The sequence below is a fragment of the Schistocerca americana genome, chromosome 2 (genome assembly GCF_021461395.2).
Source record: "Schistocerca americana isolate TAMUIC-IGC-003095 chromosome 2, iqSchAmer2.1, whole genome shotgun sequence".
NCBI lineage: Eukaryota > Metazoa > Arthropoda > Insecta > Orthoptera > Acrididae > Schistocerca > Schistocerca americana.
The window spans coordinates 719,296,926-719,369,014 of NC_060120.1; positions in this window are offsets into that span (position 1 = coordinate 719,296,926).

The window sequence follows — 72,089 nt, forward strand, 5'->3', positions numbered from 1 at the left end:
AGAGGATTTTGCATCATCAAATACAAAGTAAAGAATAATGTCAGATTCCCAGAGCACAACAATATGAGTTACTGCTTGTTCTCCACGACCTGGTCGGTTGACTGACGTGCAATGACAGTCTTCATTCGCTGTATCACCGAAAACTGTAAAGCCAGTTCCTCGTTGCGATATCTCGTAATCATCAACCAGGTCAAGAGGAAAAGGCACCGTGTTCACGGAGTCTCCCTACAGAAATGAACTCAATGCGACAAAAACATCTTTCCAGCAGGTTAAAAAATGTTGAACAACTGCGGGCCTAGATCATTAAGAGGAGTCAGAAGAGTCTGAAGACGTGTGAGGCAAACAGATCCTCCGAAAATAAAAATGAACGCTTTGTCTTCTTTGCAAAGAGAACTACTCGTCAACAAGAAAATTAAATAATTGAGCAGAGTATTTAAAATTTGAGAGGTGGGCCTAGGAGGGCTGTACAGGATGTACTGAATATGACTTGCATGAGTATTGGTGTGTCTCGTGCCTCAACAGGAAAACTTTACATATCTCGTCTATTCCCCTCATAATATTCACTTTTACCCCAAAGTATGAGGTATAACCGTATACTCCAAAGTGCTGAGTTATATTAAATATAATTTGAACAATTAGATGTAAGTCATAATAGTTCGTCTATAATGTTTATGCTTTGTTTATCTTTTACTGAAACAAATTTGAAGTTCCAACAACTAAAACTGTCATTGTTATCTAGCATTCTCCGTAGCTACCCGAATATACCGAAATTTCCCCTACAACATGAGTGGCGCGCTTCTAGCTAACTTACTATTTATATCTCGTATTGTTGTTAATCATGGTAGTAGAAGGGATATAATGCGGTGTCGGCACGTGGTTAGATCCACCTGGCAATCGCAAAGCAGTGATCGCCACCGACGCTGTCAAATGCCCACTTTCTGAGAAGATCTGTGGAGGAGCCATCAACCTAACTTCTGATGACTGGAGTCCAGGAATTTTGCATCGCTACGTCTGGTTCTGGTTTTAGATCAGACAGTTGTAGTCCCCTAACTTTGAATAAAGCAGAGGATCTTCCGGATGGAACAGTTTACTTGTACGTTTCTCTCACAATCATCAGCGTCGGGCAGGGTAATAAAGCAATTACTGGTTTACTTCATCATGAAAAGTTCTCAGGAGTATTTCTTGCATTTGTCCCTGACGTACAGCAGTGTCTTCGGAATTGAGGTTGCAATATGTTCCTTCTTCATTTTTCCTGTAGTTCCTGCAGTTTCCTGTAGCGCAGATATAGAGCGTTTGATAATTTCTCTGTTATCTCCCTGTTTCACACCTAGCAGAAAGTCAGCTGACTAATCGAAAACTACGAAATTAAATTTTCTACCTTTATGTCTAAACGTCTTGCACTATATTTGCACTGATATGTGTCAAAGATAACTAGTATAATACAAATAAGTGTTTGATCTTAGAACGTCTGAAATATATAAATGTAGTTTCTCATGCCTCACCTTGTACGCTATCCTTTTATACCTCTATGACGTTTTTTAACGTCTTTCTTTAACGAGTGAGTTTGCAGAAATAAAAAGGTTGACTATTTTATAGGCAATGTATGTTTTAAAATTTTTCTAACAGTGAGTAAAACTTTTCAGGTCAGTCGTTTCCTTTCCTTCCTTTTAGTTGCATTCTCCGTAGCTGTTTACACACCCGACGTGGTTAGTGACTTAACGTGAGGTTTTGGAATACATGGAAAAATAGAACACAAGGTAATAATCTTTTCACGTGCGATATGGTTAGTGGCAAAGTTTCTGATTTTGGAATAAGTACCAGAGCACCAGAGCAAGATGTAATGCATGTCGTTAGAAGACGAACTGGTACATAAGTAGTTGCCCTTTATCCCAACAGTGAAGAATGATTCGAATAATTAATTTCAAGCCAGGCAGCTGAGATAGTGACTGTTCCACGCAAGCGAAAGCACCAAAAATGCTCCGCCTCTGTTTTGTATTCTGACCACCTGAAATTCATGCAGTTCATGACGAATTTTAACCACACAATAGGAACACATTGCCGTGGCAATTGTTATTTATCGTGTAAATTGTGCAATATAAAGTCTTTGCCACTCAGAAATTATCTTACACTAATTATTCTGATCTTAAATGTCGAATTTCCAGTAAATTATATGCATTAAAAAAAACAAAAAATAAAATAAAAAACTCACTTGGCACTAGGAAGTTACTTTTAATGGCGTAGGATTAACACATTCGAAGTTCCTGTCATTAAGACCCATACATTAAGGCCCGCAACAGTGGACACCAATAAATTTAGTGCTAACGAGACACGTTTTAAAATGGAAACATTCCAAGTCCTTGGACACTGGAATAAATTAAAATGAAACGTTGTGAATATGTGCAGAAAAAGAAGTTGTCATAGCGCATGCGTCGAACGATTTCGTGCGTTATTAGCTGTGAGAGATGGAAAGTAGACAGAGACTCCGTCTTGGTGCTCAGTATTCCATCAGTGAAAACTAAAGATACAGTGAGGAATATTTCTATGGCAATTTTGTTTCAGCACCTGCTTACAAGTCGCGTAAAAAGCTAATAATCGCTCATACGGTGGCAACTGGTAGTCCGCTCTTGCTCTACTGAATCGGCTTATAAAAACGTTTCTTATTTGCCGAAGTCACGAATTATCAACCACGAGAAACTTCGCGGATAGTAGTACACTTGCTTCATTATCTGTCTAAAGAGCCTCCGCATCTTATAGGAAATTCGTTCATGTAATTACCTCAAGCGTCAAATGAGGCAAACTGAGATTTTTCTTTTTTTGCGAAAAATTGTACATTTATTACTAACTACTAGTTTACTATTAAGAACCACATTAACATTTCACATTAGCTTACAATTACTGTATGCGTTTATAAGTACGTTTGTACTTTTCTTGAACTACTTATTCTGCAATAATGATTACGTATGTATTTATTTATCGAATACACTAGACAATATTAATTTACGTTACAAAGAGTGACAGTCTATAACATTTTTTTTAATTTTTTTGCTGTGGTAAAACCTTAAATTTTCTAACTTGGTCTTGGAGTACTTCTCAGACTTGTAGAACGCACACACACACACACACACACACACACACACACACACACACTCACACACACACACACACACACACACACACACGCACACAGACAGACACACACACTCACATACACACACACACACACACACGCATACACACACACACACACACACACACACACACACACACACACAGATACATCTCCTCCTAAGCCACTGGACCGATTTCAACCAAACTTGCTACACATCTCACTTATCGTCTGACCAGGATCGCTGTGGCCGTAAGACCCACCGATCTACAAAAGGGTCGGGGTTGGGGGTGGAAAAGTAATATACCTCACGACGCGCTAACTTACAAAACTTTTGTCGCTGACAAGCTCTGCTAAATGAGGAAAGGAGAAAAGTTTATCCTATATTACATATTTACTGTTCATTCAGTAAAACTGTCGCATTAGGCAAGAGGTTTTAATTTGGTAGTTGTTTAAATGTAACCGTATTCACGACACATTTTGCAGACAGTATTATACAAAATTATAAAATTGTACGACATATAGTTAAGGAGATCTGACTTCATAAACTCAGATATGGGAGGAAACCTTCTGCAACTCGTTTTAATTTATTACGTCTTTACATCTATTTGCAATATGTTTCCCAGGCTTTATAAGAATATACCACTGAATGTACCTTCCAAATTATATTATTGTATGACACACTGTTCAGGATATATGACGTCACAAAAATTAAGCTGCGTGATATCGAAACTGCAGGACGAAATTCGCTACAGACATAGGTGAAATATGTGTACAAATATGTGTGAAATATGTAAAAATATATGTGGAATGTGTGACGTACGTACTTTGGCAAATCCTCGGCTAAAAAGATCCTGCTAAATCCCTGGATCAATTTCTACCAAAAGTGATACTCATATTACAATCTTGAGAGAAATACTGTGGACGTAAGAACCAGAAATCTCTTGTGGCGTGAGGGTGATGACGTGGAGAGAAAAGAAGGAGGAAGAAATGGACAAACGGAAAGGGGAAAGGCGTACATGGACTCAGGTATGAGGGAGTAGGAGACGAACGCAGTGACGGGGAGGAGTAGATGGACAGAGGAAGGGTAGTGGAGGAGAGAGCAGAGAGGGGTGAGGAGAAAATGTACAGAGGAAGGAAAGGAGAGCGAATGGACAGAGAGAGGGGGGGGGGGGGGTAGGAGGAGATGGCCTGAGACCGGATGGAGGAGGAGACTGCCAGAGAGAAGGAGAGGAAGAAATAGAGATAGGGAAGAGGAAAATAACAGAGAGGGGAGGAGGTGAACAGAGAGTGGATGGAGGAGGAGATGGACAGAGAAAGGGGAGGAAGAGAAAAGGAAAAGAGCTGATGGAGGGCAGGATGAAGTGGATCAGAGGGGGATCTGGTGGAGACGCAACGAGGGAGAAGGAGACGATGGACTGAGGGAACAGGAGCAGTTCGGCACAGAGAGTGGGAAGTAGAGAAAGCGGGGAGTGGCTGTTGAAGAGAGAGAGTGTGTGTGCCTCTTGAATATTTTGCATCCGGTGGAGAACATAATATTTTGGCCTAATACTCTGACGCAGGGGAAAAGGAAGTGCAGATGGATGCCTCTTTATATCCAATAGGAAAATCCGTCCGACGAATTTAGTCCAGTGGGGTCAATAATTTCAGGTAATTCTTAAAATTTTTGTTACAGGTTAACATGAATTGTCCTGCCAGATTTATTCTTCTCAGTTTTGCTTTTTGTGCGTACTATACCAACAACATTTCTCATTCTTTAGAGGAGGACGTAAGTCCAATTAAGTATGCAATGTGCTGAACCAGTGATAAGTTGGTGTAAAAATGAGTACTGATTGTGTTCTGATTGCTATTGCTGTAGCTGAATTTGTAGGTTTATCGCTAAACACGTCATAATATTTTCCGTATTACCATGATGCTCATGTTTGTTGTGTGAATCATTCTCGTATCGCTGCCAAGGTGTTGCGGGAGGTTTTCCTTGGTTATCAGGCGAACTACAAGGCTAGAAATTCCAGCCAAAGTACCTCTATTCAGGCAACTGGCAGCGTATCTCCATATCTCCCGGCTGGCTGGGATTTTTATGAAAAGAAGAGGTCTGCAGCAGCCCGTTATACCATCTTTGGTAGGAACGAATTACACAAAAAAAGAAAAAAAATGTAAAAGGGCTGCTATGTCACGTAGTTGTATACACTGAGACAGTCACTGCCTTTATACTTTGACGTTACCCATTAAATGAACTCACAGACGTTAGGCTTTATACGAGGGTAATCCCAAAAGTAAAGTCTTCTATTTTTTCATAAGTACATTGGCCTACAATGGTTGGCATCAGTTTACAGCTTGTATGCCCATGTCATACCAGCTCGCCGCCGTGCTGTTCGTCGTGAATTTCGGTCCGACCAGCTGCAAACTCTCTGCACCACTTACGGACATTTTTGACATCCATGCACGACTCACCATACATTTCCGTCAATTGGCCATGTATTTCAATCGGCGCAGTTCCGTTCAAAAACCGAATAACTGCGCGCAATTCGCTCTTGGCGGTAACATCCAACGGGATCTCCATTCTCAACGGTTGCCAAGCCAAGACTGAGAACCTCACCGCGGAGTGCGCATGTTTACACACCACGCGTTACGCACCCTTCATAACGGTGTTACCAACTGCCACACAGAGTTCTGTACTTATAAAAAAAATAGGAGACCTCACTTTTGGGATTACCCTCGTATTTCTGACTGGGACATTATTGTCCAACCAGTGTATAAAAAGTTTTCTCGTTTAGCTAGAAATATTAAAGCACCACAAAGGGCAGAGATCTCAAACAAACGAGTTTCCCAATAGTGTAAATGAAAAATATCTCGTATCGTAAATACTAGTTTACTTCTTTCTCTTCTTCGTGGTATGTGTTCTGTGAGACAACTGATACCTAATATCTCAAAAGCTTTGTCGTGTTTCATGTACGTTAATTTTTGAATAACATTGGATACGTGTGTTTTCATCAACACAGGTGCTAGATAATAACCAGATTATAATTTTAGAGTATCGGTACAGGTAAACTGCTGACTGTGTCAATGATAGAGAGTACTTCTCAATCATTTGCTCTCTGTTACTCGGCTCATAACTTAGCTGTTTTCGAAAGGTCTTTTCAGATAAATACTTAAAGCCCTTTCGTACTTTAAGACTGAGGCTAATCTAAATGAAGTCTAACGTATGTCAGTTTACTGTGTGAAGCTAATCAACCGTTGTTTGCACACTCTGCCGTCGCTTAAGTGCTATTTGTTGTTAAACATTTATGTTGTACTTCCATTGTACTAAGTTAGTGCACAGAATATAGTCTTACAATGATTCGAAAGTGGATTAGTACATTTTATTATTTGAAAGCGCCATACTTCCCCTTTCATACAACAACTTTTTAAGATTCCCAGGTTTAGTCAATTCAGAAACTATAATAGAATCTCTGCATCGCTGACAGCTTATCTACTAGACAAATCAAACCCTGCATCTCCTAACGCGTTTTCTTTAGGGCGGTCTCAGAAATAGGCTTGCGTTTCAACTCGTCACAAATGTAGCATTTAGTCCATTTGTTATTGGCTGAAGCATGGAAATAAATATTGCGCCACTACCACTACTGCTTTATTAAATTTTAAGTAAATTTTAAGAATTTCTTTTCTATGTTTAATGAAAATAAATTTCAAGTATTTAACAGTATAGCATCGTCTAAAATAAGGAAGATAGTTGGGATAAATACAACATCAGAAAAAACGAACATCTGATAAAGTTTTCTTAAATGAAACTATTAGAAAATAACATTGTACGACGAGATTATTTGCTTCAAGCACGTTGTAAGTCATTCGGAAATAACTGACTCTTGCCGCACACAGGTGCATTTTGATGCTAGAAAGTTATCCTTTGAGTAAATAAATTGCAGTTTTCTGTTCAGACACATTTGACACTTTCTTCAGGACGCATTCTAGTAGTTTATGATTAAAAGTACCTTTAGACCGGCCACATGAACATTGCTTTCGCTTCCATACAAAACTTTGTGTCAGTCTTCCGTCACGTGGTGGGTAAGAGAAACTTTTCGTAATTAAAATCGAATTAAGGCTGAGTTTACGTCAAATTAACAACAACATTGGAGGGTGTAAAATCACTCAAATTGATAAACACAACCTCATTCTGTATTTACCACTTGACGACTACATACTGAAAGTATAGTAGTCACCTTTCATTCGAAAAGTGCAAGTAAAGTATGGAAAAGACGCTGCAATGGTCAAACAAAAACGAAATCGATTGTTAACTGTTCATAAACGAGCCTGAGAATGGCACCGTAAACATTTGGCAAGTAAAGGCTCATACAAAATTTCACCGACAGTATCACTGGAACACGTCGTTTGGAAAAGAGGCATTAATCCTTCGCCTCCTTAAGACACTGATTCTTTCACAGCTCTCGACGCCAAAGGAAGTTATTCTCACTGCGAGAAGAAACATTTCAGCCATTCCAGAAGTCGCAGTTGACTCTTGGCAACGGTACGAGTTTCCTGAAATACTACTTTCATTAGTGCGCAAGAATTCCGAAGTTACTACAGGCCTCCTTGACTGAAGAAGGGAGAACTCTTATTATGAAACTCTTCCAACGACAGTGGCATACAGTTTGCTGCACTGATACAGGGCACAACGCAGTTTATAACTTGAGATTAACAGAACATATTTTGCTAATGATACCACCATAAGAAAACAGCTGTTTGACTGAATTTCACACAGGACAGTAGAATCTTTACTGTCCTAAACGGACATATATGTAACAAACAAGTGTAGTATTAAGACCTAAAAAAATATTTTAAAAGAATGTTTTTAACATTCCGTTAACGAGAAAATTATGGTCGGAGAACAAACGGGTAACGAACATTAATGAGGCTGCAAATCATCCGTGACCTTTCGAAGCAATTCAAGCAACAATAACAGTTTATTATAACTTGTGCCTAGAGTCTAATGTTGATAATTTTTCATGTTGCTGAATTTTGTATGCATTCCGGTTAACTAACGATTCTATAGGTTTTTATACATTTAATTTTTCGTTCCATAAATATATGTGTCTGTATCATAATGCACACACATTAACGAACATCTCCTACAAAGAATGTTTTAATGATTTGGCAATGGGGTCTCTACTGGGTCTTGTTTTGGCATAAATTTTCATGGATCGCCTTGAACAGTTGTCCATACACAAAGGTACCACTATGTTATCATCCTGCTGCATGTAGCGTATTTCTTTTTACTTGGAAGAGCTACATTTCTCGAAAAATATGCATCGGAGAAAACAAATGTTCGATAGGAAAAGGTAACATTTTCAAGTGGGAGACCTTTCTGTGCTAACACTGGTCACCCCCCTCCAAGCGGAGATCAACTTTTATTTTCAACTGTGACCTTCCCCATTTTTATCGCAGATTCGACTCTACGCCATTATTAGCAGGTGGCGCTATAATCACCAAAATTCAGTTTTCCCTGTTTTTGAAATGTAGATCTGACTCATTTGAGTTACTTTACATATTCCAAACAAATGTTATTTTCGTTAAGAAACTTATTTTAGTTTTGCAAATTGGCTTGTACAGTAAAACATTTACGTTTAGCTACTTAAAATTCTGGCAACTGAGCTACATGTAATGTAATCTAGTTTTCCGCTACTTTTGGGAAGCCCCCACACAATCAGGATGTTGATTTCAGTTAGCCTCCTCGAATCTCACGTGAAGATGACTGATTTCGGTGTGTTCCGTCCAATCGTAACTCTCGCGCTGATTAAAGTGCCATCTGCCACGCATGGAAAAATCATTTCGGATGAACCTAGGTATTTTTTGGAGTACAATCCGAACCCTGCAATAAAATCCCATCCAAAATAAGAAGTTGACTCCGCCTCCATTGGGGTATGGGGGGGGGGGGGGGGGGGGGCGGGTGGGAGGGGTTGGGTGGTCGTCATACGACGGACAGACGTCATCTTCAAACATTTCGTCTGAAACATTTTTTCATACGATGTAAATTTTTCGAGATATTTAGACGCACCAAGTTAAAACAAACACCCTGAATGTTGTAAATTGTGTCTTCCTAATGGGAATACTACATTAAAAGTATCAGAGTGATCGTCTCAATTACACTTAGAGACCATGTGCTATTCGTATGTACATGTGCCTCTCTTTCAGTGGCAGCTATTGGCATTGTAATTCATCCACCCTTAACTTCTTTCCCCACACTATTAAATTCCTCTGTAGTAACCAAACGCCTCTAACACTTGTAACAGAAGCATTGCGGACAAAAAATTTGTCACTCCTGGTGACATCACGCTAATACAGCGTTACACCGCCTCTACTCTCGATAATGGCCTCACATCGTGACGAAGAGAGTCGAAAAGTTTCTTGAGTTGTCCCATATCCAGCTGAAGACACACTTCGTTTGATCTTGTACAGGTACCAAAATTTGGAAATGCTGATTACAAAATTTGACCCACAGTTCCAAACAGTCCTAGCTGTTTTCTTTGGGATTATGATCCGGTGTTTTTAAGAGGCCGTCGGGATGCGAAAGGATACCTGAGTGTTTGTCACACCGGCAGCAAATATGTGAGCCCTGTGGACACAGCTATTGTCATCTTGTAAATGTCCATATCACAAGCAAATAAGGATGTAGAAGAAAAGGCGACACTTGGTCACTGAAATTTTGAAGTTAACATCACGGTTGACGTTCGCGGTATGTATGAATAGACCCATGTCGTGATACGGAAAACACTCCGAAAGCATCACAGAAGCGCATATGGTCTTATCTCCACCTCCACACATTATGAGTTAAGCACCTCACTGGAATAAACGATCCCTAAACGCTGGCATCATACGAAGAAGAAGCAAAACCTCGACTCGTTCGATTACAATGGGTATGCTCCCTTGTAGACATGTTGACACTCTAAGAAATCCAGCAACTTCATTCACGGTGTGGTGAAGGCACACCCAAACACGATACATTCTTTTCCACATTTTGTGACGTCTCTGGGTTGATGATTCCATACATCGACTGCTTCATAGTACTTCTTCACTGTCATCACTTACATCAACACATGATTTCCAGGTACCACTTCCACATACAGGCAGTGCTAGAGGCCAGTGTGCCATTTTAAGGTGGTGACTAATATACCTATATATCTTCCTGTAAGGTTATTTGATGCGTAACACAAGATACGAGCACGTGGTTCGGTACTGTCTGCTTAATATAATGGTAAAAATATTCCGTACAGAGATGATGCCTTTACCTCTCAAGGTTCGACTTGTAGTTCACTAGTATGTTTTGTATACAATAGGACTAACTGTGGCCCTAATAAGCCGAAAACCGGTTTGTAATAGACAATTAATAAATGTGTAAAATAAAATGTGTTTCCTTTTCACAGTTAAATATGATATTATTCTGCCAAGACGTGACTGAAGAATCCGAAGAAAACTAATAAGTTTATTCAAGCGGGCAGTGTGTGTAGTGATGCTAGAAAAGTGGTACAGAAGTACGTCAATTCGTTTACTCTTCGTGGAAGAAATCAGTGAGAATCTAAATCACTGGCAGTAAACACCGGAGTCATTTAAATGCATAAGTCCTTCGTCACACGTTCATTACGTTCTATCAAACATTATTTCGAAATCTTCAACATTCATTGTTATTTCACACCTATATTGTATCAATATTCTTCATTTGGTCACAGTAATGGTGGTCGACGTTGAAATACAGCAGTTCGTATTGCGTCTAATAATGACTCATTGTTTAAAAACGATTATGAAGACAATGAAAGTTCATAGCATAACCGTCATAAGCAACAAGAACAGAGATGTACAATCTGTGGTTCAAGATATCCATAACTATTTTCGTTTTGTAGGTACAGTGTCGGTCCTGGAAGATTCGTCGAATGAATGGAACCAAAAGTAGAGAAATCGGCACAAAAGAGCACGGAAATGAAATTCTAATTCTTCGAGTGGACTAAAATCCTCTCCGCAAATCGAATGTAAACACCAGTGTTACGATCGATGCAAGAGGAGATTTATGGTCTGGAGGTGCCATGGCCCCTGTCGATTCCAATACCGCGTCAGCACAACCTTCCCAGAAAATAAAACCATTTATCTTTTCATTTGTACGCGTTACAGTGCAGACAGTTCTAACGCCGCTGTTGAACTCCTTCCACCCATGGTCTATAAAACACGATTAATTTTTTCGACAGAGTGTAGCAAGCGGACGACGCAGTAGCACCCGGCACTCAAATTTCCTACGCTTTTACTATCACGTATATTAACTACTTCCATATGCAAAGCACATATTTCTGTCAAAAAGTGGAGTTTTTCTTGTAGCTTTTGTCGATACTATCATTACTTATGCGCAGTAGAACTGATAAACACCCCGCTTTTCGATCTTTTTATTCTACGACTAGGACAACAGTCAAAGAAATGTCTCGTGACAGTTATACGTGCTGTGACCATATCGTTAAAATGACAGTCGTGAAATTATAATATTTCCGTCCGCAGCTCGTGGTCGCGCGGTAGCGTTCTCCCTTCCCGCGCTCGGGTTCCCGGGTTCGAATCCCGGCGGGGTCAGGGGTTTTCTGTGCCTCGTGATGACTGGGTGTTGTGTGATGTCCTTAGGTTAGTTAGGTTTAAGTAGCCTAAGTTCTAGGGGACTGATGACCATAGATGATAAGTCCCATAGTGCTCAGAGCCATTTGAACCATTTTTTACAATATTTTCTTCGACGTCACTTCCTACAAATTATTCCACTTCCGCTCCCTGTGTAATATCCATATTATACCGTCAAGTGTGTCTTACTCTTCTGTCGTTAGACCTTTTGAAGGAATTGAATGGATCATTACCGGTTTCATTAGCGAAATACTGCTATCAGGTTAAAAAACAATATCTAAATTAGATACAACCTGTACAGTTATTGGATTTGCGTTTCGCACTGAACAGTTAGTATCTCGACACTAATTTTCTAAGATCTGATATCGGTATATCATCACTGAAACCTGATATTTCATAATTATGATCAAGACAAAAAGATGAAACGTACAGCCAGTGAAATCGATGTGGTTTCTCCACTTGGTCGTATCGACATTTGCTAAAATATTGGAAACGCTTTTAGCACATGCTTGGTAGCGAATATGTGCTATAGAAGTATGTTTACAGAGAAACATTTGATACGTGTATTACCGCGAAAGCTATTCTATGTTGCTGTAGATACGTTCTGCAACTTTTTTTGTGTGTTGTGTAAGGTGAACATAAAATTTAGTGCGGCTAAAATTATTCCAGCCAGTATTAAGGACTGTGGGAAAGGAAATGTTAACATAAATTCTTATCGACGGAGAATATGTCTTCCATTACACTAAACAGATGTATAGGTGTTTAAATTTTTCTCTCATCACACGGTGCTTGGATGGGAAGGCAGTATTTCTTTTCAGCAGATCTATGTATAACAGAGATATCTCATGTCATTTACTAAACGCGATAAAATGAAAATCATGTATTGATAAAATAAGTGTCAGTCAAACGTCATGAAACACCTTATCACTACCAAACCATGTTCGTGATTTTTTCCAGTCTTTTGTTAATCAAAGAAAGATAAATTGCGCTGGGAATCAATAGTAACAACATGCTCTTAATAGCACGAAATATAATCTATTACTTCGTAATGAAAAATGATGAATAGAAACAACTCATTTCAAACTGAAAGCATAATTTTTGAAGGAGTTATTTGCAATTCAGCGAAAAATTAACTGCTTTGAGTTTTAAAGTGCCGTAGACCGTCTAACGACCGTAAAACGTGCATATCTGTCGCAGACGTTCACCTGCAGGAAATTTCATGAAGCTCCTGGCCAGATTACTTTTTCTATTAGATTACGCGGTGCGCGTTACAAGGTTATCGCGTTACTGCGACAGTAGACCAAGTTCCAATGAAATCCAGCTATTCTGTCGGCAGCGGGAGTTTGGATAGGCTACAAAAAGCGACATCACTCCCCACGGCCCCTAGCGCGTCGTGTATTTGCTGCTCCATCCAGGGACAAACGGCGCCCTCGTGGGTTCTATGCGCCCTCTTCACAACATCGTAACTTCTCACTCCGTTCGTCACACACGTCTCCATTCGCTCACATTTCAGATCTCACGGTTTTACTGCCCCTGACAGTAAAGCGTACGTAATTCGTTCAGTATGCGCATTAGATAATGTCACAGAATTGACTACAAATACACAAATAAAAACTCTCAATACAATATTCGGACTTATGTAATGTTCTTTTGGTCGACCCAGCTCCATGTAACATGAGATTTAATTATCCAACATCTGAAATGAAATTAATTTACTCTTAAAAAAGTGTACGTAGAATTGTTCAGTTGTGGAAAATTAAAATGTTTGGCCCTAGCTCGAAGCCGTACATTGAGTGTCAGTGTACGGATGACATTTGTTCTGGCTAGAAATGCTCTCATTTCTCTGTGAAAACTACCTACGGTGCTGCCGTCTTTGAAATTTTAGCATTCTTTCTACTCTTTGTTGCTAGTGCTTGCTTACGTCTGACAATGAAACCGTATATTTTACGTAGTTTCAAAAGATAAACGAGGGCAGAAACAGTATATACCAGTGTAGTTTTCTGAGAACGTTTGACATATATCTACAAGGTCTGTATTTCATTACCAAATAAATTCTATTATTTTAAATGCAGCATCATCTTTCCTACTTATTCACGTTCCTAAAGCTTTTCAGTGATAATATACTTTGATTGCATTATTGCAGTAGACATCATACCAATTTATTATACACAACCAACTTCTCGATTTCCGGTTTCTTGATTGGACTCGCTGAATCTGCGCAGTGGTGTGTAATTCGAACTGTTCAAAGTTTAAACGTGGGGCGGACTTGCCTTCATTCCTTCGAAGCTGCTCAGAAGCTCTCTTCCAATTCTTCACGCTGGACAAGCTATTAGCGCAGTGAGATTGATACCATTGTGCACTAGACTATCCACTGCTTAGATTCCTATGGAGGCGACAATCACACAACGTCGTCGTAAAGCTTATGTATAGTTTTTTAGTAAGCAGGAGTCAGTTCAAAACTTTCAGTCTTATCCCGGTCAGCTGGAGCACTCTTGCCAGTCAATAGCAAGTGTTCAGGTCCCAATGAATGATTCAAAATCATTAACAAAAAGCAATAAGAATAATGAACCCACGATCCAACCCTGCGGGTATTCCACTATAATTTATCTCCATGCCAAGAATTTCATCTTCGTGTGGAAATTACTTTAAAAACTTAGTATAGCTTTCTACTCCCATTCACTTAAATACGAGTCAAACGAAACAAGTGGTCATCTATAAACTCTGTAAAACGACAACAACAACACTATTTTACTCTACTCAAAAGTCATACAGCATTCAAACTTTAATATTGCACTTGCTAAAAAAATTAAACTATTATGTAAACAAAACATTTCCACCAGGCTGCAAGATTATTATGCTTCACTAGCCACTGATGTCCAGTTTTGAGCTTCCTCATAAATAACCCAGTGGATAACGCAGTAAATTCTATGTGGCTTTTCGCCGGTCATACCGTTTTAGGATTACACACAGAAGCCACCTTGTATCATCAATACCTTATACTGTTTGCTTATCTAGATAAGATCGGATTTATAGAAGAACAGCAAAGAGCTAACGGAGAGCAGACCGTTTCCTTACAGGTTCGTTTAATAACCTCGAAAGCGCCACAGAGGTGATCAGCCAACTCCACTGGCAGACGCTGCAGGAGAGGCGTTCCGCATCAGGAGTTACTGCACTGTTAAATACCAAGAGCGTACGTTCTGAGAAGATGGAGATGTAGGTGTTTCGAGTTCAAGTACAAATATTGTTACGTAGACGAAGGTGAAATTAGATGAATGACGAACACTAACTTCACTTAGCCGGCCGCGGTGGCCAAGCGGTTTTAGGCGCTTCAGTCCGGAACCGCGCGACTGATACGGTCGCAGGTTCGAATCCTGCCTCGAGCACGGATGCGTGTGATGTCCTTAGGTTAGCTAGGTTTAAGTAGTTCTAAGTTCTAGGGGACTGATGACCACAGATGTTAAGTCCCATAGTTCCCAGAGCCATTTTAACTTCACTTAACGAACGTTTATTCAGCACTTGCACATACAAGAGCGCGGAGCTAACTGTCTCCGGCCAGAACACATACGGTATATATACAGTTACAGAACATTCCAGTATAATGATTCCTGACATTTGTGGATACTTCTAAAATGTCCTCGAACCTGATATAGAAATTAAAATTTTACAGTTCAAATGAGTTTTGAACTCAAGGCCCTCCGTGCAACAGTATATTATCATAACCGCTACACTACAGTCACACTGCTACTCAGCTTCTTCCGAGACATTGCTCCACCCTTAAGAGAACAGCATCTCGGTGTTACGTCCTCCTAGTACAGAACGAGTCATCGGTCTTGCATACTCCGACTCCCGATGACTGACGTTCGCCCTGACAGTGATCTTCGTCACCTTTCCGCTTGTTGCCTGTCGCTGGAACTTCGAATTTACCCTGGGTTGCAGGATCCTTAACGGACTTCATTCGAAGGACGTGGGCCGTGTCTCTGATTTTTCGCTGTCTTGTGTCGGGGTTGAAGTCTTCAACTTCATAAGTAACATCAGACAACTGTTTTACAACCTTGTAAGGTTCAATGTAGCGCCTGAGGAGCTTCTCAGAGAGACCAACCTTCCCAACAGGAGTGAAGATCCAGACGAGGTCACCAGTCTGGTAGACAACAGGGCGGTGGCTCGCGTCATACCCTCGGCGGTCCTTTTCTGAGCCTGCAGCGTGCGGAGTCGAGCTAACTACAGAGCTTCCACAGCTCTGGTTAAAACCTGACCCATGTAGTCGTCGTCTACGCCATCAGAATGTAACGGAAGCACAGTGTCCATCATCGTAGTCACTTCACGGCCATGCACCAGGAAAAATGCCGTACATCCTGTGGTGTCTTGTTTGGCGGTGATTTAGGCAAACGTCACGAAAGGTAACACCTCATCCCCTTTGCTTTGCTCAACATTGACGAACATTGGTAGCATGTCGGCCAAGGTCTTATTAAGGCGTTCAGTATGCCCGTTAGTTTGCGGATGGTAGGTAGTCGTCATGTGATGAGTAATGTTGCACCGACGGTTTATCTCTGTCACAAGCTTCGATTGAAAAACTTTCCCTCGATCCGTAATTAACGACCTTCGGGCACCGTGTTTTAATAAATTGTCTTCCACGATGAATTTGGCTTCTTGGGATGCTTCGGCTGTTTTCAGGACTTATGTAATGGCGTAGTGTGTCAGATAATCAGTGCAAACAATAATCCATGTATTGCCACTAGCAGACGCTGGAAATCGTCCTAGGAGGTAATCCCAACACTGGAAAGGCGTTTCCGCTGGTGGAACTGGTATGAGTCGGCCAGGTAGTTTCTGAGGAACTGCCTTTCTCCTCTGTCAATCTCGACAGTGTGACACATAGTGTCGGACACTCCTAAATAAACCTGGCCAGAAAAATCCCTTGCGGATCCTATGGTATGTCTTACTAAATCCTAAATGTCCGGACTCAGGTGTGTCATGGAATTTCTGTAGAACATGAGAACATGTGTTTAAGAATCACTGGTAGCCACCTCTTTCCAAACTGATCAAAGTTTTTCTTGCAAAGTATTCCATTAATTACCTTAAATTGTCCTTCCACATCCTCTGACAGATTTAAGGCAAGCATAATTTGAGATATCTTGGTGTCCTTCTTCTGCTCACTGGAGAGATCCTGGAGTGCATCGAGAGAGTTACTATCTTCATCAAAGTCGTTACGGTCTTGCACAGGGTTTCTTGAGAGACAGTTGGCCTCTTGGTGTGTTCTTCCACTTTTGTATACTCTTGAGGACAGAGTGCCCACCTGGCAAGTTGTCCTGTTGGATGCTTAAGACCTGTTAACCAACAAAGTGAATGATGGTCTGTAACAACTGTGAATGGACTTCCATAGAGATACTGTCGAAATTTGCACATGGCCCAGATCACAGCAAGACATTCTCTTTCTGTAGTTGAGTAGCTTCTCTCGGCTTTTGGTTGTGTTGTAGAAGCATAGATTATAGCCTTTTCTTTTCCAACCGAAATTTGCGCCAGAACAGCACGTCCCAAACCCACTGGCATCTGTGTGTACTTCTGTAGGTGCTCACTCATCATACAGACCAAGTACATGGCCAGTCGTCAGAGCTTTTCGCAGCACATCGAAAGAATCTTATTGAGCACCTCCCCAGATAAATTTAGCATCGGCTTTTAACAACTCTTGGAATGGCCTGGCTTTGATACAAAAGTCTTTGATAAAATGATGGTAATAAAAACATAGTCCGAGGAAGCTTCTCACATACTTTTAGGAACAGGAAATTGCGTTATAGATCTCACCTTTTCTGGGTCTGGCCGCACACGTTCGTTTGACACAAGGTGTCCATGTATTTTGATTTCCTTTGCTCCAAAGCGACACTTTTTTTTAATTTCTTTTGCTCCCAAGAGACACTTTCTTGGATTAAGTTTCAGTCCGTCTTGTTAGAGGCACTTAAGAACGGCCCTCAGTCTTTTTATATGTTCATCAGATGTCTCTGAGAACACTATAATGTCATACACATAACAAAGACACATCGTCCACTTCAGGTGACGTAGAAGATTATCCATCATCCGTTCAAAAGTAGCTGGTGCATTACACAAACCAAACGGCATTACCTTAAACTCATACCCCTCAGGGGTGATGAATGCAGTTCTCACGCTCAGCCTCGCCTACTTCAATCTGCCAGTATCCCGAGTACATGTGCATGATTGAGAAGAGCTTAGCCCCTTCAGACAATCTAGTGCATCGTCAATTCGTGGAAGAGGGTAAACGTCCTTTTTTGTTATCTTATTAAGCTTCCTGTAATCAACACAAAAGCGCCAACTTCCATCCTTCTTCCTGACAAGGTCAACTGGTGACGACCATGGGCTCTGCGAAGGCTGAATGATGCCATTTTTCATCGTTTTCTCTACCTCGTGGCGAATTATTCGACGTTCCATTGCTGACTCACGGTATGCCCTCTGGCTTATTGGTTGATGGTCTCCAGTGCAAATGCGGTGCTTCACCGTCGATTTGTGTAATTTCCTCTTCACCTGTGGATTGAAGCATTCACAGAACTCTTGAAGAATGGTAAGTAGCTTCTTCTGTTGTTCATTAGTGAAATCTGGTGATAGTCGAGCTAGAAGATCTTGTCTCGTAGTGGTAGTGCTAATTTCTCCCACAGACTCGGCATGGGAGGTTTCTATGACACTCAGCTGTTCTTCAATTAACTCCTCAGCGTTTTCTAGGCACATGCGTTTCGGGAGGATCTGCGGGTCTCGGTGACAGTTAACTATCCACAATTCACCGAAAAAATGAGACGGCAGAGGCTGGGATGACAAAGTTATTCTTCAATGGTATGCTTCTCTTACATTCCACTAAAAGATCCGTGGGTTGATGCATGGCATGAGACGTGACCTCCATACACTCGGATGCGCATCTTCCTGTCCACAGTATCTCATCTCTACTAGCATAATCTTCGAGCAACTACAGTCTATAATTGCTTGAGAAGCTTCCAAAAAGTCCCATCCGAGAATGACGTCATGACTACTCTTGTAAGACGTTAAATTCTAAGGCCTGTATATGGCCAATTACACCCACACGAATAACACATCTTCCTGTAGGTTTTACATACTTTCTATTAGCCACCTTCAGCAGAGATGTTTTGCTGGCGACGAATTCGGTTTTCTGCAACTGGCACCGGTACTTCTGCGAAATGACTTAATATGCTCCAGAGTGCTTAAGAGCTTGGACTGGTCGGCCATCTGTGAGGATATAGACGTAGTTTTCAATCATTTTTGTAATAATCGACGGCGGAGGATTTTTCTCTTCGGCGGCCTGACCTCCAAGGAATGTCACACCCTTTAGTTTTCCAGGTTGTGGCTGCTAGGTGATAGGCTGGAGCTTCTAAACGGCGATGGAGACCTTGATCCTCTCCAGTGGCTAGCTTGCGGCGATGGAACTACGTCGTCCTGCACCCACATCTTCTCGTTCATCTTTGTCGTCCCGGAGTTGGCGTCGGCTAAGATCGGTCTGCTGTTTATCGGCGCGGGCGTCATCAAATATCCGCCGCCTTTCTCGACAATAGCTCACCACATGTCCCGGTCGTCCGCAGTGGAAACATACGGGTTGGTTATCCTGGCTCCTCCAGACGTCAGTCTTCCTTGGTGCCCAAACAGGTTCCTTATGTGGCATTGTAGGAACGTAAATTCAGCTGGGTCTCGATGTTTTCACCGTTTTAAAGAGAAATGAAGAACGAGAGATTGAGCTCAATGTCTGTTCCACTTCTTCCCTTATGACCTCTTGAAGCGTCTAGGTTTTTAGCTCGTCGTGCAATCCAAGTGCCTTCTGAACTTACTCTCTCACTATCTGACGAAGAACACTTGTGAAATGAGTTTCTTCCTCCATCACAGACATCGGTACGACATTTGGTAGCCGTTCAAACTTTTTGCGTGTAATTCTATTTTGATGCATTTTGTCGATATACTGGCACCATTTTATGAAGACGTATGCTGTCGAAACCTCCTTCAGGAGTAGGGCTTGCTACATGTCCTTAGCAACACCCTTCATGAAATGTGCGACCTTATCTTCCCCCTTCATTCAAGGATCCACTATTTTACACAGCTCCAAAACTTCTTAAATGTAGGATGCTGTCGTTTCTCCTGGACGCTGTGCCCTGCACTTTAATTTATCTTCACCCTTGCACTTCTGTCGTTGTGTGTCACCGAAATACTTGCTCAGTTCCTCCTGGAATACTTCCCAGCTTGTGAACTTCTCCTCGCTGTTCTCATATCATTGCTTGGCAGTGCCCTCAAAGTAGAAAAATACTTTAGCCAAACACACGGTGTCATCCCATTTGTCAAATTTGGCTATACGCTCATATACATTCAGCCACTTGTTTGGATCTTGGCCGTCATGATCAGAGAATTCGGAAGGATGTCTCATGTGGTGGTACACAGTTGCTGACATCCTAATGTCCTCTTCTTCTTCTGTCTCGGATAGATTGCGATCTGTTGAACACGGCTCGAATTTGAGTTTCTCGCCACGTAAACGGGGGCTCTGTCGTGGCCTGATGGGAGCCACTGTATCGTCGATAATGTCCGTTATCACAAGTCCCAATACCCGGCTCCTCCATCAGAATAATGTCCGTAGAAGAAGGTGTAATTAGATGAATGAGGAACACTAACTTCGCTTAACGAAGCTTTATTCAGCACTTGCACATAGAAGAGGGTGGAGCGAACTGCCTCCGGCCGGAACACATACTGTAATATTAGTATCTGCTTCGATAGCTTAAATGAACTTACATTTGATAATCCAACCCTGCAGGTTCATAAAACCCATCTGTGTAAAAATTTCTTAGATCGTCGCTGAGCAGCGACCACCTGATATTTCAAAGAATACCTTACGCGCCACGGCGCGTAATACGAATTGTTCATACATTGTATTGATAGAGATATTTTGTGTTTCTTATTTTTTGACAGCTGAAGAATTGTAATCCTCCTTTGTTAACACAGTCGTGATATTTTTTAAAGACGGCGGACGCGTATACGGCGTGGTCCGCAATCACTAATTAGTTATTATAAAATTTTACTATTGTGCAGTGCTATGTAAGAATTTGTGTGTGCCGCTCAGATGAAATGTCGAAGATGTTAAAGGACTTTATTTAAAGAAACAGCCAGCAAGATATAAAATTGAAAGGTACGGAGCCTATTGTTAGAAATACTGACTAAGGTAATTAAATTGGTTATTGTGCTCTCAAATGCTGTAGTGCTTGCTTATTACATTAAGCATTTCTATACTATCCGTCTCCTACTAATTGCAACAGAAATCACGGTGTTTTTATAGTTTTCATATAGCTACCAGGGACCGACTGAATGTCGGCAAACGTCATAGTAAAGGCAGAAGGCGCATTGCTATTTACCTTGTTTGTGATTTAAATCCAACTTCTTTTAATGTGTGATGTAGTATAGCAAAGAAAATTTCCAGCTCTGTCTGGTCCCTTAGGTTTCTCTCTTCGTAGTTGCTATGTCTCACATCCCGTGGTGATCGAACATGATCACGACACAAATAAATTAAGTGGTAATGCGAACTCTGTTCTTGATCTTGAGAACGCTACGCCTTCTGCAAACGATTTAAGGTGAAATATAAATAAACTATAACTTACAGTACTTAAGTTTTTTGAAAAGTCTTTGCTCTTCCCCCACAAAAAGTGGTGCAAAAATCACAACAGATTTCTGAATCGTCACAAGAGAATAACAATTTGATCAAAATATATTTTAAAAAACACCACAATACGATATATATACAGTTACAGAACATCCCAGTACAATACTTCTTGATATTTGTGGATACTTCTAGAATGTCCTCCAACCGAATAAGGAAATTAAAATTTTACAATTTAGGTTAGTTTTCGACTCACGACCCTCGATGCAACAGTCTAGTATCATAACCGCTGCACCACAGTGACAGTGCAACTCAGCTTCTTGCGCGACAATATAATAAAACAACAAAACAAAATTTTCTGGGTAATCTAATCGGCTGCAGAATTTTATCAAAAACAGAAAAGCATTGTTTTCAAATGGATGTGGACATGCTACCCTTATCTGCATGCAGCAAAAGTTGTATGCTGTGTAAGTGTGTTTACAATCCCGGCATTGACAAAACGACACCTTTCTTTAAATTTGTACAAAATCTGGAATCATTCCAGGAAATATCAATCATTATATGTTTAGCAAATGTATAAATGCTAAGATCACAAGAGTAACACTTTTGAAATTCAATCTATGATTTGCTAAATATTTAATTACAGAACAGAATGAGAGCTGGTGGTCAAGGAAGGCTGGATTCGGTTACGATTGTGGACGGGGCCGTAATAAGTTACTGTTGGTTGGCTTTTCGGTTAATCGCACGCAGTTTATTTTAAATCAAAACAAATTAAAATAAAAGCAATAATTTAAGAACTGTTTAAACTTCCTACAGCTTACAAACTACGGTTATTAAAATATTGAAAACAAATCGCCAAGGTCATAAAGGTTAAATTCTAAAACACAATTGCCACATTAGAATTTTAAGACAAGTAGCGACAGTTACGGCTGAAGGCCTTTTAATGCTAAGAGTGGCATTCTTTAAAAAAATTTAAGAAACATATCGTCAAACAGCAAGGCAACAGAAAAATTTAATTTAAAAGACAGGCAACTAATCACAAAACAGGTGAGACAAAATGATAGTGAACTGTTTAAACTTGCTGTAATGCCAAGAACGGCAATTATATTTAAAAAAATTAGAAACATACAATAAAACAGCAAATATAATAACAAGGTTAATTCAAAAGGACTAGAAACTGATCACCAAACTGGTGAGACAAATAATGATAACTTAATAATGTAATAATAACAATAATAAAACACAAGGGCTAGACACAGACGGTGCACCAGGAATTGATTTCTGATTAGGTCAGGCCAAAAACAATTTCACGACTGATGAGAAAGGCTTCCAAGGGTTGCATTCACTTCACAAGATGGTAACTCAGACTAGTGACAGTCGAACGAATGACTAATGATAATCTGCTGAAGCTACCTTACGTCCGATAACCAACGCAACGATGGAACACCACGCCTTAGCCGGAACCGGCGGTTAGCACTACGCCCTCAGAATGCTGTGTTTAGAGCGTGCGAAAGGAACCACTACCACCAGGCTAGAAGAAACACTAACCGACCTACAAATCAAGGAAACTGTCAATACTACACGCCTTATCGGACAGAAGCGGTAAGGCGAGGAAACGTACACTGCTGTTACATACACTAACCTCCAGGGCAGGTCACTGGGGCGTTAGTGACCACCAGGTAGGAAAAATACCGCTGGTTGAACTTAACAAATAGTAACACATAGAATACAGCAATTAGTAAGTCGAGGAAAGCTAATTACACCCGCCTTCCCCAAGCACTCCACTCACTGCTCTTCGTCTCGGCGACACTGTGAGCAGCAACAAGAACCCAAGTCGCTGGAGAATCGCGAGTTCTCACAATGGTGGAAGATTCACTGCTAGGATTAAATTCCACTCAATGTAAAGCTTGTTGGATCCGGTTGACGACTAGATCGAGTACCCTCGCGACCAGAGCCCTACCATCTCACAGTGCATGTGTGCCGCAAGTAGTCCCGGCGCGTTTCGCACTGCCTTCTCGGCTCCTTCGGAGTCCCCAACCGAACCCCTCACTCACAGGACCCGTAAGGACAACGACGTCACCCCAAAGATAGGGTCACAGCTACTACATATCGATAACGCCGCTGCTCCCACTAGCAGACAGGCAACGCTTGCGAAAATAAATGGCACCAGTGAACACAAGAAGAAGACAAACAACCGCAACCGTGTCAACCAAACGATACAGTCTAGCCTCCAACAGAGGACGGAAACCTACAACAGCACCAACGCGAGCCGCAGCACGGCTCACAGGATGTAGCAACTCATTAGTGCATTGTCTCGACAAAACTTTACGAAAATCATTTTATTGCATTCTACAAACCACTTTTCTTACGGAAAGACAACTAATATGACATTTTAATTTCTTAAAAATACCTTTAGATTTTCATTTAAAACATAACTGAGTACACGAAAGTTGCACTACATCTTTGTAAATTATTTGGTATACTATTTTGCTCCTAGTGTCATTTACAGGAACCAAATTTCTTACATACTCTCACAATGAAATTTTTAATACCATATGTCTTCATGAAAGTCCTTTATAATGCTTGATGCTAATAAAAACATTACCACCATTGATTTTTCTACCTGTCTTCCTTGATTTTTCTTTTTTCAATATACCATCTTAAATTTACTTTTGAGTAGTCAGTTTTAAACAAGATCAATGTACTTCCGATAGTCTCCCAAAAACTGAGAGTGAGTATAGATAATAATAATAGTAATTTCCTGTGGCTCAATGGCCTTGTGCTTACCTTTCTACTGGACAATACTTCGACGACTTGTGTGTGCCTACCTTTTTCAAGTTATGCAACCGGAGAAAAATCTGGAAAACCTACACACTGAACTTTGTCTCCACGTCTCAAGCCATCACCATCCGTAGCGAAGAAATTCGGTGCGAAAGACTCTGGCCCATAGAGCTCTAACACTCTCCGACAAAGCCTCGCCGGAGAGTTACAACACCTATGACTGGTGTTCCGAAGGAACTGATGCTCAGAGCCTCAAACTGAAAGGGCGATGGAGTCAGAATCAACGAAGCCTGAGAGAGAGGTTGATGGCTCTGAGCACTATGCGACTTAACTTCTGAGGTCATCAGTCGCCTGGAACTTAGAACTAATTAAACCTAACTAACCTACGGACATCACACAAATCCATGCCCGAGGCGGGATTCGAACCTGCGACCGTAGCGGCCGCTCGGTTCCAGACTGTAGCGCTCAGAAACGCACGGCCACTCTGGCCGGCCAGAGAGGTTGAGACTGGGTCGAGGAAGAGAAGCAAAAAATCACTTATGTGCCTTACGCTGGCCCATTGTCCGGAAATATAGGTACACTCCTACAAAAACATGGTATTCAATGTATTTCCCTCCCTTCCACTAAGATAAAAAGAATTTTTTGTAATGTTAAAGACAATATAGACACCGAACGCCGCGTTTGCATCAAATTCTATGAGATTGTAGCATGTCATACATTGGACAAATAATCAAAACAGTCGAAGAGAGATGCAAGGAACATCAGCGACACACCCTACTGAAACAACAGAGCAAATCAGCTGCCGCCGAGCAGAGCCTCCAATATTATCATAAAATGAAATAGGGTGAGTCCCGCATCTTGATGAAAACGTCAAGTTTCTGGGATAGCGTAATTAACGAGTCTGTCTAAATAAATACATTGAAGAGCCAAAGAAACTGGTACAACTGCCTAATATCGTGTAGGCCCTCGCGAGAACGCAGAAATGTCACAACACGACGTAGCATTGACTCGTATAATGACTGAAGTAGTTCCGGAGGGAACTGACACCCTGAATCCTCCAGCGCTGTGCACAAAACCGTAGGAGTAAGAAGGGGTGGAGATCTCTTATGAATAGCTCGTTGTAAGGCACCCAAAATATGCTCAATAATGTTCATATCTGGGGAGTTTGGTGACCAGGAGAAGTGGTAAAACTCAGAAGAGTTTTCCTGGAGCAATTCTGGACGTAGGGGTGTCGCACTGACCTGCTGGAATCGCCCAAATCTGTCTGGCTGCATAATTGGCATGAATGAATGCAGGTGATTAGACAGGATGCTTAGCCGGCCGCTGTGGCCGAGCGGTTCCAGGCGCTTCAGTCTGGAACCGCGCGACCGCTACGGTCGCAGGTTTGAATCCTTCCTCGGGCGTGGATGTGTGTGATGTCCTTAGGTTAGTTAGGTTTAAGAAGTTCTAAGTTCTAGGGGACTGATGACCTCAGATGTTGTGTCCCATGGTGCTCAGAGACATTTGAACCATTTGAACAGGATGCTTAAGTACGTATCACCTGTCAGAGTCGTATCTAGACGTATGAGAAGTCCCGTATCACTCTAACTGCATACGTCTCACACCATTACAGAGGCCCCACCAACTTGAACAGTCCTATGGTGACATCTAGAGTCCATGGATTCATGAGGTTGTCTTCATGCACGTGCACGTCCGTCCGCTCGATACAATACGAAATGAGACTCGTCCGACCAGGTAAAATGTTTCCAGTCACCAACAGTCCAATGTCTGTTTTAACAGCCTCAGGCGAGACATAAAGCTTTGTGTCATGCAGTCGTCAAGTTTACACGAGTGGACCTTCGGCTCCGGAAGCCCATATCGATAATGTTTCATTGAATGGTTTGAACGCTGACACTTGTTGATGGCCCATCATTGAAATCTGCAGCAATTTGAGGAAGGCTTGCACTTCTTTCACGTTGAACGATTCTCTTCAGTCGTCGTTGGTTCTGTTCTTGCAGGATCTTTTTCCGGCCGCAACAATGTCTGAGATTTGATATTTTACCGGGTTCCTGATATTCGCTGTACACTCGTGAAATGGTGGTACGGGAAAATCCTCACTTCATTGTTATCTCGGAGTTGCTGTGTCCCATCATTCGTGCGCTGACTATAACACCACGATCAAACTCACTTAAATCTTGATAGTCTACCATCGTAGCAGCAGTAACCGATATAACAACTGCGCTAGACACTTTCCGACCGTAGCGCCGTATTCTGTCTGTTTATATATCTCTGTGTTTGAATACTCATGCCTATATCAGTATCTTTGGCACGTCAATGTGTATCTGAAACGTAATGAACAGGGAGGAAGGTTTGAATTTAAAAACCGCTTGGAGTCAGGCACTCCGTTTATTAAAATCTCGCCGACCATTACATCCATCACAGTAAAAGCGACTAGGGGAGTTTGCGTTTCACTGAATCTCAGAGAGAATTCTGTAAAACAAAAGAGCATCATAGGGTACAGTCGATGTCGGGAACCGAACTCGTTTATAAATAGCGGCATGAGCCCAACAATAGCTCACAGTCTGTTTGGAGCCCAGGAAGCGACAATACGTACTAGTAAAACTCGCAGCAGCTGAAGCAGACCACTCGGTCAGTCGTCGAAATATTGTGCAGAGAATGGAAACAAGTCGGCTCAGCACTTAGAAGCTTAGTAATAGACAGGCAGACAGATGGACAACAAAGCGATCTCGTATAAGGTTTCCGAATCTAACCCCCCCCCCCCCCCCCCCCCACACACACACACACACGAACGCAAAAACAAGTACCTTTTCGACTTTCTTAAATCTTTTGCAGCACTGTCTATATTGTGAATGTAGCTTATTAGTCGTTCTGGCTATTTTGCGATTTCCCTTTTTTGATCTAATGACACCTGTGGTAATCCGGGATTACAACGATGGCTTCTGGTGCTGCATGATCGTCTCTGAAGTGTTGCAACACTATACACATTAAATCTTCTTAATAATCTTCACTGTTATTCTACATGTTTCTAAACAGTACCTACAACTTATTTACAAAATACTGTATAATAGTGCACCATGGTGTGATGCTACATTGTTCGCAGAATAGGGATATGTCTGAGACATATTTTTCGTAGAATAAGCACGTTCCGCATGAAAACACTATGAATCAGGATAGCTATCATTCAGATGTATTTGAGAAAGATATTATGATTGGTAGTAAATTAAAAGTGCACTTTCCTGTTGTTTATCTCAATGAAAGACAACCCCCTCATAGCCGTATTTTTTTTTTTTTTTTTTTTTACTTTCAACCTTGGATATACTATAATTTTATGTGATTGCTATATATGATTAAAATCCTACAGGTACTGTTTTCCGTAATGATTTCACTTGACTACTTACTAGTCAGATTCGGATTCCTCACCTAGCCCGAGTATTAATACGGAGGAACCGTCAGAGGTACTTGCGCCTCGTGCCGCAGCTATGTTACATGGTTGGTTGGTTGATTCATTTGGGGGAGGAGACCAAACAGCGAGGTCATCGGTCCGATCAGATTAGGGAAGGATGTAGAAGGAAGTCGGCTGTGCCCTTCCAGAGGAACCACCCCGGCATTTGCCTGAAACGATTTAGAGGAGTCACTGGAAACTTATATCAGGGTGGTCTGTCGCGGGTCTGTACAGTCATTCTCCCGAATGCAGGCCCAGTGTGCTAACCACTGCCCCACCTCGCTCGGTAGGTATGTCACACGTGGCCATACATTGTCGCGAAGATGCCAGTAAATACCACGGCCCTGTTCTTGTTCCTCAGCCTCGCAATTTCACTGAAGCTTTCGTTAATTGCTATTGTGTTTACATTTTCGTTTCGAATTGCTCCTTGGACTGCTTTTAAAAGCTTGCAACGGCTTTTACTATCCTTCTGGCCAGCCGTTCACTTTCTCAACTCCACCGTTATCCGCCACAGATATCGCTTGTTGGTTCCACCAATATCCGTGTCTTCGCCAGTGCGAGTGATGTTAAAATGTGTTTTATCTACGCAGAGTAGGATATAAAAACTACTTTGCCACGTCTTACATATATGCTAATTGATTAATACTAGACTGAAGTACAGGGTGTTCGTAAATTCCCGTTACAAACTGCTAGGACTTACAGAGGGGAGTGAATAGATAATATTCTGAGTTGTAACAAAAGTTCGTAATGACACCGTTTCCGTGATACAAACATTTGAAGTCATGTTAGTAACGCACTTTTACATGTGATTGATTAGGCGTGACCCAGCACATTGCTTGTTTTACAATTCAACTCACTAATAGCCAAATACTCTGAAGAGCCGAAGAAACTGGTACACCTGTCTAATATCGTGTAGGGCCCCCGCGAGCACGCAGGCCGCAACACGACGTCACATGGACTCGACTAATGTCTGAGATAGCGCTGGAGGGAACTGACATCCTGAATCCTGCAGCGCTGATCACAAAACAGTACGAGGGGTGGAGATCTCTTCTGAACATCACGTTGAAAGGCATCCCAGGTATGCTCAATAATGTTCATGTCTGGGGAGTTTGGTAGCCATTGGATGTGTTTCAACTCAGGAGAGTGGCGCTGGAGCCACTCTGTAGCAATGCTCGACGTGTAGGGTGTCGCATTGTGCTGCTGGAATTGCACAAATTTGTCGCAATGCAGAATGAACGTGAATGGATGCAGGTGATCAGACATGACACTTACGTATGTGTCACCTGTCAGAGTTGTATCTAGATGTATCAGGGGCCCCATATCACTCCAACTGCACATTTATCACACCATTACAAAGCGTCCACCAGCTTTAACAATCCCATGCTGACATGCAGAGTCCACCGATTCATGAGGTTGTCTCCATACCCGTACACGCCCATCCGTTCGATGAAATTTGAAACGAGACTTGTCCGACCAGACAACATGTTTCAGGTCATCAACAATCCAATGTCGGTGTCGACGGGCCCAGGGGAGACCTAAAGCTTTGTATTGTGCAATCATCAAGGGTATACGAGTAGGCCTTAGGCTGCGAAAGCCCCTATAGAAGATGTTTAGTTGAATGGTTCGCAATCTATTTGTTGAGTGCCCAGCACTGAAACCTTCAGCAGTTAGGGGAAGGTTTGCACTTCTGTCACGTTGAACGATTCTCTCAAGCCGTCGTTGACCCCGTTCTTCAGGATCTGTTACCGGCCATAACGATGTCGGAGATTTGATGGTTTATCAGATTCTTTTTGATTCATGGTACACTCGTGAAATGGTCGTACGGGAAAATCCCCCGTCGGAGATGCTGTGTTCCATCGCTCGTGCGCCGACTATAACACCACATTTAAACTCACTTAAATCTTGATAACCTGCCAGTGTAGCAGCAGCAACCACTCTAATAACTGCGCCACGCACTTGCTGTCTTATACAGGCGTTGCCGACCGCAGTGCCCTGTTCTGCATGTTTACATATACCTTTATTTGAATATGCATGCCTATACCAGTTTCCCTGGCGCTTCAGTGTAAATTGCTCGTGCACTCCTTGACTTGTTCTCTTCAGTGTAATACTGTACGGTCTTTCGGATTAGTGGCGCCTCCTTGGAGCACCACAAACATGCCTGCTAAAGTTTAAGGTACCCTTTCTCGAAGCCGTTGTGTAATTGTGGCGAGAAAGGTATGCGATGGAATCGGACACTGGCAGCTCTTCCATTGCCGTAAGCTTCGCCATTCAGAAGGATCATATCGGTGAATTCTGCAAACGTGTACTGAATCTTGTTGCTCCTAACACTCACAGACAAGGCGAATGAGACTTGCACCAGATCAGATGTCAAATGACATCAGCTGATCCGAATACTCATCTCCCGCCGTGACTACCCTGTTAGATAGCTAGCTAGAAAACGTTTTCACACAACTGCAGCATGGAAATGGTACGTTCTTGTACATGGATTCCTATCCAAAATATTATGTATTCACTCCCATGCGAACGGCTACCCCGCGCGGTAAGACCGTGTATGTTGGTACATGATGAGTGTAGTGTGAATGATCACATGTGTGCTACGTGTTGCGCAGATACCTAAACTTAATATTGTCTTGAAAACGATTGTACATATATAAGATAACTATTAAACTAAATTGAAAATTACAGATTCAAGAAAGTTGACCTTCATTGTAAAAACAGATAACAGCTGAAAATTGTATGGATATTCTATATATTGCATACCTTCAAATAAATTAATGTTAACGTGTTCACAAATAAATCATTCTCTCTTTCTCTCTGGCAAACAGAAAGTAAAGTATTGTAACTATTCTGGAAATTTTCCCAGTTGCTCGATGGGAGTAAGTTCACCGTAACAATATTGCAGGAGCTACATTACACAACTTCGAAACATACGCGATAATCGCTAGGAGAATAAAAGAAGTTTCTCTCCCTACACGATTTTTTTCTATTTATATCTACCGTTTTTTTTTATAAATGTGCCAACACCTCTTTTATCAATGTCAGTATTAGGTTGGTGTAGATTCGCGTTAAGGAGGAGTGGGTTTGAAATACCTGTGATGCTCATTCATTTTTTTCGTGGTTTCTAAAGCAAATTTTGAGATAGTTACTTAAACCTAATTAACCTAAGGACATCACACAACACCCAATCAACACTGATCTTACTAACTTATCATCCATATTGGGTATGACTATGCAGGTACTCCGTTATCGTTTTTGAAATACCGTTATATGTTTACTTTCCCTAATATTTATCTGAAACACATTCATTATCCACCTCTCCTCCCCTCCCCCCAATCCTATCTGATGAACTGCGAGTTTCTACTAATATAATTTTCTTGACTACTGTTTATGTTTTCATTAAAATGTCAGACCACTGTAATAATACGAATTTTGAAGAGGAGGAAGGTTTCACATTCCGACTAATAAATGCCTTGGCTCTACAGCTGATGGTCACCGACAGGCAATTCTATGAGTAAACCGAAACGAGACCGCCCAGCTGCGTGTTCACCAGTGGCGTGTTCATTCGCAGCACAACCGAATTAACTGATTTCTGATCATACACCACACTACATCTAGAAAATCCGAAATCTTCTGAAGTACCTAAAGTCAATGTTACTGCGTATTCCTAGATTGCCACAAAACACAATGATTCTCCTCCAGTTGAGCATTTACCAGTCATTCTGCTTTTCTCCGGTTTAGTATTTGGTAACCATGTCACATTACGTTCATCGTTCGATTATAAATGTCAGCACCTGCCTTCTTTTGTATGAGGATATTACATTCTTCTTTAATATTGAGGGCATTTCATCTGTCTCTAGGTGGAACAGCTTTTAATGAGGAGATTAAAAAGCACCACTTTTGCAACTGGTACGTCAAAACCTTCATCCTGATATAGTGATACAATTTTACCACAACACGTAACCTAGATCTGGTTTGTCATTGTTGGCTGCTCAAGTGTATTCAGACTTCTGAGGAAATGTCAACTCCTCCAGCTGCCTCGTTTCGATTTAAGTTTTCCCTGATTTTTCTGAAGTGCTTCAGTTAAATGCCGGTATAGTTCCTTTTAAAGAGGTCGATCGATTTCCTTCCCCATCCTTGAAACAAATCGAGCTTGTGCTCCCCATCTAATGACCCCATTATCGAAGTCACATTAAACCCTAATCTTCCTTCCTTCCTTCTACTTAAGTTCATTAATGTTTTGTCTAACTTCTCACGCACTGTCGCATCCCACACTTCACCTTCCTACACTTTTTCTTACCCTTCCCACATAAGAATATTAAATAGATTCATTAAGTAGACCATTTTAAGCGTGTTGTATTCATGTTCTCTTAGTCTTTATCGAGAGCCAGAAATGATATAAACAAGGACTTATTGCCCACTCATCGCGTCATTGAATACTGTAGGAAACAGAACAGACTGTATAACTGGACTTCCAGGAAAAATATGTAATTATTTATATCGACGAGGAACGACAACCACCACATACAAAGACGGCTATGATCCGACACAAGGTAAGTGTACCCATTCGCGGTAAACAGTGTAGTTGTGTAACCGATGGACTAATTTTTACCAATAAAACCCAGCTTTTCACTTTTGGTATTGTGGAGGCAAACGCTTTTAAGCTGAAAGGCGATACATTTCGCAGTATCATCATCCACTCACAAGTTTAAATATCTTAACAGAGCAGCCTGTACGATGGATTTCAATTATTTCTCTTGTGCAATTGGGCCACCAGGCAATGTGAGATGCCACTTCATTACTGAAGTGGCTGAGGGAGGTGCTTCGGGGAGTTCTAGAGCTGAACATGGGAAGCACAACCCGGGCACCAGCGTTGCCCAGCGCTGCAGGTTCAGCCTTCGTCGTGCCTCTCAGCAGTCGCCGTTCTCTGCTCGGACCACTTACGCGGAGTGTGGAGACACGGAAATTGTACGTGCCACACACCTCTCTCTCACAGTTGCTGCGAGTGACGTCATCGTCGTCGACGTAACAATAGAGCAGGTTGGAAATTCCGAGATGTTCTTCGGAGCAACATCGGGTACAAAATATTATCACGAATAGCTATTTCCGTCTTTAATCTAAATTGTCAAAAAGTCCACATTTCCCTTACCTCGCGCTCTACCCCTAGACACATTCTACTGTAGGAACACCTGTTTTTGCGTTGTGACTTTCTTCTGTAGTCCCACATCGTACATGCTTACTTTTTTATTCGTTTATTTATGTTTTTAGTCGTAACATGTACTCTGTAGATGAAGACTCTGTAATTGAGGCTCCATCGTAATGCGTTAGAGTACGCCTAGTGATACATCCTTGATTACAGCTTGTTTTTTTCACGCGTTTGGCGAGAGAGAAGACAGTCCATTTTAGTCACTTCGTCATATGCGATTTGCATGTCGTTTTTACGAAACGTCGAAAGAGAAACGTCGAAAGAGACAGGCATTACGTTGTACAATCTCTTTCTCACTCTGATCGTTCCACTAATCATACCTTCACCAAACGTTCCATCTCGTTCCATGCCATACATCCGGATTTACTCCTAATTTCTTCATCCGAGTTGGAACTCGTATTTCTTGCTAATGAGCTTGCATTTTATCCAGAATTTTCTAAAAGTATTTTGGACTCAACGTGATAATAGCGCTCTTGTTACCGCCATCATATCTGCTATGGAAGAAGTTTATCTCAAATAATAATGGATCCAACTAAAATAGTTAAGTGTCTTGTTAGTCACGAGAGCAATGTTTTCTCGTTTCTAGTAATTTCATGTTGACGTAAATTTTTGTACACTGCTTAACAGTTAATACTGAACAACTGACATCTGCTTAGAATAGCCGCGCGGTCTGACGCACCTCGTCACGATCCGCAAGGCTCTTTAAACTATAAGAGCTTTGTCCCAAACAATACATCGCACTCCGGTTATACACTTTTCCACAAGTACTGGATACAAAAGATTGTAAATGATCTGAGAACAACTCACAAACAGTACGACTTTCCATCAGTTATAACGTTTCCCTAACACTTAATCACTAAGCAATGTGGTGAACTAAAAGGACTTACTGAAACTGTTTCGTCTATAAAACCATAAACGCGTTATGCTACTTTATATTATACACTAGATGCCCATCGAAACATGTAGCAGGAAAATTTGTGCAAAATGTGTAGCTACAGACGAAAGAGGAACAGTATAACTGTCACCGTTTCAGAGTAATGTAGCCCACAGTAGCTACACTTCTTTTATCCTTGTAACTGCAAAGCTTCCCGGAGCATTTACGACTCTAAATATTAACAGTTAAATCGAGTGCGAAGAACCGATTTCGCTTGCGGTTTTATGGCGGTTTCGTCTCTTTTTATGGCTCTTTTCTCCATCGTGTTATATTTTTTGTCGGAGTGATCATGAAATACCAGTTTCGTTCAGTCGACTGGAAGATATGAGAAGACACACAATATTGCAGTGGAAGCGCCAGAGGTAGGACGTGTAACCTGTAGATATTTACTCATATGTACCTTCAATAGAATAATGCAATGTCTGAATCTAAGAAACAAAGTACGACTTCGAAATTCATATCATAACTTTCATACAACTTTCAATTTCCTCGTTTAGTTTTTATTCAGAGGAAGGAAAATTGTTAAGTGACAGTTTCTCGTCTCTGTCGCTGCAACACTACTAGTTGAAAATTATTATTATTATTATAGGTTTAGTTAATGATTATGTATATATGCCTTTTAATAGATTAGTACTGCAGTCGTTAACCTCAGTTCTAGTACTTTTTTCCAGATTTACGTAGTGAAGAAACTTCGTGATTTTCAAGTTTTTCTCACTAAGTAATGAGCCTAAGTATTCACTTGTCTACAGCTTGTCCTTCCATTTTATTCTCTCACAAGAATGGGTAGAATGCGACAATCACATTCGTCTCAATAAGGTCTCAGAGTTCAGCTAGATGGATAAGCAGATTAATAACGTGGAACTAAACAAAAATAAGTTGCTTTAACTCTTCACTTCAACAAGAGACGAAATGAAAGAATGACTTGTGCATTTCAAATACTGTGTTACAGTGATACGAAATAGTACATATAAACCAGCATGAAGAGCTCTTAGAGAGCACCAGCTATGATACGAGATCATGAAAAGCTCACTATGATCGAGAAGATACGTGCCACACGTGCCTTGGTGAGACTGATTTTACATACTGACGTGACCAGAATAAAGTTGTACGAATCGTAGCAATGCGTCAGTAAGACATGTGACTTAACATCCCCCGAAAAGTCAACACAGTGAGGCGAAATATTGAGAACAATTTCTGTACGTAATTCCAAATTTCACTGACGGAAAAGAATCGCAGCACCAAAAAGGAGTTGTGCGACATAAATTACAGTTGCTAGGCCTATTTCTGTATCTGAATGCTGAGGTCTACTCAGATTTCGCGCCAGTCGCATAATAGTGGCGCCAGTAGCGTCATGAGGATGCAAATCAAGTTTGCTTTAAATACACGATGTAACGGTCGTGAGCTTTAATTACGTTTGAGATTGGATGTCGTGAGTAGAAGTTAGTCAACAAAGCCTTTAAGGCGACAAAGATGCCAATGTCAACACCTCATTGAGTTTGAGCGAATTCGTGTAAGAGAACTACGAGAAGTGGGATGTCCCATCTGCGATATTACAGAAAGACCTTGAAGCAATGTAGCCACTGTACATGACTGCTGGCAGCGGTAGTCTCGAGAATGCATGGTCGCAAGAAGGGCGGGTTCCAGATGGCCACGTGGCACTACCAGGAGGGAAGACCACCATGTTCGGCGTATAGCCCTGTTCCATCGTACTGCATCTGCTGCAGCAATTTGAGCAGCAGTTGGCCCCATAGTGAGGAAGGTTACAAGTCGTCTGGACAGCCTTTTTCCATTTATACTAAATTTATATGCCCCTTGTCACGACTGACGATAGGCCGGACCCTAGTTGCATCTATTTAAAGTCTCATTGCGTTGATTTATCACGGGGAAACGTATTTTACAAAATTTCAGTGGTCGTCGCCAATATGCGAGAGATGCACAGCTTATACACTGCTCTGATTGTGGCAGGTGTGTCGTGGGCACTCAGAGCCTCGTGCTGGCTTGCGCGTGTCAAGTAGCCACCGGCGGAAGCTCATGGAACCTACCGGTCTTTTTCACTAAGTCGGAATTAGCGGCCTGTGGCACGATTCGCCTCTTGAAATGGCCGAGGGCAAGAGTCTGGAGTGCTTTCTGGGGCACCGCAATGTATGGCGGAAAAAGAGAAGTCTTAGAATGTGGTTTGGGTTCGGGAAATTCAGAGGTTTTAAACTTCGCTCTGGTTCGCCCTAGTCGGCTGACGTCAGACGGGAATTTCTAGGACAAACTAGCGAGTAAGATTTGCTCTGGCTGGCCCGTGACTGACTACATTCTGCAAGGGGATTTGTTACACGTGGCATTGACACGCTATTGGCTGAAAAGAGTAACATTTCCCCTGATTGTCATTTGCGGCCAGATTGACCAAAGCTGCCGAGACTAGAGCTGCTGGAAGAGAAAGAAACACACGTACGAGAAGTCGTGGTGCTTGGAGGGGTCCACAAGTCCTGACGAGCGATATTCTGATTCTCCACTACGAGCACAGTCTTCCTACTTACCGTCGCAGCAGATTCGTGACAGTATACAGCAGAACGAGCCACTAGATGGAGTTTAATGTTATATAGGAAGCGTACTGTTGCCACAGCTCCCATAAACCCGGCTCATGGCTTAGTGTCTTTTGTTGTGTTATTCAATCGACCACTGGAGTTTCTAATCTAATCGTTCAGTTGTATTGAATTAATAACATAATGTGCGAGTAAGACGTGGAAGCCATCCCTCCGCTTGATTATTTGGTTATTTGTCGTGAGCAATCAATTTTGTTCTTTCGTAGAATGTTGATGCAAATACTGTGTAACTGGTTAACATAGTAAATACTCGGTTTTCTTTTTTATTACGTAGTCAGTTAGTTGGTTTAATGTATTTTTCATTTTTTTCATCCGATTTCACAATCGGTGGCAACCTTTACTATTTCCGCGTTCGCTTCACATCAGTATTAGTTTTCTGGCGCCCATTACTTCATTACTTATGTTTTACATGTACTGTGGATCCGTTGCTTCTACCCCACGTCTCTGCATCGTGTGACGGTGCTGACATTGGTATTGTGAGTGTGTGAAGGCAGCTGAGACGGTGAAATTATCTTTATGAGGTATAGTTTAGGGCAACAGTTATTAGGAAATTCTATTGTGTTATACCACGTGTTTCTTAAATGTGCACATTAGTGTTCTTTGCGCTTGATTACACATAGTAAGGCACGGGAAGAAATTACTGAGAAACAAGTTGACGCAATCGCAGATAGAGGACAGTGAGGGGTGACAGTGCCGCCATCACGGGGGAAAATCGGCGGTCATTTCTGCGGCACAGCCAGTCTGAGTTGAGGGGGTCGATCACGCGCTTGAATGGAAGCTGAGGCCGATAACCACCACTGTGACGATGAGGTCTCATCATGTCCAATTTTACGCACGTTCTCACGCAACAATAAAGTAGTAAACGAACAGAGCGGGGACGATTAGTTCACGTTCTTAAAGGAAATGGAGGAACAAAAGATCAAGAAAATATTAAAAAACGATGTGAAAGAAACAGACGAAAGGGCAAAACAGAGTGAAAAAGAAATGAGAGCAGGGGCAATGCAAAGGAAAAAGGATGCGGAAGAAAGGGCAGTGAAGAAAGAAGAAACAGTTGGCACTAATAGTGATCGTGAAGATTAAATCGGCAGTGAAAGTGGAAGGGGAAAAGACCGGAACACTAACTGTGTGTCCCTTGGAGGAGGAACAAGGATCTAAATAGTTAGCAACAACTGCTGTCGGAGGGATGAAGAAGGGTCACACGGCGATCAAGAAGTTAAAATAGCAAGGTCGCAAGATAAAGCAACAAATAGATAAGGCGAACACGAAATGCATAGTCCATCGTGACAAAACTGCGAATGATTTTACCAAACTGGGGGAAGCGCATGGAACAAATATCACGAGAGCATAGAACGCCAAGTGGTATAAACAACTGCATACCATTACGCAGAACTGACGAACACCTCAGCATTGTGACGAGTCCTGTGGCAAGCGACGCAGGCATGATGAGTTCGGGGTAGCACCAAACAGTCTATCATGAACAACATTACGCGGACGTACGGACGATGCGTTCGAATTCAAAAACTTTGCGTCCGTCAGAAAATTCCACAACTACATAGACAATGGGAATACCCTGCACCCGAAGACTTACATTTCACAGTTTGCCCTCTCAATACCTCGAATGCCAATTAGATTTTGTATGTGCGCACCTCGAGGGAGGTGTCACAGAAAGAATGCGAACGATCGCGTCAACATACTCATCGTACAAGCAATTCAGGGATGCGTTGTTGGCCAACTATTGATCGACCCAGACGCAGGAACCCATTAAGCATGAGATCATGTTTAGCAAGGATATGGTCGCCTCAGGATTTAAGTGCTCTATGAAATTCTTCGAGACGCACAGCTTCAACAAATATTGATTGGCAAATTTGGGAAAGATATCGAATCATTCAAAGACACTACGCGATAACTGGAATTCACACTGGATGAACAAAGCGCGAGGGAACACACACGTGGACCTGATCCCAACAACCGGCAGAAAGGTAGCTATTACGCAAAACGGCATGCAAACGGTGATAGAACCGCGGGTGACAGCGGACACAACCGCAAACAGCCCCACAAAGCAGAACGCTGGCATAACCAGTACTACCGGCGTAATGATAATGGGAGAGAACTCGGACAAAACAGGTTTCAAAAAAATGGTTCAAATGGCTCTGAGCACTATGGGACTTAACTGCTGTGGTCATCAGTCCCCTAGAACTTAGAACTACTTAAACCTAACTAACCTAAGGACATCACACACATCCATGCCCGAGGCAGGATTCGAACCTGCGACCGTAGCAGTCGCGCGGTTCCAGACTGTAGGGCCTAGAACCGCTCGGTCACAATGGCCGGCCAAAACAGGTTTCTTCTGGGACAAAATCCAGTACAAGAAGAGGTCATTGAACGGTGCCCACCATACCCGTACAGCAATAATCACCAGGTAAGTCCTGGGCAGCAATGACTAGTGCTATAAGCGGGACAGGCTATGACTATGTAGATGGCTGCAAGGTCGATCGGAAATGCCACATCAGTGCTCTCCAGTGTGAGGACATTCTGCTAGAGGAAAAGAACACGGTAGGATCGCAGGAAATGCACCTAGTCGTTCTAGTGCACATAGACAAACAGAACTGAAAGGGATTTTGGGCAACGGAAGTGAAGTTTCAGCTGTCACCGACACGGTCTTTGACGAGTGTACTTCCGAATATAAGTGGCCGGTTCTCTCAGTGAAGATTTCATTGTAGGCAAAGTAACATACGTACGCCACAGACTAAGTTAGACTTCCAATGTCAGGCTCACACATTAACAGCGATCTTCCTGGTGGTGCCAAAATTGGCAACTGACCTCGTCATCGGCGTAGATTTCTTAAAAGAACAACAGGCCGTACTCGATCTCAGGAGAGGTGTCGTGACATTAAAAAAGGGCTAGGAGATCCAGTTGAGTTTCGGAGAACAAGCTATTCGTGCCCAAATCCCTGTAGACTGACTTAAACTTGGCTATGTGCAGGAAACCTCATCAAGAACCTGAGAGGACGTGACTACCGCCGTCAACAGGCACAGGAAGATAAGACTAACCAAGAGGTTGCGGGTCATAAGGAACAGTTGCGTGACATAATACAATACAACACGGAGGTATTTGCACCGGTAGTCGGATTGAGGATTTTCAACACGGGTTTAAGTTTAAAAAACACAATAAGTTATTTGTCGCGCCATATCCGATACCACAGGTGTATAAGAAGAAAGCAGCGCTCGAAATACAACGGATGTCCAATGATGAAGTAATTGAACAGGCTGTGTCAATATATAAAAGACCCCTTCTTGTAGTCAAGAAAAGGACGGGTCGATACGACTAGTGATCGGTTCGTGACAAATCAATACGATTATTGCGCCATAGACAGATCTACTACAGAAACTCGAAGAGTCACTGCAAAAATTTCATAGGTTGGAAGTATTCTCCTCCACTGACCTTCGCTCAAGGTTTTCGCAGGTGAACTTGCATGTACGCAGTACATGGTATTTGGTTTTTCAGACTCTGCTATCAGTTCAGGCGCTTGTCCTTGGCCTGAACATTTCTTCGTCGGATTTCATACGAGGACTCAATGAGAACCTTTGTCACGCATTGAAAGAGAGAATTACAAGTTGCGTGGACGACATTTTGGTCGATGAAAGCACATGGGAGGAACTCTCCACATTAAAGGTCCATGGTGTTACTATCAACGTGTAAAAATTACGATTTGGGACATTCGAGGTAATAGGAGCGATTGCCAAATTTCCGATACCGCCGACGAGAAAGCAATTACGAGAGATTTTCGGTCAGATTAACTTCTACAAAAAAGCTCATTATGATAAGGCCACTAGGAAACGCATGCCTATACAACCTTACCGGCAGAAAGTCCCCATAAGTGTGTGATAGCGCCGCAGTGAGCGAGTTTTTATCTTCTAAAGACGCTTTATTCAAAGCACCTCTACTGTCACAGTCTGATTTCTTACAAGACTTCAATACGACAACTGACAGCTCCAAATCGGGCGTGAGAGTTTTGATCTTACAAGAGATCGAAGTGAATGGTATTTTTTTTTTTTTTTGGTCATCAGTCTACTGACTGGTTTGATGCGGCCCGCCACGAATTCCTTTCCTGTGCTAACCTCTTCATCTCAGAGTAGCACTTGCAACCTACGTCCTCAATTATTTGCTTGACGTATTCCAATCTCTGTCTTCCTCTACAGTTTTTGCCCTCTACAGCTCCCTCTAGTACCATGGAAGTCATTCCCCCAAGTCTTAGCAGATGTCCTATCATCCTGTCCCTTCTCCTTATCAGTGTTTTCCACATATTCCTTTCCTCTCCTATTCTGCGTAGAACCTCCTCATTCCTTACCTTATCAGTCCACCTAATTTTCAACATTCGTCTATAGCACCACATCTCAAATGCTTCGATTCTCTTCTGTTCCGGTTTATCCACAGTCCATGTTTCACTACCATACAATGCTGTACTCCAGACGTACATCCTCAGAAATTTCTTCCTCAAATTAAGGCCGGTATTTGATATTAGTAGACTTCTCTTGGCCAGAAATGCCTTTTTTGCCGTAGCGAGTCTGCTTTTGATGTCCTCCTTGCTCCGTCCGTCATTGGTTATTTTACTGCCTAGGTAGCAGAATTCCTTAACTTCATTGACTTCGTGACCATCAAGCCTGATGTTAAGTTTCTCGCTGTTCTCATTTCTACTACTTCTCATTACCTTCGTCTTTCTCCGATTTACTCTCAAACCATACTGTGTACTCATTAGACTGCTCATTCCGTTCAGCAGATCATTTAATTCTTCTTCACTTTCACTCAGGATAGCAATGTCATCAGCGAATCGTATCATTGATATCAGTTCACCTTGTATTTTAATTTCACTCCTGAACCTTTCTTTTATTTCCGTCATTGCTTCCTCGATGTACAGATTGAAGAGTAGGGGCGAAATGCTACAGCCTTGTCTTACACCCTTCTTAATACGAGCACTTCGTTCTTGATCGTCCACTCTTATTATTCCCTCTTGGTTGTTGTACATATTGTATATGACCCGTCTCTTGATTTTTCTTTAGCCTTGCTTCCATTATTAGCCGTAACGTCAGAATTGCCTTTCTCGTCCCTTTACTTTTCCTAAAGCCAAACTGATCTTCACCTAGCGCATTCTTAATTTTCTTTTCCATTCATCTGTATATTATTCTTGTGAGCAGCTTCGATGCATGAGCTGTTAAGCTGATTGTGCGATAATTCTCGCACTTGTCAGCTCTTACCGTCTTCGGAATTGTGTGGATGATGCTTTTCCGAAAGTCAGATGGTATATCACCAGACTCATATATTCTACACACCAACGTGAATAGTCGTTTTGTTGCCACTTCCCCCAGTGATTTTAGAAATTCTGATGGAATGTTATCTATCCCGTCTGCCTTATTTGACCGTAAGTCCTCCAAAGCTCTTTGAAATTCCGATTCTAATACTGGATCCCCTATCTCTTCTAAATCGACTCCTGTTTCTTCTTCTATCACATCAGACAAATCTTCACCCTCATAGAGGCTTTCAATGCATTCTTTCCACGTATCTGCTCTCTCTTCTGCATTTAACAGTGGAACTCCCGTTGCACTCTTAATATTACCACCGTTGCTTTTAATGTCACCAAAGGTTGTTTTGACTTTCCTGCATGCTGAGTCTGTCCTTCCGACAATCATATCTTTTTCGATGTCTTCACATTTTTCCTGCAGCCATTTCGTCTTAGCTTCCCTGCACTTCCTATTTATTTAGTTCCTCAGCGACTTGTATTTCTGTATTCCTGATTTTCCCGGAACATGTTTGTACTTCCTCCTTTCATCAATCAACTGAGCATTTCTTCTGTTACCCATGGTTTCTTCGCAGCTACCTTCTTTGTACCCTTGTTTTCCTTTCCAACTTCTGTGATGGCCCTTTTTAGAGATGTCCATTCCTCTTCAACTGTACTGCCTACTGCGCTATTCCTTATTGCTGTATCTATAGCGTTAGAGAACTTCAAACGTATCTCGTCATTCCTTAGTACTTCCGTATCCCACTTCTTTGCGTATTGATTCTTCCTGACTAATGTCTTGAACTTCAGCCTACTCTACATCACTAATATATTGTGATCTGAGTCTATATCTGCTCCTGGGTACGCCTTACAAACCAGTATCTGATTTCGGAATCTCTGTCTGACCATGATCTAATCTAACTGAAATCTTCCCGTATCTCCCGGCCTTTTCCAAGTAAACCTCCTCCTCTTGTGATTCTTGAACATGGTATTCACTATTACTAGCTGAAACTTGTTACAGAACTCAATTAGTCTTTCTCCTCTTTCATTCCTTGTCCCAAGCCCATATTCTCCTGTAACCTTTTCTTCTACTCCTTCCCCTACAACTGCATTCCAGTCGCCCATGACTATTAGATTTTCGTCCCCCTTTACATACTGCATTACCCTTTCAATATCCTCATACACTTTCTCTATCTGTTCATCTTCAGCTTGCGACGTCGGCATGTACACCTGAACTATCGTTGTCGCTGTTGGTCTGCTGTCGATTCTCATTAGAACAACCCGGTTACTGAACTGTTCACAGTAACACACCCTCTGCCCTACTTTCCTATTCATAACGAATCCTACACCTGCTATACTATTTTCTGCTGCTGTTGATATTACCCGATACTCATCTGACCAGAAATCCTTGTCTTCCTTCCACTTCACTTCACTGACCCCTACTATATATCCAGATTGAGCCTTTGCATTTCCCTTTTCAGCTTTTCTAGTTTCCCTACCACGTTCAAGCTTCTGATATTCCACGCCCCGACGCTTAGAACGTTATCCTTTCGTTGATTATTCAATCTTTTTCTCATGTCAACCTCCCCCTTGGCAGTCCCCTCCCGGAGATCCGTATGGGGGACTATTCCGGAATCTTTTGCCAATGGAGAGATCATCATGACACTTCTTCAATTACAGGCCACATGTCCTGTGGATACACGATAGGTGTGTTTAATGCAGTGGTTTCCATTGCCTTCTGCGTTCTCATGTCGTTGATCATTGCTGATTCTTCCGCCTTTAGGGGCAATTTCCCACCCCTAGGACAGGTGAGTGCCCTGAACCTCTATCCGCTCCTCCGCCCTCTTTGACAAGGCCGTTGGCAGAATGAGACTGACTTCTTATGCCGGAAGTCTTCGGCCGCCAATGCTGATGACTTATCAAAATTTAGGGAGTTGCGGGGATCGAACCCGGGACTGAAGACGTTTTGATTATGAGTCAAAGACACTACCCCTAGACCACAGGTGAATGGTATATGGGTGCAAAAACAATTGCTCTTGATAGTCGAGTTCTTACCAAGTGCGAGAGAAACTAACCAATCATAGAAGTGCAGGGTGTGGCAGTCGTCTGGGGCTTTAAGAAGTTTCGATTTCTTGTACGGTCGGAAGACACGCGTCTTCACCGATCATAGAGCCCTGGAATTCCTCGCGACCGCCACGTTGAGCAGTGAATGGTTAACTACACTACTGGCCATTAAAATATATACACCAATATGAAATGCAGATCATAAGCGGGTATTCATTGGACAGGTATATAATACTAGAACTGACATGTGATTACATTTTCACGCAATTTTTGTGCATAGTTCCTGAGAAATCAGTACCCAGAACAACCACCTCTGGCCTTAATAACGGCCTTGATACGCCTGGGCATTGAGTCAAACAGAGCTTTTTTTTGTGGGGTGTAAGGTCGCTCAACTACTAAGGTCATTAGCGCCCAGTCACAATTGTTAGAGCACATAGAAACTAGTAAAACTCAAGGGGGGGGGGGACACCAGAAAGTTATTACAAAGATGGTGATAAAATAAGTGAAAGAGTTAGATGTCTTTGGATAAGCCAGTCAAAGTAATAAAACGAAGAACACGAGCAGTTGGTCGAGCCTCATCAGCTAAAATATCCTGTAAAGTAAATGGCAGAGACAGGACAACACGAGATTGACTAAAACGGGGACACCACAATAAAACATGGCGCACTGTTAATACATGACCACAAGGGCACTGCGGGGATGGGTCACCAGAGAGCATGTAGCGGTGGCTAAACCGGCAATACCCAATCCGCAACCTGGTCAGAAGGACCTCTTCACGCCGAGATGGTCGGGAGGAGGTTGTCCAAGCAGTTGGGAACGGTTTTACTGCCCGGAGCTTGTTTCCTTGAAGTGAGGACCAAGCATCCCACCACATCGACACAAGCGTCTTACAAACAACCCCAATAACTTCAGATGACGGGACACAATGGGAGGCTGGCCGAGGCAAGAGGACTGCAGCCTTGTCTGCAGCATCAGCAGTCTCATTCCCAGGCACTCCTACATGGCCGGGAACCCACAGAAAGCTGACAGGAGAGCCACCATCAGCAAAAGAATGGAGGGACTGCTGGATCAGTTGCACCAAGGGATGGACCGGATATGGAGCTCCAAGGCTCTGAAGAGCACTGAGTGAATCAGAGTAGAGTACATACGATGAATGGCGGTGGCGGCGGGCATACTGAACGGCCTGATGGAGAGCAAAAGGCTCGGCCGTAAAGCTGGAACATTGGTCGAGGAGCCGGTATTTGAAGGTGACGGCCCCGACGGCAAAGACACAGCCGACACCATCGTCAGTTTTGGAGCCATCAGTGTAAATAAAGGTGTGACTGGCAAGTCGCGCACGAAGTTCGACAAACCGTGAGCAATACGCTGCAGCCGGAGTACCCTCCTTCAGGAGCGAGCTGAGGTCGAGATAAATATGAACCAGAGCCTGGAGCCAAGGTGGAGTCGGGCTCTCACCCTCTCTAAAGGTGGTAGGGAGGGCAAAATCCAATTGTCAAAGCAGACGCAGGGGGCAGCAGGGCAGATACATACAACCCATACTGACGGTCGAGAGAATCGGCGAAGAAGGACTGATAAGAGGGGTGGTCGGGCATTGACAACAGCCGGCAGGCATACCGACAAAGCAGTACGTCACGCCGGTAGGTCAATGGTAATTCAGCAGCTTCAGCATAAAGACTCTCGACGGGACTAGTGTAGAAGGTTCCGGTCGCAAGACGTAACCCCCTATGGTGGATGGAGTTGAGACAGCGTAAGAGGGATGGCCGAGCAGACGAATAGACGAGGCTCCCATAATCCAGCTTCGATTGGACTATGGACCGATACAAGCGAAGCAGGACAGTGCGATCCGCTCCCCAAGATGAACCACTAAGAACTCTGAAGACATTAAGGGAACGTGTACAACGGGCAGCCAAATATGAGATGTGCGGAGACCAACAAAGTTTCCTGTCCAGTGTGAGCCCTAGAAACGTAGTTGTTTCCACGAATGGGAGAACAACGGGACCGAGATGTAAGGATGGCGGAAGGAACGCTTTATATCGCCAAAAGTTGATGCAAACCGTTTTCTCTTCAGAGAACCGGAAGCCATTTGCCACACTCCATGAGTATAGGCTGTCTAGACAACGCTGAAGGCAGCGCTCCAGGAGGCATGTTGTCTGGGCACTGCAGTAGATCGCGAAGTCATCGACAAAAAGAGAGCCTGAGACATTAGGTGGAATGCAATCCATTATACGATTGATCGCTATGGCAAAAAGGGCTACGCTCAAGACGGAGCCCTGAGGCACTCCGTTCTCCTGGAGGAAGACGTCGGACAAGGCGGAACCCACGTACCCTAAACTTTCGGCCTGTTAAAAAGGAATCAATAAAAAGGGGCAGGCGACCGCGTAGGCCTCACATGTGCATAGTGCGGAGGATACCTCCTCTCCAACAGGTATCATAAGCCTTCTCCAAATCGAAGAACACGGCTACCGTTTGCCACTTTCGCAAAAAGTTGTTCATGATGAATGTCGACAAGGTCACAAGGTGGTCAACAGTGGAGCGGCGGCGACGAAAGCCGCATTCAACATTGGTAAGTAGCCGTCGAGATTCAAGAATCCAAACTAACTGAGCGTTAACCATGCGCTCCATCACCTTACAGACACAGCTTGTAAGAGAAATGGGGCAGTAACTAGAAGGAAGGTGTCTATCCTTCCCGGGTTTGGGTATAGGAACAACGACGGCGTCACGCCAACGCATGGGGACTTGACCTTCGGTCCAGACGCGATTGTAGGTACGAAGAAGGAAGCTTTTGCCTGCCGGAGAAAGGTGTGCCAGCATCTGAACGTGAATGGCATCTGGTCCCGGAGCAGAGGACCGGAACAGTGCAAGTGCACGTTCGAGTTCCCGCATAGTAAAGGGGGCATTATAATGTTCCAGATTCAGCGAGTGGAAGGAAGGTCGCCTAGCCTCTTCTGCCTCTTTCCTGGGAAGGAAGGCAGGTTGGTAATGGGCGGAGCTTGAAACCTCCGCGAAAAAGCGGCCGAAGGACTTCCACAGGATCAACAAGGACCTCATTACCTGAAGTCAGGCCAGGTACCGAGGAGTGGGTCTTAATGCCCGACAGCCGGCGCAGGCCACCCCAGACGACAGAAGAGGGAGTAAAATTGTTAAAGGAACTGGTGAAAGAGGCCCAACAAGCTTTTTTGCTGTCTTTGATGACTCTACGGCATTGCGCTCGGAGTCGTTTGTATCCAATACAATTCGCCAACGTAGGATGGCGGCGAAAGGTGCGTAAAGCACGTCGTCGCGCACGGATAGCGTCTCTACAAGCCTCATACCACCAGGGGACGGAAACGCAACGTGAAGAAGAGGTAGTACGAGGAATGGAATGTTCGGCAGGATTGATGATAACAGCCATGAGGTATTCGACCTGACTGTCACAACTGAGAAAATCGTGGTCTGGAAAGGTCGCCAGGGAGGAGTAAAGTCCCCAGTCAGCTTTCAGTATGTTCCAGCTCGAAGGACGTGGGAATGGGGTGTGGTGTAGGAGACGAACGACACAGGAGAAGTGGTCGCTCGAATAGGTGTCAGAAAGGACATACCACTCGAATCGACGGGCAAGAGTGGTAGAACAGATCGAGAGGTCCAAGTGGGAGTAGGTATGAGTGGAGTCCGAGAGGAAAGTCGGGGCTCCAGTATTGAGGCAGACAAGATTGAGATGGTTGAAGACATCCGCCAAGAGGGAGCCTCTCTGACAGGATGCAGGAGAGCCCCAAAGGGGATGATGGGCATTGAAGTCGCCAAACAATAGAAACGGCGGAGGAAGCAGAACAATCAGGTGCATCATGTCAGACCGACTAACTGCAGATGACGATGGAGTGTAGACGGTACAAACAGAAAAAGTAAAGGCGGAAAGAGTAATACGGACAGCTATTGCTTGGAGTGGGGTGGTCAATGGGATGGGATGGTAATAGACATCGTCCCGAACGAGCAACATGACCCCACCATGAGCTGGAATACCATCCGCAAGGGTGAGGTCAGACCGCTCCGAGGTATAGTGGGTAAAAGCAATACGGTCAGTTGGGCGCAGCTTGGTTTCCTGGAGACCAAGGACGAGCGGACAGTGCAGGCGGAGGAGCAGTTGTAATTCCTCCCGATTAGAGCGAATACCTCTGATGTTCCAATGTAACAAAGCCATCGCTAGTCAGAAAAAAGGGGGGAACGAAACGGGTGAAGAGCTGGTCACCTCGACGGCCGCGGAGGGCCAGGTTTCGAGGGAACAACACTACAACCGGCTACATCGAGTCGTCGCCAGCTGCGGCCGCTTTCCCGGGTTGTGCAGGAGGGGCAGCATCATTCGCCGACGAGAGGCCAGCTGAGCGCCTGGCAGAAGAGCGTCCCAGCGGAACTCGCGGATGGAGCGTCAGACGAAACGCGCCGCTGTGGAGAGGGGGATAAAGATTTCTTCTTGGAGGCCTTCTTGGAAGTCCAATGGGGCATGGGGATGGTGGGCTGGACCCGAAGAAGCTCCTCACGCGCGGGGTCCGTTTTGGAACGCCGGACCTCAGAAGCCTGGGTCCGGAACGTTTCCCTGACGGATGCCTGAGAAGAGGATCGGTTCTCTGGCGGCGGAGGCGGGAGGAGGAGGAAGGGTGGCCCCTGGGGCAGAGGGGGCAGGGTCCGCGAGGGAGGAGGATTTGGAAGGGAGGGATTTGGGAGGCGGAGGCATAGACCCCGGATGGGGTGAGGAGGTGGAGGGGGGACAGGATAGGGGTGAGTATACTGTGGAAGGAGTGGACACGACTGAGGCAAACGAAGTTGTCAACGTCACGGGATGGAGGCAGACATACTTCATCCTGGCCTCGTAATAAGAGAGACGATCCATAGTTTTTAATTCTTGAATCTTCTTCTCCTTCTGATACGCGGGGCAGTCTAAAGATGTAGGCGAGTGGATGCCAGGACAATTGACGCACCGAGGTGGTGGGGTGCATGTATGTTCCTCACGAAGAGGATGTCCACAATCGCCACAAAGGGGCTTAGCCTCACACCGTGACAACATGTGCCCAAAGCGCAAACACCGAAAGCAGCACATAGGAGATAGGAGGCGGGACGTAAGGTTGCACGTCGCACCGGTAGCACATCACCTTTACCTTCTCTGGGAGAACGTCCCCCTCGAAGGTGAGGATAAAGGCTCCGGTTTTGATGCGACGGTCTTTGGGGCCGCGCTGAACTCGCCCGACGAAATGCACGCCTCGGCGCTCCAGGTTGGCCCTGAGCTCCTCATCAGATTGCAGCAGGAGGTCCCGATGAAAAATAATCCCCTGCATCCTATTCAGTGCCAGATGCGGGACAATAGACACTGGGATGTCCCCTAGTCGGTCGCACGCCTGGAGCGCCGCCGACTGTGTGGCGGAGGCGGTCTTTATAAGAACGGACCCCGAACGCATTTTACTGAGAGCCTCGATTTCCCTGAAGATATCCTCGATGTGCTGGACAAAGAACATGGGCTTGGAGGTGGCGAACATCCTCCCATCGGTCTGAGAACAGACTAAATAGCGGGGGAAGTACTTTGCCCAAAGCCGGCAGGCCTGTCCTTCCTCCCAGAGAGTGGCCAAGGGGGAAAGGGCAGGAGAACCAGAACCAGAGACAGTACCTTTCTCTTTAAAAGACTCAGCCGCAGAGTGACCTGATACATGTTGACGTTTCATCTGCGAAACGTCCGCCCTGATACCATCCACTCCGACCAGGGGCTCTCCCCACGGGCCCCATCCAGCCTCAGCAAGGGCCACCTGGCAGGATGACCGTTGCCAGGAGTCCTGATGCCCCAAGGAGCCGGCATCTACTCCTTGGCCGACGTGGGACGGGTGCAGCTCAGGTATCGGCAGTACGATCCCTGTGTTGTCAGGGGCTTACAACCTAGAGGGTACATGACGACCCCACCACAACGGGCTGGCTACCGTGCTGGATTTTGGGTGCGGTGGAAAGTTCATCATGATCGTAGGTGCAGATGGGGACGCACTATGGGTGTAATTTGTGCAACCCATCAGGCGTTTGCGCCCAATTTGAGGAATAGCGGGTGTGGTTACAACGCCGTTACAATGCTGAGTGCCAAGGTCTTAGTGCACTGAGGACCAGTGAGACACCACGTAAGGCATCCTTCCCCAAAAGGCTCGTACTTCTGTAGAATTTTGAAAAATGGAGGTCAAACGCTAAGGGGGACCATCACATGGAAGGCCGAAACGGTTGAAACTCCTTTTAGTCGCCTCTTACGACAGGCAGGAATACCTCGGGCCTATTCTTACCCCAGACCCATAGGGGGGGGGGGGGGGGGGAACAGAGCTTGGATGACGTGTACAGGTACAGCTGCCCATGCAGCTTCAACACGATACCACAGTTCATCAAGTGTAGTGACTGGCGTATTGATCAAATGTGGGTGAGATCTTATGGGACTTAACTGATAAGGTCACCAGTCCCTAAGCTTACACACTACTTGATCTAAATTATCCTAAGGGCAAACACACACACCCATGCCCGAGGGAGGACTCGAACCTCCGCCGGGACCAGCCGTGGCGTATTGTGACGAGCCAGTTGCTAGGCCACCATTGACCAGACGTTTTCAGTTGGTGAGAGATCTGGACAATGTGCTGGCCAGGGCAGCAGTCGAACATTTTCTGTATCCAGAAAGGCCCGTACAGGACCTGTAACATGTGGTCGTGCATTAGCCTCCTGAAATGTAGGGTTTCGCAGGGATCGAATGAAGGGTAGAGCCACGGGTCGTAACACATCTGAAATGTAACGTCCACTGTTCAAAGTACCGTCAATGCAAACAAGAGGTGACCGAGACGTGTAACCAGTGGCACACCACATCATCACGCCGGGTGATACGCCAGTACGGTGATGACGAATACACGCTTCCAACGTACGTTCACCACGATGTCGCCAAACACGGATGCGACCAACATGATGCTGTAAACAGAACCTGGATTCATCCGAAACAATGACGTTTTGCCATTCGTGCACCCAGGTTCGTCGTTGAGTGCATCATCGCAGGCACTCCTGTCTGTGATGCAGCGTCAAGGGTAACCGCAGCCATGGTCTCCGAGCTGATAGTCCATGCTGCCGCAAGCGTCGTCGAACTGTTCGTGCAGGTGGTTGTTGTCTTGCAAAGGACCCCATCTGCTGACTCAGCGATCGAGACGTGACTGCACGATCCATTACAGCGACGCGGATAAGATGCTTGTCATCTCGACTGCTAGTGATACAAGGCCGTTGGGATCCAGCACGGCTTTCCGTATTACCCTCCTGAAACCACCGATTCCATATTCTACTAACAGCCATTGGATCTCGACCAACGCGAGCGGCAATGTCGCGATACGATAATCCGCAATCGCTATAGGCTAGAATCCGATCTTTATCAAAGTCGGAAACGTGATGGTACGCATTTCTACTCCTTACACGAGGCATCACAACAACGTTTCAGCAGGCAACGCCGGTCAAGTGCTGTTTGTGTATGAGAAATCGGTTGGAAACTTTCCTCATGTGAGCACGTTGTAGCTGTCAACCTTGTGTGAATGCTCTGAAAAGCTAATCATTTGCATATCACAGGATTTTCTTCCTGTCGGTTAAATTTCGCGTCTGTAGCACGTCATCTTCGTGGTGTAGCAATTTTAATGGCCAGTAGCGCAGATTAATTGTGCTAGGAGAGACCAACATAATTGCCGACGCACTGTCGCGCTCAGGACATGTCTGGTGGGTGGGATTCATAGTTACTTGGGAGAAAACCATTTCAGTCTCTTCTACATGAGTATGGGTGCATTGGAAAACGAAATTACGTTAATTGTGAGAGACATTGCAAGAGAACAAGACAAAGATCCGGCTCTCGCAAATTTGAAGAACATATGGAAAGACGGGAGAAAGCGCCAATAAAGCAGTTCTGCCTGCTGAGAAAGGGTATTTTGTTTTACCACAGGAAAGAAATGGACTCTATGTGGGTAGTGTGTTTCCCTGACAAACTATTAAACAAGACAGTTTAGTACGCACATCACAGTTATAATCATTTCGGACCTCGGATATCCCTTCTCAAATTAAAAATGTTGTGGCATTTAAAAAAAATGGAGAGGTGCATCGGAAATGAGGAGGAGGAGGTTAGAGTTTAACGTCCCGGTGACTACGAGGTAATTGACACGGAGCAAAAAGTCGGATTAGTGAAGAATGTAGATGGAAAGCAGCCCATTCGAAGGAACCATCCCGGTATTTGCGTCAAGAAATTTAGACAAATCACGGGAAACCTAAATCTGGATGGCCGGGCGCTTGCTTGAACCTTCGTCTCCCCGAATGCGTGTCCACTGTGCTAATCACTGCACTACCAGAAAGGTATTGTCCGTATGCAACCTTCGACAGGTTACTCACATTCTCCTCTGTCCAGTCTTTCCTGTCAAATTACGAGAAATCGGGGCCACAGATCTAATAGGATCCCTCCCCAGAACTGGGCGTGAGCTCTGCTTTATGATGGTGGTGATGGAACCTACACCATCACGTAAGGCGACAGGACAGACGGTCTCTAAAGCGTTATGCTAAGACATCCTGCAAGAGGTCGGTCACGTAGGTATGTTCATACCTGACAATGGTCCGCAGTTCAGATCCCAGAAGTGGAAGGAAACCTTGCGACTCCGCAAAATCAAACCAGCCTATCATCCATCGTCAAACTGCGCGGAACGGATCATGAAGGAAAAAGGCAACCCATGGTGGCTCTACTGTGTCAAACAGCACACGTCATGGGAAGATTTTCTTAATGCCTTCCATGATGTGATGAATGAGACATGATGAATGAGTCACCTCATTGCACGACATTGTTGTCTCCCGTCACTGTGCTCAAGAGCCAGTATCGATCGAATAAACTGAGGGAGATCGTGGATTATTCACCCAGAGCACGACAGTGTCATGCTGAGATAGTGGACCGAGCATTAAGAAGAATGTATTGGACAGTATCAGTTGGTGGAGAAAGTATTTCTGAAATTCTTCCACCTTCCAGTCGACAAAAACGTGTGTGCCACAGAATTTTCCACTCATACAATGGTCCGTAACGCATCAGATGGGTTCCGCATCCATCTGTATTTGAGACACTCAGCACAGGTAAATCCGTGGGAATTCGCCACATCAGGCACCTGAAGCCGTTCATCAAGTAGTATGGCATTAAACTGTAGGAATATACAGGGTGGTCCATTGATAGTGACCGGGCCAAATATCTCACGAAATACCCATGAGACGAAGAAACTACAAAGAACGAAACTCGTCTAGCTTCAAGGGGGAAACCAGATGGCGCTATGGTTGGCCCGCTAGATGGCGCTGCCATAGGTCAAACGGGTATCAACTGCGTTTTTTAAATAGGAACCCGCATTTTCTATTTGTTGTGTTGGCAGAAGAGCCAACACCGTGTTACTATTGGAGGCCGAAATGCATGCGTTTTAGCTCACGCAGGCTGGCGTGAGAAGGGTAGGACAATACTGACGTGAGGTCTGGAACATGACAAGGAATTAGAATTCAGAAAGCGGACGTAATTAGTTAGATACTTAACTTTAATCCATTATTGATGAACGTCGCTCTTGACGGTACATGATTCACAATATTATTTGTTCAGAATACATTCTTGAAGAATATGGCGCCTTGCTAGGTCGTAGCAAATAGTATGACTGAAGGCTACGCTAAACTGTCGTCTCTGCAAATGAGAGCGCACGTAGACAGTGAACCATGGCTAGCAAAGTCGGCAGTAGAACTCGAGCGAGTGCTAGGGAGTCTAGACTAGACCTGCCGTGTGGCGGCGCTCGGTCTGCAATCACTGATAGTGGCGACACGCGGGTCCGACGTATACTAGCGGACCGCGGCCGATTTAAAGGCTACCACCTAGCAAGTGTGGTGTCTCGCGATGACACCACATTATTACATACTCGTCTAGTACGAAAAGAAATATGAATGTTTTAGTTGTACCACTTTTTTCGCTTCGTGATAGATGGCGCTGTAATAGTCACAAACGTATAATTACGTGGTATCACGTAACATTCCGCCAGTGCGGACGGTATTTGCTCCGTGATACATTACCCGTGTTAAAATGGACCGTTTAACAATTGCGGAAAAGGTCGATATCGTGTTGATGTATGGCTATCGTGATCAAAATGCCCAACGGGCGTGTGTTACGTATGCTGCTCGGTATCCTGGACGACATCATCCAAGTGTTCGGACCGTTCACCGGATAGTTACGTTATTTAAGGAAACAGGAAGTGTTCAGCCACATGTGAAACGTCAACCACGACCTGCAACAAATGATGATGCCCAAGTAGGTGTTTTAGCTGCTGTCGCGGCTAATCCGCACATCAGTAGCAGACAAATTGCGCGAGAATAGGGAATCTCAAAAACGTCGGCGTTGAGAATGCTACATCAACATCGATTGCACCCGTACCGTATTTCTATGCATCAGGAATTGCATGGTGTCGACTTTTAACGTCGTGTACAGTTCTGTCACAGGGCACAAGAGAAATTACGCGACGATGACAGATTTTTTGCACGCTTTCTATTTAGCGACGAAGCGTCATACACCAACAGCGGTAACGTAAATCAGCATAATATGCACTATTGGCCAACGGAAAATCAATGATGGCTGCGGCAAGTGGAACATCAGCGAACTTGGCGGGTTAATGTATGGTGCGGCATTATGGGAGGAAGAATAATTGGCCTCTATTTTATCGATGGCAATCTAAATGGTGCAATGCATGCTGATCTCCTACGTAATGTTCCACCGATGTTACTTTAAGATGTTTCATTGCATGACAGAATGGCGATGTACAGTCGTGCTCAAAAGTATCCGAACGACCTGAATTGCTTTTTGCCTGATTTGAATGCAACCCACATACCGCAGCTGTCTATCGGGTTCTCTAATCGCCCCTCGGTACGTCGTTTGACCATTGAAAATGGTTCAAACTAGTCACCTTTAGAAAATTTTGCTCTTCATCGCAATAACTCAAGATGTAAGGTAAGACCAAGAAACTATAAATATCAGGGAACACCTTAACAAAGATAAGATGGTCCTTAAGGCTTGTAACCTCACATTTATTACAATAAATGACATACCTGAAATGTTACCACTCTCACTATTACGCCAGATAGTTCGTTCACGTAGTAAGTTCATCGTATTCATCACTTCCTCTTCAAAGTAAAATACCGTACTTATTATGTAACACAAAATTACATTAAAAATTTAAGTTATTCACGAGCAGCTAGTTGAGAATATGTATAAACTTCAAATGACGCGACGAACCGTCTCGTTCTGCGTATGGATTCAAACCCACGTCATGCAGACTAAGCAAAGACTTCGTGACTGACGGAAACTAACAGTCATTCCTCACTAGGCATACAGAGAGTGATAAACCTCGATGTTAGACAGTGTCAGTTAGCAGATATCACCTTTAAATTACATAACGTAAACATTTTTAACGGACACGAATTCCCACCCAGCATCTATTGTCCTTGTTAACGAACTACGAGAGATGTTAAATATTGCTTCTTCACAAGTAACGTACTTGAAATTCCATGAGGTAAAGCTTTGTGTTGGACAGGGATTCGAACCCAGAACCTAATTGGATTGTCATCGAAGCACAATCAACTCTGACATATCCGATTTTCTCGGCAGTAGCTAGATGTTTTAACTGAAATGACGAGACGAAACATTAATTTCTTCTTTCCCAGGACTCCAACCTGGCACCTATCGCTGTTATATTCTAGAGAAAACGAACGTTAAAAATGGGTTTGTTACACTAGCAGCGACATGTGAGCATGTTTGAACTAGAAATAATATGACGAAGAGTTCAGTGCTGACTGGGAGTCGAACCCCAAACATATCGTTGTTGACTGCACACAAAGAGACGTCAGCTATCGAATTTCTCTCCACCAGCAGCTCGGAATAACATCCTTGAAGTTACAGTGATCTCGCAAACAGTTCTGTGTCTCACTGGGACTCAAAAACGTCAGATACCGGTAGTGTTGACAACGAATGAAAATACATTAAAAATCAAAATTATTATCCACAAGCAGATAGGTGTTCTCAAGCTAGAGCTTGATAATACACAATGAAAGCTTTAGTGCTGGGCCAGGATTCGAACCCTTTCACGGGCAATATGCGGAGATGTTGAGGAATCTTCAGTTTGGAACATACAACAAATTGTATTCGAGCTGTATTGTCACGAAGGGATCAAATTACGCGTTAAGGGCGGTCTGATATCCATTCCCAGATCATAAATGCCAGACCACAATGCCATTATACCTTCTTCACTTAGCGTAACCAGAAGAGAACAGAATCTGCCTCATCCTATCAAAAATCATCAGCAGAAGTTGGAACCTAACCCAGACCATACGTGTACGAACCTAGTATCAATCCAAGAGACCACCAAATTCTCTTCTCTAGCACTCATTTTTCGATCATAACAATGTTGCGCCACACTGGATTTGAATTCTGACACACAGGCTCCTTGTAGTGGTTTGCAGCATGTCCAGTACATTCATTTACTTGGTTGACCGAATTGCCATGAAGTAGCTTCCTCAGCTACCCAGTGCGTACATTCGGCTCTATTTTGTAATCACCGAAATAAAATCACATAACTGACACCTACACATAACTGCCAACAGTGTAGGATGCAGAAATTTAAATAGGAAGGGTTCCTTTCGACTAGAGCTACTCCATTGCGCTATCTGTTTATTGACAACGTCGTGCAGTTCAAAAGAAAGCCGGCCGGAGCTGTCAAACAAGGATTGATGAAGAATAAGTTGCCACTGCCACACGAAGGCGAATGTAGAAAACACTTTTCTGATGTATTTTGGTACGATGCGCTCTTCCCATACATAATACAAAAGTTTAGAGATGCATCTGCAGCCTGGCCATCTATTAAACCTGAAAAGAACAAAATGTCGCAGCAGTTAGCCCTTTTTCCACATGCGACTATTTTGGGTTGAGAAGTGATGGGAACTATGTTCAAAGTTTCATTAGATCGATAACTTCAGCAGACAGCAGTATTTCGTTTCAAAAAATGTAGCAGTGAATGTACCCAAACTCGCGACGTGTTATCAACAGTGCGCAACGCTTACCGTTATGGTACTAGCTGACACATAACTACAACCCCTCTACAACTCAACAACAATTCCTCCAGAACTTCCGCATTGCACAGTGCTGTGAGATAATGCATATGGCCGGATCTAGACTTCTGAGAGACAGACAGTTATAGCTTCTCCTTTGCAAAATGGTTCAAATGGCTCTGAGAACTATGAGACTTCACCTCTGAAGTCATCAGCCCCCTAGAACTTAGAACTACTTAAACCTAACTAACCTAAGGACATCACGCACATCCATTCCCGAGGCAGGATTCGAACCTGCGACTGCAGCGGTCGCGCGTTTCCAGACTGTAGCCAGGCTGCAGATGCATCTCGAAACTTTTGTATTATATATGGGAAGAGCGCATCGTGCCAAAATACATCAGAAAAGTGTTTTCTACATTCGCCGGCGTGTGGCAGTGGCAACTTATTCTTCATCAAACCTTGTTTGACAGCTTTAACTCAGAACAAGTTTTCTACATACATGTAATCAATAAACTGCATGTGCATTGTCAGACTGTTATAGATAACATCAGAGAAAACGCATATATCTTTGATGATCATTTTCTCTCTCAAGTTAACTAATGTTTTAACAACGCTAAAAGAAACCTTACGAAAATTGTGCACTGTATTATAAGAAATGAAATAAAACTACCCACAATAACCTTATTGCTTTTTGAACACCGAGCAATAACACACAAAGATAGTAGATGGAAGGATACAAAGAAACAATCAGACTCATGGGTGTGGATATAGTTCACATTAGAAGACTAAACAAGAGGGAAACATTACGAAAGCAATGAATACGCTGATTAGTACTTATTATTTGTATGGATCTGAAGATGAAAAAGCGCAGATCTGCACTTTACTTTCTGTCTTAATGGGCATGATTTTTAGTTTCTTCTCTTCTGAATTTTCAAATGATTTGATTATTACATGGCACAGAATAATTAGTTAACTGTGTTTCTTGCAGCTTCCATTCGGACCAACATTTTTCTACATTCTCGTGCAATTAATGAAATTCTACCTGTATGATCATAAGAGTGCACATAAATGCAATTGATTTCGACGTGCGTAGTGTTTGCTGTCGTACGTTTTGTGACAGGTGGGGAAAGTTGATTTCCAAAAACTTTTATTGTACTGAAATAATCTTTTGTCACAAAGTAACAAGGTAAGTGTTTTATTTGTATATATTTCGTGGTAAATTGAAATCGTTATGGAAGATTATACACCTGAATGTTTGACACAACTGATAGGAGAAAACGCTGCATATTAACCAAACCACACGCCTCCTCTCCGTGTCCTGCTATGACATGAGCATGGGATTCTCCTTACATAGCGCTACAGAGCTGTTCCTAGCACAGCTGAGATCTGGCAACACCGTCACAAACATTTGGCAACACTGTGACAGTGCAACCACTTCCACGTATGGTACTGAATTGACTCTCTAAATTCGCTTGATATTCCCTTTCCATTTGAATGATTCGTGCTATATAATCCCCATGTAAACTAAGACACTGAGACTGAAAATTCAGTTTTTTGGCTAAAGAAACGCTATTCTTCACATAAGTGACAACTTTTAATATCTTTCACGATGCGTTATGACGCTGAGCGACAAATACTATGATGAAAGTGGCGTGTTGGCAGCAGTGTGTCCGTAGCCCAGTGGTACAGCCCCTCTCTCGTGTCGCACCAGTTCAATGAATCGTCAGTTCTAACCGTGGTAGGGCCAGTGTATGTGAGCTTTTTTTCTCATTTATTTTATGGAGCTTCAAATTTTCACAAAAAATTTAACGAAATCGGAAGAAGAACCTTTACACTTCAAGTCCTCTTGGTAGCTCTACACAGTAAGTTGTGTTAATGGTCATGGATCTCGTCTTTCCGACTCTCAAGCTGCTTCACAATACGAGCGTCTCTGAAGAAATTCGAATCGACCGTCAAGGATACGAATTTCAATAGTGTTCTACACATAAGACTCACATGCCAGAGTAATAAGTATGAGGGGAATGAACGTCTTGATTACTGTAAGGCCTCTATGCTAAATTTCCACAGTAGCAATAAGGGACTCTCTGCAGACATTTACTAACAGCGGTTCTAGCGAATTACATTTCCTCTGGGTAGCTTCAAATATGGGCAATTTTGTCGCCTTAAATCCAATTGAATATTTTAAACATCACCTCTGAACAGCGTTCACTTCTCCATTAATTAATGTATAGACCTCAAAACAAGCAATATGCCTGAGTAGCTATGGAGCACGTTCTGAAAGGTATTGACACAATGTTTTGAATCAATTTACCATAGGGAATCAAAGAAAGGAACCAAACACATTACACTGCATTTACTCTCTGTGCCTTGACTAACACATATGAATCCACGAAAAAATTAAATGAAGAAAGGAAAAAGAACACCATATGACACTTTAATTATAGCGCACTGAATGACAATGAAATTAAATTTGTGCCATATTGATGTATTGCATACTAGTGTAATAAAATACTCACCAAATTAAAACGGTTTTGTGCGTCCGTTGCAATAGAGTGTGAAACACAAATCGTAGACAGCTTTTAAGGGGCACCACTCAACAACATTAAAGAATTTTACATCGTCGAGAGTGAGGAGTGGAGCACACGTTGCCGGCAGAAGGCAGCGCAGTGCCTCAACCCCCGCCGGTAGGCAGCAAACGGGTCCCAGAGAACTGAGAAATTACTGTTACAGTGTACTATTGGAGCCCAATGTGTGAATTGCATATTTTCTGGTGAGAAAGAGCACTAGCAAACAGCCTTCGTTACATTAGGTTACTTAAACCGGGCCGGCCGAAGTGGCCGTGCGGTTAAAGGCGCTGCAGTCTGGAACCGCAAGACCGCTACGGTCGCAGGTTCGAATCCTGCCTCGGGCATGGGTGTTTGTGATGTCCTTAGGTTAGTTAGGTTTAACTAGTTCTAAGTTCTAGGGGACTAATGACCTCAGCAGTTGAGTCCCATAGTGCTCAGAGCCATTTTTGAACTTAAACCGGTGTCAGACTGAGCTAGAATTTTTGATCAGCGACTAAGTATAAGGTCAATGAGTCGGATGCGGTTTTGCAACTGTGAAATACTTTCCTACATTATAGAAGTGAATATTAAATTCTAACTAATAATGCGAAAGTGTTGAACTTGGATAGCTTAGAATGAAAATCTTTCTGTTCATAGCAAAGGAAAACAATGGATTCTCTAAAACATTCTCTGCCATACACAACTTGAAACAGGTTACGTCGATCAAATCATGTGGAAGAACTGACAGCGACGTATAACGGAAGGCAGTAAGATCCCTTGGCTTTTGGTTTGGCAGTATTCGACAGCCATTTCTAGGCGCAAGTAAATTAAGAAAGGCAGTGCGTTTTTGTTATCGAGTAACGTCTTCATCAATTACTTTAGATTTAATGTAATCGGCGAGTAATTGCTGATGTTTGATATTAACTTGAAAAGGACTCCGTAGACAGGGAGAGAACCTCTTCTTGGGCAACTACTTCTATAATGACCAAAAGGCATTAAATGATCTTCAAGCACACGTGATCCAGCAGCGATATGAAGAAAATGACAGTAATAATGACGCTAATAGTCGATTTATCCGGTAACTTCACACTTCACAGTGAATTTTCTCGAACTAAGAAATTTGCTGAATTAGTGAAAATTTCAGAATGGCTTCACATCGAGGCAGTGATGCCTAGAGGAGTCTTTACATCCTGCTGACATGAGAATAGCATAATCTCCACGTCAGATGATTGGTCCCACTTAACCATGTAATAGATTCGCATTTTTTCCACCGTGACTAATTTAGTAAGCTAAGCACATCATCTGTTACAGCACACTCCTGGGGCTGGGTAAGTTGGCCACAATGGGCTGGTGGAACGAACTATCACAGGTGCAATGCGCGGGTTCAGGCATTTACTTTTAAGTGGCACAGACAGATTTACTTTACCTCTGGTAAACTCAAGAGAAAGACATTATAATCCAGAATCCGCATTAAACATCACGTCCCTTCATTAACAAATGGGCACAGCCGGTTTACGTTGGGAATTACATAGGCGAAAGTCATGGTAAACAGAAATACTGTGTCCAATAAACTTACTTACATTAGAAAATTTTATTTTATTTGATGAACCGATAGCCATTTAAAGGAACAGGGCTCTTATTTTTCTTGTACTTGATTGAACTAGAGACGTTGAAAAATTTGGTGCTGGACTGTGATTCGAATTCGTATCTCATCTTTCGAGGTTCTGAATCTCTCGGAACAGTATAGTTCAATCACATCGTTCCTTTTCCCAAGACTGCGATCTTCTCTAGGTCTCCTCCAACTGTAAGTATGTGGGTCCGAATCCTGACCCACTACAAAAATATTCATAATTTCATTTCAAGCCCTATCACATGCACACTAGTCTGCTAGTGAAAATTAACCTGCATTTTTAATGTATGTTCATGTGTTGCCAACAATCGCAATAGAAGTCGTTATTTCTGGCCAAACATGCACACATCTTAGTGTTGGTGAGTAAGCAATTGACACCTAAGCTATGTTCGTGGATGATAAAGACGGTAGGTGTACGGTTCGATTGTAGCTCAGGCACAAAAATTTGTATCCTTATTTTAGATTCAAACACTTAGCAGCTAGTAAAAAAAAACGATATGTAACATTTGATTTTACTTACTTAACAATCCGATTGCGTGTTGGGTTCGTATCTCCGTCACAGAACTTCACGTGATGCGCTTCATCTTTAAATGCATGAACACTTTGTTCCTTCTGAATGGAGGTATATCACACATCTTTCGTGGTTATTTAACAGGGACGAAAGAGTCTTTATAGGAGTTTCGGTTTATTACAAAAACTGTCGTCTTTTATTTTCAAGTTTAGATATGTTTACTGATATTGTCGAAAATTTCTGTAATTCGTGCCTCTTCATGACTAGTCAGCAACATGATATGATTAGATTAGATTAGATTAATACTTGTTCCATAGATGATGAATACGACATTTCGTAATGATGTGGAACGTGTCATTTTGATGAAAGATTTCTTTACATACCATGTTTCAGTTTCTTTGCAACAATTTTTTACTCTGTCTCTCATCCTTTTTTATTTTTATATCTCTCCCTCACTCTCTGTCTCTTCTCTCTGTCTCTCTCTCTCTCTCTCTCTCTCTCTCTCGCTCTCTCTCTCTCTCTCTCTCTCTCTCTCTCTCTCTCTCTCTCTCTCTCTCTCTCTCTCACACACACACACACACACACACACAAACACACAAACTCTTTTTTAATTTTCATTTGTTTGTTGTGCTCAGCTATCGGCGAGGCACGAAAACGTTCGTCAATGAGTTTCTTAGTTTTGAGTATATTTACGAAAGAAATACAAAAACAACTATGAGAGTTACTGATTTATGAAGCTTAGTTTGCAGTCAGTTCAGAGTATTATTAATAACTACGCTCCTGTCCCTAAAGCCAGTTACAGAAATGTGAATCAGACGGATTACGTATTCCAGGCCGTAGCAGCCGCGTCTTTGAGACGTCAGCTATGGTCACTTCGCAGCCCACTGTTGGATCACATCGGTTCGTCTTCTTCCTGCTGGTAATGTAACTGAGATTTGGCAACAAGGCAAGGTATGTTTGGCAACTCTGTAATCGACGAGTTACTTCCTGGTGTACACGGAATTATTCCTCAAAGTTCACTTCATTTTTCCTGTCATTTCCATTGAATAATCTAAGTTATTAACGCTTGAGCTGTAACAAAAGATTGTACATTTACGGTTTTCAACCCAGGAAAGTCGTTGCACGTGAAAATCGCATCTAATCTCGCCCTTTAAATAGCCGTTTACGAGTTCTAGCCACTATTGGTCTCGTAAGAGGAAACCTACATGCATGACGCTTACGTAGATTTGTGGAAACGTGCTAACCTGTGAGACGGTGTTTGTTATGGTTTGCGGTTCCAGTTTTGCTGGCTGTAACGTTTCTATCCCTTCTGTGAAAGAGCTAGAGGCAGTCAGATCACACATCGATAAGGAAATCGCAAGAAAATACTTTCGGCTCATAGTGCAATGGTGAAAAACTTACAATGCAGCACAACAGGTAACGCTTCCTTCCGCTGCTGACAAGCAAATTTTGGATTTCTAGGAATACATAATTTTATTTATGAAATGCCACATTTGCATACCACTTGAGTATGACACAGCATACCAATGAAACACATGCCCAATCGAAATCTAAGTAATTAGTATGTTACTAATTTTGCCGGTAGAGGCACGCTTGTGAACAGATTTTCAGTTTTATTGAAACAGACTTTCGTCGTAAGGTTCTCGTGGGTAGTTTTATTTCATTTCTTATAACACAGTGCACAATTTTCGTAAGGTTTCTTTTAGTGTTGCTAAAACATTTGTTAACTTGAGAGAGAAAATGATCATCAACGATATATGCGATTTCTCTGATGTTATCTATAACAGTCTGACAATGCACATGCAGTTTATTGATTACATGTATGTAGAAAACTTGTTCTGAGTTAAAGCTGTCAAACAAGGTTTGATGAAGAATAAGTTGCCACTGACACACGACAGCTTAAGGAAGAAAATACTTTTCTAACGTATTTTGGCACGTTGCGCTCTTCCCATACATAATACAAAAGTTTCGAGATGCATCTGCAGCCTGGCCATCTATTAAACCTGAGAAGAACAAAATGTCGCAGAAGTTAGCCCTTTTTCCACATGCGACTATTTTGCGTTGAGAAGTGACGGGAATTATGGTTCAAATGGCTCTGAGCACTATGGGACTTAACATCTATGGTCATCAGTCCCCTAGAACTTAGAACTACTTAAACCTAACTAACCTAAGGACATCACACAACACCCAGTCATCACGGAAGGGAATTATGTTCAAAGTTCCATTAGATCGATAACTTCAGGAGACAGCAGTATTGTGTTTTCAAAAATGTAGCAGTGAATGTACCCGAACTCGCGACGTCTTATCAACAGTGCGCAACGCTTACCGTTACGCTACTAGCTGACACACAACTACAACCCCTCCACAACTCAACAACAATTCCTCCAGAACTTCCGCATTGCACAGTGCTACGAGGTAATGCATATGACGGTTCTAGACTGTGAGAGACAGACAGTTACAGCTTTTCTTTTGCAAAATGGTTCAAATGGTTCTGAGAACTATGGGACTTCACTTCTGAAGTCATCAGTCCCTTAGAACTTAGGACTACTTGAACCTAACTAACCTAAGGACATCACATACATCCTTTCCCGAGGCAGCATTCGAACCTGCGACTGTAGTTGTTGCGCGGTCCAGACTGTAGGGCCTAGAACCGCTCGGCCACTCGGCCAGCTTTCTTTTTAACTGCACGACGATCTCAATAAACAGATAACGCAATAGAGTAGCTCATGTCGAAAGGAACCCTTCCTATTTAAATTTCTGCATACTACACTGTTGGCAGTTATGTGTAGGTATCAGTTACGTGATTTTATTTCGGTGATTACAACATAGAGTCGAATGTATGCACTGGGTAGCCGAGGCAGCTAGTTCATGGCGATTCGGTCAACCAAGTAAGTGAATGTACTGGACATGCTGTAAATCACTACATGGAACCTGTCTGTCAGAATTCTCGTCCAGTGTGGCACAACATTGTTATGATAGAAAAATGAGTGCTAGAGTAGGGACTTTGGTGGTCTGTTGGATTGGTGTTTGTTTCATATACTTATGATCTGGGTTAGATTCCAACTTCTGCTGATGATTTTTGATAGGATGCGACAGATCCTGTTGTCTTCTGGCTACGCCAAGTGAAGAAGGTATAATGGCATTGTGGTCTGGCATTCATGTTAAACATGATATTCCTTCTCTACCAACTACAAGTTAGGTTGAACCACAATAACGTCAGGAGTCGCGACAGATAGAAACTATCAGCAGTAACCCTTCTCATACTAGTTATTTATTTCTAGTGACGAAACAAACGCCATGTAGGGTCGCAGGACACTTAATCCATCTTTTATTTGAGCTTCTGTAAGTCGATAAAATTGGTTTTGATCTGGGAATGGAACTCAGACCGCCCTTAACAAGGAAATCGATCCCTTCGTGACAATACAGTTCGATTGCAATATGTTGTTTTTTCAAAACTGAAGACTCCTCAACATCTCCACATACTGCGCGTGAAAGGGTTCGAATCCTGGTCTGGCACTAAAGATTTCACTGTGTATTATCAAGCTCTAGCATGAGAACACCTATCTGCTGCCCACCTGGGTGGTCGAGCGGTTCTAGGCGCAACAGTCTGGAACCGCGCGACCGCTACGGTCCCAGGTCCGAATCCTGCCTCGGGCATGGATGTGTGTGATGTCCTTAGGTTAGTTAAGTTTAAGTAGTTCTAAGTTCTAGGCGACTGATGACCTCCGAAGTTAAGTCCCACAGTGCTCAGAGCCATTTGAACCATTTTTGAACCTATCTGCTTGTGGATAATAATTTTGATTTTTAATGTATTTTCATTCGTTGTCAACACTACCGGTATCTGACGTTTTTGAGTCCCAGTGAGACACAGAACTGTTTGCGAGATCACTGTAACTTCAAGGATGTTATTCCGAGCTGCTGGTGGAGAGAAATTCGATAGCTGACGTCTCTTTGTGTGCAGTCAACAACGATATGTGTGGGGTTCGACTCCCAGTCAGCACTGAAGTCTTTGTCATATTATTTCTAGTTCAAACATGCTCACATGTCGCTGCTAGTGTAGCAAACCCATTTTTAACGTTCGTTTTCTCTAGAATATAACAGCGATAGGTGCCAGGTTGGAGTCCTGGGAAAGAAAAAATTAATGTTTTGTCTCATCATTTCAGTTAAAACATCTAGCTACTGCCGAGAAAATCCGATATGTCAGAGTTGATTGTGCTTCGATGACAATCCAATTAAGTTCTGGGTTCGAATCCCTGTCCAACACAAAGCTTTACCTCATGGAATTTCAAGTACGTTACTTGTGAAGAAGCAATATTTAACATCTCTCGTAGTTCGTTAACAAGGACAATAGATGCTGGGTGGGAATTCGCGTCCGTTAAAAATGTTTACGTTATGTAATTTAAAGTTGATATCTGCTAACTGACACTGTCTAAAATCGAGGTTTATCACTCTCTGTATGCCTAGTGAGGAATGACTGTTAGTTTCCATCAGTCACGAAGTCTTTGCTTAGTCTGCATGACGTGGGTTTGAATCCATACGCAGAACGAGATGGTTCGTCGCGTCATTTGAAGTTCATACATATCCTCAACTAGCTGCTCATGAATAACTTAAATTTGTAATTTTGTGTTACATAATAACTACGGTATTTTACTTTGAAGAGGAAATGATGAATACGATGTACTACGTGAACGAACTATCTGGCGTAATAGTGAGAGTGGTAACATTTCAGGTATGTCATTTATTGTAATAAATGTGAGGTTACAAGCCTTAAGGACCGTCTTATCTTTGTTAAGGTGTTCCCTGATATTTGTAGTACCTTGATATTACTTTACATCTTGAGTTATTGCGATGCAGAGCAGTGTTTTGTAGTGGTGACTTGTTGGAACCATTTTCAATAGTCAAACGTCTGTACCGAGGAGCGATTAGAGGACCTGCTAGACAGCTGCGGCATGTGGGTTGCATTCGAATCAGGCGAAATGCAATTTAGGTCGTTCGGATGCTTTTGAGCACAACTGAACTTCCAACATGATGGATGTCTATCACATAGCTCGCGTGCGGTTGAAGCAGTATTGAATAGCATATTTAATGCAGGTGGATTGGCCGTCGATGCACCATACCATGGCCCGCACATTCACCGCCTAACTGGCCGTGCGGTTCTAGGCGCTGTAGTCTGGAAGCGCGAGACCACTACGGTCGCAGGTTCGAATCCTGCCTCGGGCATGGATGTGTGTGATGTCCTTAGGTTAGTTAGGTTTAACTAGTTCTAAGTTCTAGGGGACTAATGACCTCGGAAGTTGAGTCCCATAGTGCTCAGAGCCATTCACCGGATCTCACGTCCCCGGTTTCTTTCTGTGGGGAAAGTTGAAAGATATTTTCTATTGTGATCCACCGACAACGACTGACAACATCCGTCAGCGCGTTGTCAATGCATGTGCGAACATTGCGGAAGGCGGAAGTCGAACTACTCGCTGTTGAGAGCAATGACGTTACACGTGTTGCCAAATGCATTGAGGTTGACGGACATCATTTTGAGCATATATTGCACTGATGTGGTATTTACAGGTAATCACGCTGTAACAGCATGCGTTCTCAGAAATGATAAGTTCACATAGGTACATGTATCACATTGGAACTGCCGAAATAAAATGTTCCAACGTACCTATTTAATTTAAAAAACCTACCTGTTACCAACTGTTTGTATAAAATTGTGAGCCAAATGTTTGTGACTATTACAGCGCCTTCTACCACAAAGCGAAAGAAGTGGTCCAACTAAAACATTCATATTTTTTTAAATACTACACGAATATGTAATAAAAAATGGGCGTTCCTATTTTTAAAAAAAACGCAGTTGATATCCGTTTGACCTATGGCAGCGCCATCTAGCGGGCCAACCATAGCGCCATCTGGTTTCCCCCTTCAATCTAGACAAGTTTCGTTCTTTGCAGTTTTCTCGTTTGACGCTTATTTCGTGAGATATTTGGCGCTGTCACGATCAATGACCACCCTGTATAGTTTATTGTAATTAGGTAAGTAGTTAATTTAGTGATTTTCATTGTTCATAACTTTCCATTAGTGGATTATTGTTAAATAATCCAAGTAAATAGAGCTGACTGCCAATGGTAAAAAAAAAAAATGTGGGTGCTTAGTTCATCTGTCTGCTTGCTTTCAACGTTCTGGTGGTTGGTTACACCGGCTATTAATACACGAGCATTTCACATTTGCAATGGATCATCTTGTGCTCGCATTAACCGGTGATCTTGAAATGTTAATCACTTAAACATGCCACGTAGACAAATGCATTCCCGAAATTTGACTACTCTAAATTAATTATATTTTAGTGTTACGATTATTTCCGTCAGTCTAATTATATCTTAAGCTTGTCCACGTTCATCGCTTAACGTCTTAAACATTTGATAAACATAGAACAATTGCAGCGTTCATATGAAACAAGCGGCAGAGCTATCTTAATGGAAATTACGTCTCACAGGGACTTATTATCCGTTCATTTCTTTGATATCTGTAATGGCCGACATACAATAGATCACAGAATAGTTGAGGATATCCTAGAATTAATTTTAAATTACAAGAGACCCTCTGCAGCATGTTTCTGTCATTCTCTGTAAATCTAGCAAGAGATTATACAACAACGATAATCCATCATGTAAAGGATACCATGGAAACATAATCGTGTTCAGCAGGTTACTCCCGTCAACGACAGCCTTTATACGGACCCATCTTTTAACCCATGTGTCAAAGAGAAAGATATTTTATGAGTAATCCTCCCGATTTTAATGGCGATTGTGGTGATAGGATTTCTACTGGCGCATTAAGAATGAGTATCACAACTCAAAGCACGACTAGTTTTTTTTTTTTTTTTTTTTTTTTTAATATCACAGCAGCAGTAAATTGAATAAACCAAAATTTAGCTGATGTTGCTCATATTAGTAATCAGTTGGTTACCGTTTGGAGGTATGCGTGTCAGCACTTTCATGAGCGCAATTGAAAAAGGTATGAAGCAAGCCTCAATATACTCTCCCTACTTTCAGGTAGTATTCTTAAACAGTCAACCAAGTGAACTCAGGTTTGTGGTATACCTTTTGGATTCAGTCACGTGATGTTCGAATACACACATGATCACTCTCTTCCTCCCGCCCTCCATCCACCCCCCTCTCTCTCTCTCTCACACACACACACACTCACACACACACACACACACACACACACACACACTACCCCCTCCCCTTCCCCCCGCACATCGCACACACGTATACACCTTCTCAAATATACGGTACATAGATCGAAAAAGGTTCAGCTGCCTGAACATTCTATTGACAATTCTCGTAACTCAATCACCAAGATGCCTTCTCGATGTGTTTACCACGTCTACAGGTGGCGTCCTGCCATTTGCAAGCAACATTACGACACTGAGATAGCCTCAATATTGCCACAGCTAGCTATTAGCAGTTATTCCATGGTAATGTGGTGTTATATGGTATTTTCATTTCGCGTTAATTACTACTAGTCACATGACAGACAAAATATAGTTCACCTAGCTGTTGTTGATGTAGATAAGAATAAGACCGAGAGAGTCACAGCCTCAGGAAACTTTTAACCACAAAGTATTGTTACTTACAGGACAGTAATGTTGTCAACTCTATAGTCGTAATCTGCCTATGGAAGTGCATATTTTGCTGTCGGCAAGCCACTGTGAATTCGTACTACTCATAGTAGTGTAGGAAAAGGGAGAGAAGGAAACATAGTAGGTGAATATGGATTGGGGCTAAGAAATGAAAGAGGAAGCCGCCTGGTAGAATTTTGCACAGAGCACAACATAATTATAACTAACACTTGGTTTAAGAATCATGAAAGAAGGTTGTATACATGGAAGAACCCTGGAGATACTAAAAGGTATCAGATAGATTATATAATGGTAAGACAGAGATTTAGGAACCAGGTTTTAAATTGTAAGACATTTCCAGGGGCGGATGTGGACTCTGACCACAATCTATTGGTTATGACCTGTAAATTAAAACTGAAGAAACTGCAAAAAGGTGGGAATTTAAGGAGATGGGACCTGGATAAAGTGAAAGAACCAGAGGTTGTACAGAGTTTCAGGGAGAGCATAAGGGAGCAATTGACAGGAATGGGGGAAAGAAATACATTAGAAGAAGAATGGGTAGCTTTGAGGGACGAAGTAGCGAAGGCAGCAGAGGATCAAGTAGGTAAAAAGACGAGGGCTAGTAGAAGTCCTTGGGTAACAGAAGAAATACTGAATTTAATTGATGAAAGAATAAAATATAAAAATGCAGTAAATGAAGCTGGCAAAAAGGAATAAAACGTCTCAAAAATGAGATCGACAGGAAGTGCAAATGGCTAAGCAGGGATGGCTAGAGGATGTAGAGGCCTATCTCACTAGGGGTAAGATAGATACTGCCTACAGGAAAATTAAAGAGACCTTTGGAGATAAGAGAACGACTTATATGAGTATCAAGAGCTCAGATTGAAACCCAGTTCTAAGCAAAGAAGGGAAAGCAGAAAGGTGGAAGGAGTATATAGAGGGTCTCTACAAGGGCGATGTACTTGAGGACAATATTATGGAAATGGAAGAGGATGTAGATGAAGATGAAATGGGAGATATGATACTGCGTGAAGAGTTTGACAGAGCACTGAAAGACCTGAGTCGAAACAAGGCCCCCGGAGTAGACAACATTCCATTGGAACTACTGACGGCCTTGGGAGAGCCAGTCCTGACAAAACTCTACCATCTGGTGAGCAAGATGTATGAAACAGGCGAAATACCCTCAGACTTCAAGAAGAATAGAATAATTCCAATCCCAAAGAAAGCAGGTGTTGACAGATGTGAAAATTACCGAACTATCAGTTTAATAAGTCACAGCTGCAAAATACTAACACGAATTCTTTACAGACGAATGGAAAAACTAGTAGAAGCCAACCTCGGGGAAGATCAGTTAGGATTCCGTAGAAACATTGGAACACGTGAGGCAATACTGACCTTACGACTTATCTTAGAAGAAAGATTAAGGAAAGGCAAACCTACGTTTCTAGCATTTGTAGACTTAGATAAAGCTTTTCACAATGTTGACTGGAATACTCCCTTTCAAATTCTAAAGGTGGCAGGGGTAAAATACAGGGAGCGAAAGGCTATTTACAATTTGTACAGAAACCAGATGGCAGTTATAAGAGTCGAGGGACATGAAAGGGAAGCCGTGGTTGGGAAGGGAGTAAGACAGGGTTGTAGCCTCTCCTCGATGTTGTTCAATCTGTATATTGAGCAAGCAGTAAAGGAACCAAAAGAAAAATTTGGAGTAGGTATTAAAATTCATGGAGAAGAAATAAAAACTTTGAGGTTCGCCGATGACATTGTCATTCTGTCAGAGACAGCAAAGGACTTGGAAAAGCAGTTGAATGGAATGGACAGTGTCTTGAAAGGAGGATATAAGATGAACATCAACAAAAGCTAAACAAGGATAATGGAATGTAGTCTAATTAAGTCGGGTGATGCTGGGGGAATTAGATTAGGAAATGGGGCACTTAAAGTAGTAAAGGAGTTTTGCTATTTGGGGAGCAAAATAACTGATGATGGTCGAAGTAAAGAGGATATAAAATGTAGGCTGGCAATGGCAAGGAAAGCGTTTCTGAATAAGAGAAATTTGTTAACATCCAGTATTGATTTAAGTGTCAGGAAGTCATTTCTGAAAGTATTCGTATGGAGTGTAGCCATGTATGGAAGTGAAACCTGGACGATAAATAGTTTGGACAAGAAGAGAATAGAAGCTTTCGAAATGTTGTGCTACAGAAGAATGCTGAAGATTAGATGGGTAGGACACATAAGTAATGAGGAAGTATTGAATAGGATTGGGGAGAAGAGAAGTTTGTGGCACAACTTGACCAGAAGAAGGGATCGGTTGGTAGGACATGTTCTGAGGCATCAAGGGATCACCAATTTAGTATTGGAGGGCAGCGTGGAGGGTAAAAATCGTAGAGGGAGACCAAGAGATGAATACACTAAGCAGATTCAGAAGGATGTAGGTTGCAGTAGGTACTGGGAGATGAAAAAGCTTGCACAGGATAGAGTAACATGGAGAGCTGCGTCAAACCAGTCTCAGAACTGAAGTCCACAACAACAACAACATAGTAGTAAGTAAAGTCATCATGGTATGTTATGCAATTAAACGAAAAGACGTCGAAGTGTGATTAAATTTAGAGTAATGGGTAAGTGTAATCTGTATACACGGTTTTAATGGCCGGTCGTTGTGGCCGAGTGGTTCTAGGCGCTTTAGTCTGGAACCACGCTACCGCTACGGTCGCAGGTTCGAATCCTGCCTCGTCCATGGCTGTGTGTGATGTCCTTAGGTTAGTTAGGTTTAAGTAGTTCTAACTTCTAGGGGAATGATGACCTCAGATGCTAAGTCCCATAGTGCTCAGAGCCATTTGAACCATTTGAATGATTTTAATAAATAAAACTACACATTGTCTTTGTCAACAGCTGAAAAAAGATTAATTTTCTGTAGCCTCTCTGGATCCTCACCACAATATCGTGTCCTCTAGTAGCACCTGTGGATGTTTGTTAGACTGCTTTAGATATTCTGTATGCTGTTGGAGTGCACTGCCACCCACTGGGCACA